Source organism: Hesperophylax consimilis, chromosome 11 (assembly GCF_061612785.1).
Source record: "Hesperophylax consimilis isolate HC1 chromosome 11, BYU_Hcon_1.0, whole genome shotgun sequence".
In the NCBI taxonomy this organism is placed as follows: domain Eukaryota; kingdom Metazoa; phylum Arthropoda; class Insecta; order Trichoptera; family Limnephilidae; genus Hesperophylax; species Hesperophylax consimilis.
Window position 1 is genome coordinate 24,210,640 of NC_142846.1, and position 72,089 is coordinate 24,282,728.

A 72,089-nucleotide genomic window follows, 5' to 3' on the forward strand; every position below is an offset into this window, starting at 1 on the left:
AAAGTGTCATTTACCTGTCAGTGATATATTATAGATTAGGGATACTTTGATTCAAATAGATAATATACCATTAATGAGTTGTCAATATTTATACTTTAGATTGCTTCTTCATATTCGTCATTAATTCGTCATAAATCGATGGAAGAAGTGTAACGTGTGTGCCTAGATTAAGCTTCATTTACTGAAAATTTAAAATGCTCATTTTTTAATACCGTAAAATGGGGTGATAAATTTTAAACTTTGAAAGTAAGTAAATATTTTTGAATTTATTTTTAATGTCACATCTCAAAGTAGCTGCTTCATAAGTAAACATAACTTTTCATAAAAAAATTGAGTAATTTTGTTTTGTTACATATTTTTTGCACATGCTTATGCTATACAGGGTGTCAAGGGATGTTCTTGAATAACTTTAACCAGTGATTCCCAACATTACTATTAGTAAAAAAGGGTATTTAAATATTTGTCTCCGGTGACATTATTGATGTTTTTTCAACGTAAATAACAACAAAAATTAGTAGGTATCTTACAGTTAGGGTCGGGGTGAGGAGTTAGTCAGTTACTAGGCAGAGTGACCAGTGACATTATTTTTACTTCAAATATTGTCAGGAATCACTGGTTAAAATACGCCAAGTATCTCTCATAACATAAACGAACGTCTTATGTAAATTGAAGATAACTATTTTCCTTTAAAACATTTTTTTAACGAATGGCAAACAATCCTGGGTTACGAACGACCTGACGATGTTTGTAAATATACTACTACCTCCACAGTAAGCGAAAAATGATACTTGTGCTGCCAACTCAGCCACTGACAGGTCAAAACGGACTATACGGTCAAATACGTATAGACCACACTTCTAGAAATTATCTGTTAGGTGATTATGAATTCCGTATTAGAATCATCCACGAAAGATCTTTAAAATGAACTAATAAATTCCAGAAGTCCAAAAGTAGTCCGATTATTTAGCGAATTGGGATTTCCGTAGTTTATCAATGGCAATTGATCTAACAAAAAATCTTATTTTACCTTGTACCAACTGTCCACTGGTCTGCAGATCTGCAAAAAATTAAGAAATTTTCTTAACTGTGTTATTTTTTGACCTCGAATGATTTTCCACGGTCGGTAAATCGTTTTTTCTATACTTTAAGTAAGTCGGATTTTATTTTAGACCTATGAAGTATGAAGCCATTTTCATGAAGGTTTAAATGGTATGATTATTTATTATTATTTTATGAGTTGGTTTTGGTAAAATTTTTATAACTGGCAAAAGCTGTCGCCACGCAAAGTTAATTTATTAATACACTTTCACAAGATATTGTGTGAAGTAATATTATTAATAATAAGATGACTTCTGTAAAACCATTTTGTAGAAAAAATCTCTACTAAGGCGCTTTAAGGAAATGCACTACGTAGTAACGCAAAATCACGTGTTTTTGTTTTGAAAATTTGGTCGCCTAGAAATTTTTAAGATGCTTTAATTAAATACTGCGAGTAGAATACATCCTGGCCTTTGAAATAATCGAGTATTTTTTAGATAAGTCTTTTTATAAGCCTAGAAAAAAAGAATGTGTAAGGCCTATGCAAACTGTTTAAAGTTCAAAATCTCCTACTTACAAACCCATTTTTGGTTATGGTTTTATTGTATAATATGGCAAATTAAGTTATTCATAAAATGATCGGAAAACATTTAAATATTTGTGCCTGAACATCCACAAAACAAAATAAAAGGCACTTTTTGGCAATGTTTTTTTCTTGCGTAAATCAAAAAAGATGGATGGTGTTACGCGGGAATTTAAGCCTTATCGCCATCTACGTAAGGTGTGTTATTGATAGCGGCTCGATTCAAAATATTACACGACGTACTGCATCACTTTTAAGCTATTACATAACTTTTTCAACCAACAACAACTTACCACTGATATTTGTAAATTAGGTTTTTTTTTATTTTTTTACTTATTTTATCATTGAAGAAGAAGTAGTAAAAGAACTAAACACAAATCAGAACAAACAAAGAAAAATAAAAAGGTAATAGTCGCATCTGGGAATCTAATCCAGGATATGTCTTACTGGGACAACGACTTTAACCACTCCACCATTGGGACCTGATTTTTTAAATAATTTTTGTAGTTCTTATTTTTCAAATTCAACTATTTTTGCGACCGTTATTATTTTATTTTTTCTATGTCTTGTTTTGTTTTATGTTTTCTTTAGATTTATTAGTATTATCTTCTTCTTCTAACATTTATATAACATTGATGGGCTTATAACCTTCAATAGTTTTTCCAATAATATTGAATATTTATTTGTTTATGCTGTCTATAAAACACCAATACTTTACGGTGAAGATAACAAATTTGAGGTACATATATGTATAAAAAGGTCATGGGGGCAGTTTTACTTTTTGTGACATGTGTCAAAAGATAGTTGGTAAACTGTATGTAAGTGACGTTGAAGATGTCGATGGTCAATACAGAATGGTTAAGCATTTGAGTCGCTCTGTTGATTGGCGCGTTTTGATAAGCAGAAGCCCTACCATAAAAAAGTGCATATGATCTCCCATGAGTATAATTATTGGGCATATATAAACTAACCTCTTTCAAAATAGGTAGATTAAGTGTAGTTCCAGAGTCAACCTAAAAAAAATTGACAAAAAATTTTTTCGGTACAATATAGTTATAAGTTTTTTTTTTTAGATGATAATTTTTATTAAACATGATTTTTCATTGAATATTTAAATTACCCAGTTAGTAGAGAAATCTCGTGTCTAATTAGGGAGCTAGTCTATAAACTAATTAAATACATCATTTTAATAGTTAAGGTGGTCATAAATAGTAGGCATCGTTATTACAACAAAAATACAGTATCTAAGTATTAAAAGGGCAAAAGTAAAAAAAATAACAATACATACATTAATTACAACAGTGTATATCTGAAAATCATCGATCATTGTGTAGGTTTTCTGCAAAAAAAAGTAATGTCAGTTGTTTTTTAAATTTTAAATAGTTTTTTTCACTTTTTATTCTATCGGGTAAATCGTTGAATAGCTTACGGCCTAAGTTGTGCATTATATATTACTTTTTATTTTACATTCAAAGATTTTATAGGTAGAAAACGCATTACGTAGATGTGATCAATGACTTAATAAAGTAATTATATGTTTATAAAGAATACGAAATCTTATAAAAAAAATTCTTAAAAAGTATTTTGAACTAATTTGTAGATTTTTTTTGTAAATGATAATAATTATTGTTGTTTTTATAATGGTAACTGTCCTGTTTTTCTTTATTTCTGTGTATATATTAATATAAAATAAATCATGCTTGAGGAAGGACATAGCTAGAGTACCTATCTTCCAGATAGATTAAAATTATTTTTTCTGGAAAATAGCAAAAACCGGAAATAAAAATCAAGGGACATCCGCTACTTATCTACGTGTGTAATATCATTTCCCGTTACGTCCAGTACATGGACGAGCGTCGTCTTTGGTATGCCACCAGCAAAATAAGGATTCAAAGCAAAGTTTCTGAGCGATCAACTGTAATATTTTAAAACTAATTTTATCTAATCGTGCAAAGGTTACACGTGGATAGAATAATTCTCATTGCTAATTATTTTGTTACATCTATATTAATATGTCTATACTTATATTTGTTTCAATACAGGATGTGTCTGAAAAAAACGGACAAATGATTCCTGTGCTTATTTGTAGTAAAAAATGTTAACAGTGTTTTTTTGAGTTGATGTTAAAAAAATATTATTTTTCCTTTTTTTATGTGTGAAACCGCACTAGAGTCCCAACTCCTCCCAACCTTCTAGAGCCAGTGAGACTATGATATCTCCGATTGGGGTGTTTTGTGAGGCTGAAGGTATTGGGGATGGGAAGGAGACTTGGAAGAGGCTATTCAGATCTGGTCACCAAACAGGGGCCTAAGCCATTTCAAGCAACGTTTCAATTCTGAACGGTGGTCTTATACCAGGGCGATACTGAGAGAATCTTTCACTCTGGAAAGTGCCACAATTATCATTTGAATTGAGTAATTTGTGAAATGATAATTTAATAAAATAATATTTACTTGCGCACACCGGTATTCGAACCCGCGACCTCTGGATTGCTAGTCGAGAGCTTTACCTCTCGACAACGGAGGCCATGCTTACATTTTTTTTCTGATCATTAATTATATTTTCTATTTGGGATATGGGTTTGGGTACCGCAGACCTGCGAACCACTTATTAGATAACCAACACCTCTGCCGTAAGTTAAATTGTGTATCGCTAAGTTTAGTGTTTTAGCATGGGTGCCCGTATTCATGTTTGAAGGTTTGTCTTATTCTTGACGTTGGATGCATCTGCCCAATTGTGTCAATTGTTGAACAGTAAAAACAATTAAAAACCAAATATGATTTAATCGTCACTATCAAGTTCTGGTATGTCTGTTTTCGTGATTAATGTATTTATCCTTTGTAATTAGAAATGATATAATGTTCATTTTGATTAATTGTTCGAAAACACGGAGAAAAATGAGGAAAACGGGATTACAGGCCCTTAACGAATGAATTGATAGGTTCCGTAAAATTTTAGGAAAAGAGGAATGTGTTTTCACGATGTCGGAACATGTGTTCATAAAAATCACAATATGTTCGCATTTCGTCATTATATATTATCAAGGCAAATGCAGATGCATGAAGGCGTGTTCCGATATTTAAGTAATTGACTAAAACCTTATCAGAAAACTACCTGATATCCTGGTTTTAGCCGGATCACGAATAATTTGAAGAGATTTTTAATAAATCAGCGATGTTAATTTTTCCCCGTGTGGGTATTTCTTCTTTATTAAGAACTCATATATTATGCACCAAGCAATAAACATCATGTATAAAACAATTAATCGACCAATTAGAAAACATTTTCAGAATGATAACCGCGATATCAATGATTAATTAAAATTTACGCTGTAGGTTGGATATGATTTTAAGTATCAAACGAATAATCTTTTCGGACCATAATTCTCAATATTGCGCATAAGCGTATTATTACTAGCGCTGACCTCGGAAAAATCACCGTGTATAATAATTCAAATTTTGAAAAAGACTTAAATTAAAATTGAAAAGAAAAGGTTCATGATTATTAACGTAATATTTTTTAATTCATGAACCCCTCCAAAACCTTAATTAGGCTTTGATAAGAACATTAATTTTAATTTATATATACGATATATCCTACTTTTGTCTTCGCTTCGTAAATTTATGTTTAACTAGCTGTACCCCACCACGCGTCGATGTGGCTCAGTCTGTCTGTGCAGATAGAGAAACAATAGCGTGTGTTTTTATGTTTTACGTTTAGCAGATAGCACGGTTTAAATAAAATCATATTTTTACCTGTTACAGGTGACATCTTGTCACGAAGCAGATCTCTCAAACGCATTTTAAAAACCCCGCGAAACTAACCTGGCAGTACAGAGCGACGTGCAGATTCTACTGCGCATCAACGCCAAAACCCCAACGGTTTTGTGACCAGCGGCGACCGCCATTCCAACTCTAGCCTTGGTCTCAACAATACGTGCGGGTTGGTCACTACGAAACCGGTCTCGGACGCTGAGCGCCAGACCCCGTTCCCGCAGTATTACCAAAGTCTAGCACGCGCCCGTTTTGCGCGTGTAGACGATCACAACCTTGGTTACCACTCCACAATGACTGTGAGTAACACCTTGCTGGCCTCGCAACTCCTGCATCCCCCGGGACAACTCATGTAAGCGTATACCAAACCTTTGCCTCATTATTTGCCTTCTTTTAATGTCTGTTAAACACGTCTGCCAGACAGAGCAAATATGAGAAAGAGATTGTTCTTTTTTTGGTTATTTGTTTTTGGGGTATTATGCCGTGTTGCGCTAACTCCTTCTTTAGCCAACGTTTCAGACAGCATTGCAGTGTCCATCATCAGGGCAGATGTCTTATTTGAGGTTGTGTTAAAATGTGAGCTTAAGTATGAGGTTGTGATACCGTGTTGCCAGCTCCAACCCTCTGAGCTAACATTAACGTATCATTTTTTATTTAAAGTGGTTTTCTTCGTTTAGCTCTGGTGTATCCGTCAATTACCGGATACCAAGAACTATTAAGCTTAGCTCCATCGTCTCTATTAATGTTTACGGGATTTTTATGAATTTCAATGGCCTCCGTAATCAGCCGTGCTCTATAAGTTTTCGGTCTCCCCAGGATTTCAGGAACAAATCCAAAGTAATGCCCGGTGTCAATCAAATGCTCGGCAATTGCCGATTTGTCAGGGTGGCCGAGTTTACAAGCTCTGAAGTGTTCTGAAATTCTTTTGGAGATAGTCCGCTCTGTCTGGCCTACATAGACCTTTTCACATCCGGAACAGCTGAGTTTATACACTCCATCTGTTTCCAGAGGAAACTTAGTCTTTGCAGACCTCAGTAAGTCCTGTATCTTTGTTGTTGTTCCAAAGACAGTCTTGATATTTTCCTTTCTCAAAAGCCTGGCAATTTTGTCTGTCACATTGTGCACATAAGGCAGGAAGGCACAGCCTTTCGACTCTTGTTCAACTCTGTCTTCGTTTGGTGCAGATTTGGCTCTTATGATTTGCCTTGTCTGACTTGCTGGGTAGCCGTTACGCTCCAGTGCATCGGTCAGCTTCGTAAGTTCCGCTCCGATTTTATGTTCTTCGCATATTCTGGTCGCTCGGGTCACCAATGTATGGATAAGTCCTCTCTTCTGCGCTGGGTGGTGGTGCGAATCAGCGTGTAAGTACCGATTCGTATGGGTTGGTTTCCTATATACAGTATGTCCTAGTTTACCATCGTGTTTCCGCATCACCTCCACATCTAGAAAGGGCAGGATTTTATCTTCGTTTTCCAGTTCCATTGTGAATTTAATTTTGCTGTGGAGAGAATTAAGATGGTCCAGGAATTCGTTTAGTTTCTCCGTTCCATGAGGCCAAATGGCGAAGACATCGTCGACGTAGCGCCACCATACTTTAGGGACAGCCGAAGCTGTGTCGAGTGCCACTTCTTCAAACTTCTCCATAAAAAAGTTGGCTAGTACTGGCGATAACGGACTGCCCATCGCAACTCCCTCCAATTGCTCAAATAGTTCACCCTGAAACGCAAAGTATCCCGTTTTGAGGCAGTGTTCAAAAAGTTTGCAAATGTCTTCCTCATATATCTCCCTGAGCATTGTCATAGAGTCTTCTAGAGGCACATTTGTGAAAAGTGACACGACGTCAAAGCTGACCAGAATATCTCCTTCCTCAGTCTTAACTTTCTTGAGCTTACTTATCAGATCTGTTGAATCCTTAATCCACGATTCAGTTTTACCAGTTTGCATCTGCAGTAATCTTGAGAGGTATTGGGAAAATTTATATGTAGGAGCGCCAATAGCGCTGACAATCGGTCTCATTGGGATTTCCTTTTTATGTATTTTTGGGCAGCCTTGCTTTTCTCAAGAGGTGTAAAGAAGAATCGATTGTACCAGTACACATCCAAATAAAAAGACACATCACATCCCGGAAAGCAGATAGAGTATTCCAAAGAGCGGAGGCTGCACTATTAAGGGAGAGGATCCACAATGTGCGAGGCGAGCTGGATGGAGTATCTCGGGACCTTTTCGCTCTACATCTGCACCTAAGTGCAACCCTTACCGAAGAAGACTGGAGAAAAGTTGACAACATGACTTACCAACAAGCAGTAAGATCTAAGCAGTCAACAGATGCGAGACAGAAACAAAAGTTTGAAAGGCTCAACCGAGACAAAAAAGGTGATCGAAAACAACTCGATCAAAATAAAGTTGTCATCAACATTTCGACCCTTGCGTTGAGCCCAGACGCAACTTCTGTACTGGCAAAGGGGATGAATTTTGCAGTGGCCCCCAAAAAGATACCTGTGGAATCCATCGTATGTGGTGTAGAGACTGCACTACATACAATGATGAAAGTACACAAAATGTCAGAGGTGCAAGCAGAGGACATCCGGCAAGAGACTTGCCATATTTTGAAAAGGGCTGAAATACCCCGCCCCAATATCACGAAAGGAGAGTTTACGGCCCTAAAATAATTACGCGCCAATGAGGAAATCTTGGTTCTGCCAGCCGATAAAGGAAATGCCACTTTCGTGATTAATACGGCAGACTACACAAAGAAGATGGAAGACCTCTTGTGCGATTCAGGCACCTATAAGAAGATTAAAAACAACCCCACCAACAAGATTGACATAAAGACAAGGGAACTAGTGAAAGCTTCTAGCATCAGGAAAGAGGATTGGTCTAAGCTTTTTGTAAAAGCCTCTAGAACTCCTGCCCTGTATGGTCTCCCAAAAATACATAAAAAGGAAATCCCAATGAGACCGATTGTCAGCGCTATTGGCGCTCCTACATATAAATTTTCCCAATACCTCTCAAGATTACTGCAGATGCAAACTGGTAAAACTGAATTGTGGATTAAGGATTCAACAGATCTGATAAGTAAGCTCAAGAAAGTTAAGACTGAGGAAGGAGATATTCTGGTCAGCTTTGACGTCGTGTCACTTTTCACAAATGTGCCTCTAGAAGACTCTATGACAATGCTCAGGGAGATATATGAGGAAGACATTTGCAAACTTTTTGAACACTGCCTCAAAACGGGATACTTTGCGTTTTAGGGTGAACTATTTGAGCAATTGGAGGGAGTTGCGATGGGCAGTCCGTTATCGCCAGTACTAGCCAACTTTTTTATGGAGAAGTTTGAAGAAGTGGCACTCGACACAGCTTCGGCTGTCCTTAAAGTATGGTGGCGCTACGTCGACGATGTCTTCGCCATTTGGCCTCATGGAACGGAGAAACTAAACGAATTCCTGGACCATCTTAATTCTCTCCACAGCAAAATTAAATTCACAATGGAACTGGAAAACGAAGATAAAATCCTGCCCTTTCTAGATGTGGAGGTGATGCGGAAACACGATGGTAGCCTAGGACATACTGTATATAGGAAACCAACCCATACAAATCGGTACTTACACGCTGATTCGCACCACCACCCAGCGCAGAAGAGAGGACTTATCCATACATTGGTGACCCGAGCGACCAGAATATGCGAAGAACATAAAATCGGAGCGGAACTTACGAAGCTGACCGATGCACTGGAGCGTAACGGCTACCCAGCAAGTCAGACAAGGCAAATCATAAGAGCCAAATCTGCACCAAACGAAGACAGAGTTGAACAAGAGTCGAAAGGCTGTGCCTTCCTGCCTTATGTGCACAATGTGACAGACAAAATTGCCAGGCTTTTGAGAAAGGAAAATATCAAGACTGTCTTTGGAACAACAACAAAGATACAGGACTTACTGAGGTCTGCAAAGACTAAGTTTCCTCTGGAAACAGATGGAGTGTATAAACTCAGCTGTTCCGGATGTGAAAAGGTCTATGTAGGCCAGACAGAGCGGACTATCTCCAAAAGAATTTCAGAACACTTCAGAGCTTGTAAACTCGGCCACCCTGACAAATCGGCAATTGCCGAGCATTTGATTGACACCGGGCATTACTTTGGATTTGTTCCTGAAATCCTGGGGAGACCGAAAACTTATAGAGCACGGCTGATTACGGAGGCCATTGAAATTCATAAAAATCCCGTAAACATTAATAGAGACGATGGAGCTAAGCTTAATAGTTCTTGGTATCCGGTAATTGACGGATACACCAGAGCTAAACGAAGAAAACCACTTTAAATAAAAAATGACACGTGAATGTTAGCTCAGAGGGTTGGAGCTGGCAACACGGTATCACAACCTCATACTTAAGCTCACATTTTAACACAACCTCAAATAAGACATCTGCCCTGATGATGGACACTGCAATGCTGTCCGAAACGTTGGCTAAAGAAGGAGTTAGCGCAACACGGCATAATACCCCAAAAACAAATAACAAAAATACTTTTGGCCGTGAAAATCTTAAATCATATTTAAGAGATTGTTCAATTCAATCAGCCAGGAAATAATTTAGGATGTATACTCTGTCCCTATTTTGTGTTATTCTATGTACCTGTTGACTGTAAATACACTCATTCCCATAGAAGTTCCATTTGACGAGGGAAGTGGAGTCTAGATTGTTGAATGTTCCACGTGTAAAGGTATTCTTGCCGACCCAAACCTAAGCTAAAATAATTAGAGTCCCATGATTCTACTCACTAACGCTGCCAAAGCCGGCACTGGATCCGCACGCGGCCCATAACACTGGTGCCCCGTTCGTAATACTAGCGCCCTACGTGATTCTCAACACTGGCGCCCCACGCCAATTCTCAACAATCTATATAATACTAGTGGGGCCGGGCAAACGTTGTCCTGCCACAGACTGCCTTCTATGTAGACCGCATTTTATATAGACTTAATTTTATGTAGACCACCTTTTATCTGTTGTCGGATATTTTATGCAGTCACACGCATCGTAGGTATTGTTTTGACGTTTCATTTGATATCGATATTTTCAGCAGATTGTGATTATTGTTCAGCACGATAGAAAATAAGTAAAAATGTGAACGGTACCGTTCTATAGTTTTAAAACTGCCTTGAAGTATATGTCTTTCTCAGTGTGATAGATTACCGTACGAATACGTTCCGTAGAAAAAACATTTTTTATTTCATTATCTCGTATTCAAGTGTAATAAATAAAATGAAAATTCTCAAATTGATAATGGATAAAAATCAAATGTTATAAATAAGGTTTGATTCTAAAGTCTAGTCAATATTGTTGTTTTAAATTATAGTAATGAATTAAAATTTAATTTAGTACGATTTTTTGAAGCCTATTTTTTTACAATTCGTACTATGCCAATATGAATAGATAAAGCTTATACAACTTAAAAATAAATTACCACCCTTTTTTCTTATAAAAAATCCTTAAAATATCATCAAACAAATATTGAGATGGGGGGGTGTAGAGAAGTTAAAATTTGTGGTTGTATGTATTTTTGGATGGTAAAGCTGAAAAAAAATAGAAATTAGTTCAAAAAATTATTTTTTAATTTTACATCTCGAAAACAGCGCCACCTATCGAGTAGAAAACTATCCTATGTTTTAAGCTGGAACCAACTATTCACAAAACTTTACTGACATAGGTTGGGCGGTTTAGGAGATTAGCGTATACGAACACAGTGACACGTGATTTTTATATTATGTTATAAAATAACAAACGCCTTTCTAAATAATCACGTTGTGCATTTGAAAGCAATCATTGAAAAACTCTCGGAGATTTAGGATTTCGAACAAGCGTTCCTTTACATTTTTATTTATATCTAAGACATGTACTGTTCCATTTCCAAAATACATTATTTTAAATTTATTTTTATGTTTATTGTATAATGGAACAATATTTCGTCACTATAAATTAATAAATTTAAAAAAATCAATTTTTCTTTAACCTTTTTAAAGTTATACCCACCAACGCAATATTATATTAAAGAAATAGATAATACTAATATATCTAACCGAAACCTGCCACAGAACAAGACACAGAAAATAAAAGATATTGGTGTCGCGAAGCTGCGACTCCACTATATTTTTAAAGGTGGTGCAGAGCAAAGCCCTATGCCACACGCCCAAAGGACCAGTCCCAAACTACACCGAATGCTAGGTTATGTGACGATTTATGCATCCGACAAACCCGATGGACAGTGCAATAGTCAAAAAGGTATAAATCTGGGCTTTTGGAGCACAAGATTGGAATGCAGGAAAGATGGACTCACCCGTTGATGATTATCACACGTCTCCAGGAGTTTTGGATGATTTCACTTCACAAATATATAATCGCCCTGTCTGATATTAATTATCACTACGAACTCTGATGAGCAACTGACACCACTTGTCCGATTTTACGTGTGTCGCAACAATCATTTTATTATGGTGACATTTTGGGATGGGTAAAAGGGTAGGTAGGAAATTTGCAGGATTTTGTATTGACATTACACTTGTCCATTAAGCCTGTGGATGCATACCTAACAATCCCCTATATTGCGCGAACAGATATCCTTCCTCAATGATATTGCTTCAATGATATTGCTTCAATGATATTTCTTCAACGATATTGCTTCAATGATATTCCTTCAATGATTTGCTTCAATGATATTGCTTCAACGATATTGCTTCAATGATATTGCTTCAATGATATTCCTTCAATGATGTTCTTTCAACGTTGATAAGTATAACCTTTAAAATGTTAAAGAATATTTTTTCGGATAATAATTGAATATTCATTAAGGACGGTTTATTTCGGAGAAAATGAACAATTGTTCAAATTTCAAAGTTAATTTAGTTTGTTTGTTAAGTTCTGTGAAAGATTTTTAAGGTTCTATTATAATATCAGTTCTGTCAAAACACTAGCTGATAATGGTACGAGTATAATAACAGAACCCGAAAATGAACGTTGAAATTTGATGAATTGTTCAAATTCTCCGCAACAGTCCGTCGTTCGATATTTAGAAAATAGGTATCCAATAGACATGTCAATAGGTATCCCATTTAAATACAAATCATATATGTTTATCAGAGACACTATCTAGGTTACAAACCAATTTGTAATCATTCAAAAAGATTAGAGCAGTATTCGGATGCATGACAAGGTTTAGCATTACGTATCTCGCAAAAAACAAATGATTTGGGAAGTCTTATAAATGTGTGGCCAAGGGTAGGTTGCAACAAAAAAAAACAATTTAGAGAAATGGAAACAATTTATTACATAAGAATATTAACAAATTAGAGTAATATTAATACAAATTGAAAATATCTCCCCGAGAAAAAATAAATGCCGCCGATGGGAATTGAACCCGCGCCTTCTGGTGTCCGGTCAGACGCTCTGAACCACTGAGCCACGTCGGCTTATTTCCAACCCGCCAAATAATTGAATATGTACTAGTACTTCAATCAACAATTACTGCTTATTTTATAGGTGAAAAAATCAGAAGGCGCGGGTTTAATTCCCGTCGTCGGCATTTATTTTTACTCGGGGATATATTTTCAATTTGTATTAATATTACAGGCGACTTATTATTGCTTATAATAATTTATTAAAAAATACATAAATTCGAAAAATTGAATGGTAAAAGATTCTCCGTAGTTGTAAATATGCGTTTCTTAGTAAAAATTAAAATCTAAAAATGTATAAACTACTAGCGTTTAAGATTTTAATTTCTAAGGCTCATTATTGAATGATATTAAAGTATAGAGTATTTCGTGTTACAGTATTTGGAAAATCTTATTTTGTTCAATATTCAGACCACATTTTCAGAATCTTGAACTGTTTCAGGAAGCCTTTTGTTGAGAGTTTCAGGGGAGTTAAGAATCAAGGCTGCTGAAAAAAGGCAGCACCCAGCGAAGATGTATGTTGGTAGGTATTTATTATAATCACTCTGTAAACCAAAAAATAATTAATCATCTCTTAAATATTTTGAAAGGAAGAAATTTCCACCATCACAAAAAAGTAAGATCTTACCAGCAGAGGTGTCTGAGTAGCCAAAATGGCTCCCAACGTTGACATCGTGTAAAATGTGGAAAGGATTGTCTGCCTCAGAGAAGTTGGAAATAGTTCTGTAGTGTACAAATTCACTGATCCGCAAACGCAATCCACACAACATTTTCCTGTGAGGTAAGCAGCTAAGGCCAACCAAGGTAAATCTGTAAATAATATATCATTTTGTAAAATTATTTTAAATTAATTATATTTAATATTTTAAACAAACGTATTATAGGCAGAGTTACCTTGAATGAACACAAATGAACAAAGGCAAAGTCCGCCAGCCAAAAGCGATGTAATTATTGTTTTCTTTCTACCAAAGTACCTGAGACTAAAATATGTGATAATAGTACCAGGTAGATCTACAGCAGATGCCAAGATGTAGGTAATTCTCGGAACGGCTGTACATCAACACTGTCGAGGAGTCAATAGACATTCCTACTAGGCAGAATATGATAGAGCTCCCCACTACTGATACTCTTACAAATCTTAGAATTAATTTCTTTGATTTCAGGAAGAGGAGCAATTCAGAAATTTGCGTTCGTTCATCGCCATCTAATGCATCAACGTCAAAATTTTCTTTATTTTTTTCATTGAACTTGAGACTTTCTAAAGCTTTATCAGAAAGGGTTTTATTATTTTCTGCAGCAATTTCGATCAGAATTTTGATGGCTTTCTGGTATCTTCCCTTGCTTATTAGCCACTTTAAGCTATCATTGATTATCCAGTAATACGCTAATATCAAAAGGGCTGGAGCGTACAAGGCGAGGATGTAGGTTCTCCAGTAAGGAAGAGCCCAGGCGGCAAACCCCATGACTATATGACCCGTCACATAGTAAAAACATAGCAAGGAACTTATTGCTTCTCTCATTGAAGGAATTACAATCTCTATAGCTGTAAATAGTAATACAATTAGGATTAAGCTTTATGATATAAAACATATACAACTAGATGCAAATTAATTTTCCCGAGTGTAAGATTGAGGTTAGAAAGTTAGAAAGACTATAAAGTTCACCAATTAATTATAAAGAATCAACGGCTACAAAATCTTAGATCCAAGATATTCTTACGATGCTAAATTATTCACTGTTGTAAAACATACGTGTTTTGGAATTTATTAAAATTACTTACCAAGAGTGAAAGCAGATATATACACCCCTGTTCCAAGAATAGACTCCAAGGATTCCAAAATAATAAACATACTATAGTTTACTGATGCAGACTTAATAGTCCCAAGTGTTCCTGTCACAACGGAAGAAATGATCAATCCATGTCTTCTTCCATATCTATCAGAGATAGATCCGATGAATGGATAGGCAAATATTGCACCGACATTTTGCATGGTACCCACGAGGGTTAACTTCCAGCTCTCGCAAGCAATATTGAACTGTAAAAATATACTCGGATGTTAGGGGAGCATTATTAAATCGTACGTGAAAAATTATTGAAAAGCTATTATACATAGACGCTCCATGATCCATCGAACTAAACTTGACATCAAATGTACTCTTTGTTAAGTTTGCACGATGTAATAACTAAACATCTCTTTGTGTTACATGCGTACTTTGCGAATAAAAGGGTGAGGTTGCCATTCAGTTCTGCGTTTTGTAGTTATGCATGATCTGGAGGTTTAGCACAGTGACAGTGTTTTACAGTATCGGTTAACTACCGATTTCCAGAGCAAATAAGCAAACGATATATGCTGACAACATTGACGCATCTGTCTACGAATTCACATTCATAAACGTCAAAAGGCTACGTAAAACTAAATAATACTAATAAATGGACAATGTCAAATTGAAATCAAATCTTTAATATGCATTGGCAGTCCGCGTTTAATTGGCACTAAAAGAAATGACACTAAAAGGGGAGCTAATTAGTTATGGGGTCTTTAGTCATAACTCACAAATTTTTATTCTCAAAGTTGGAACGGAATCAATTGATCGCGTCTTAGACGAATCAATTAAGTCTATGGATCGAGTTCTTTCAATTATAAGAGCTTAGTTAGTTCACCTCCATTCATTAATAAGCCAGTTATTTTGCATAACGAACGAAATTATAGAAAAAGTTGTGCATATTGACAGCTTATCTGATACTTTGGAGGCCTCGCTAAAATCAGCAGCATTTGTCTACGGACTGCTTCATAAGAATCATGTTCTGAACTTGCTCACAAATATCACTAACTGACCATAGATGACGGATTTCGTCAATATTGTATTGATGTAGCTAAATATAGATATAGATAAATCGTGCTAGATACCCAGAGGTTCTGAGATGATTTGTGGTTGTCTTTTTGCTTTTATCGATTGTTTTACCTTAAATTAGGTTAATTCGATCTTCATAAGTGTCCATTAAAAAACAAACTATTTTAAAGCATGTCTATATAGTAAATAATATGTTAGAAATCGGATTGCTTATTGCAAAAAGTTCGCATGTACCAGTTTTTCGTAAAACTTCTTGGAACGGAGATAAATTGCTCTAGCTTGTAATTTTACACATCGGTCCGATACAATAATAATTAGTAATATCTTTTGGCATTTTAGAAAGTTTTTTTTAAATTATAATGCTAAAATTGAAGCTAATGACTAATAACACACAATGCGATTCAAAGCAGAGCAAGCCTAGTGCAACCGCGACCAAAATCACTTAGATCCCAAAATTAAGTGTTTGTAAAAATGAGTATGTTTAAAATAAAAAATAAATTAAAAAATATTATTAATTTGTTTAAATTAGTATGTTTTTGTTTTATTACTCATTCAAAATGTATGTAAGGGCAATGGTTAAACCCTGTTGGTGAGTACTGCTGCGACGTGTCAGGCTGTCAGATACATAGGTATTTCGATAGTAGCGTGTTGGGTTTTGTGTTGATGGGATAAACAAAAACTCATAATGGAATCTTGATATTTAAAAAATATCCTTAATTTGGTTGGATTTAGTTGGTTGTACCATTGATAAAAATATGTGCCGTAATTCCTTTCGAAGAATATTTTTTTTCATACAAAACGCCCTACTAACTAGTAAGTGTATCGTTCAGAGTACGGATGACGTCATGCGCCCCCTACATCTTACCACTCGGATAGCGGTCGTTTTGGAGGGTTTTAAAAAATTAAAATATGTATACCAACTCGAAAAATGCCGGTATTTTTTAATTATTTTGTATATTAAGTTTAAAAATGGATTTAAATAATTACTCAAATTCCTCATTATTCGGGTAATTTCTGATGTTCTAATGATTCTGATGTCTGAGTTATGTCGAATGGTAGACTATCATATGTATTGGGAAGAAATAAATTTTATAAAGTTCATCGCTGAATATTGTATTAATATTGCCGTAAGTTAAGTTGATTAATTAAAAATAGTGATGCACTAATGTTGAATCATCTCACCTCTTCTACAAATGTTCTTTTTTCCCGGAAAACATATTCATTGCAGCTTATTTTCTTGCGTTTATCAAACAAATCTGCGCAACCCTCCTCACCCTCTAGTGGTTTACTCGAGGACGCTTTAAACGCATATCGGGAACATTTTTCTCCTTTAGGAACAGCATTAGAAAGCCAGGAAGTGTTGAACTCTGTGTTTCTTCCTTCACATTCTGGAATTCTGCATCTGAAAGCCAGGGAATAGTGGTGTTTAAATTAATCGCAAAGCCGCCAAATTGGAACGCACGCTCAATTTTAATATGCAAAATATCACCCATTTTGTTAATTTGATGAGAGATGATGCACTCTTCGCTCGTGGGGCCCTCAGGAAAATAACGGGAAGCGGACTCTTCCCCCATGGGGCCTTCTGGAAACCAAGGAGGAGTGGAGAGGAGAGATGAGACCCTCTTCCCTAGTGGGACTTTTAGGGAACCAAGGAAGCGTGGAAAAGAGAGATGAGGATACCTCCGTGAACTCTTCCCTTGTGGGGCCTTCACGGAATCAAAGGTGAATAAAGAGGAGAGATGAGGCTCTCTTCCCTTGTGGGGCCTTCAAGGAACCAAGGGAGATTGGAGAGGTGAGATGATACCTGGGAAGACACATTGTGGAACCAGAAGACATAGCCACATATCCAATGATAATCTGGTGAACTTTATAAAAGGGACCGGGTGACTGTTAAAGGAATGAAGTAAAATGGGAGATAGCACAATGGGCCTATGGACTAGGTGCTCACGGGAGCTATATGTTAACCGTCTCCGCTCTATAAATAAAATAAAATAAAAGATAATTTGGACAATTCTTTGCCAAATCGGACTATTCTTTATCAAATTGGATAATTCCCTAGGGCAAAATATCTGCAAATTTGTCCATTGACAGTGGACAGTTTTCGTCAATCGTACAATTTCAATGTGCAAAATATAGTGAAATTTGTATACGGATTTGTCTGTATGTGGATTTTTATGGATATTTTTTGATATTTATGACAATTATGGTTTTTTATGGACACTTACGGATATTTCATATAATTTACATCATTAGTATGCAATATGACACCTTTATATGACATTAATTTTTCAAACTAATGCCATTGAACGCATTGTTATTTTTATTAGCCTATGACATGTACGCCAATCATTATCATTGATAGAAAATCAATATATATTGTTATTTTATGGAGCTATAAATAATGATAATACATTCATACGCATGCTTCTTTCAGAAAATCAATATATCATTTATGAGATCATCGTAATATGAATGTCAGTGGTGTTTTCGAAACAATCGAACTACAATGCAAATGAGTGGAGTTTCTATAACTAGTCGCAGTGGAGTGGATTAAACTTTTATAGGGATGGTCTATGTCTGCTTATTTCTTGTGAAATTGATCAGACATTATTTCTTGAAAAGATTTTCAGTTTTATTGAGTGCAGACCTCCAACGACAAACTACAGTTCAAAACGACTAATGTACTTAATTTATTCGGAGTGAATTGTTGTTTACACGTTAGTCATTTGCAGTCGAGCTCGGGAATGATGACAAGTTATCAACATCAAAGTTATCGACCGTGCTAGATACCATGAGGCCTGGAAGTTTTAAGGTTCTATGTGAACCGTAACCATATTTCAGTACGGTATATGACGGCCTCCGTGGTGTAGGGGAAGGCTTTCCATTACGAATCGGTTCATCGGGTCTCACACGTTCAAAACCCGGCATAAATAGCTTTAGCCGTGTTCATGGCCAGATGTGACTAAACAGGTACTTCCTCTTAACCCAAATCCTTCCCATTCCCGCTTTCTTCAGCCTCATCATATACCCCAACTGGGGATGCCGTGTTTTCACTGGCGCCAGACTATTTATTTATTTATATATATATACGCCTACATAGGCTTTTACATAAAAGTGATATATAATGCAGTGTACATAGGAGAATATCTGTATTATACAGGAGATAATGACAGTATATAGATGTAATCCATTGCAAAGTAGGTACAAAATACACATTTGTAAAATTTTGATTACAAGTATAATGAGAAAATATTAAGAAATAATTAAAAAAAGAAAACTAGATAAATTGAAAAAACTAAATATGAAGCAATATAAGTAAAACGTAAGAGTAACATAAAGTAACAAATAAAGTACAACAACACTACATATAAGACAAAAATTTAAAACTAATTTACCAACGATACTTTAATTTGTAGGGTTCTACAAAGTGTTCATATAGATTAAGTTGAGGACCAACTAGGACTTTTTTTAAAAATTGGTGTAGAAAGTATCCTATGAAGGTTTTATTAAGCTCGGATTTCGAAAATTTTACAAATTATAAAATTTATCTTTCTTAATATACAATAAAATTTATATTTAATTTTAAAAATATATTTATTAGGAAGGAAGTTTTGATGTGCAATAAAATATAATTAAATTTTTAAAAAATCAAAATGGAATTCTACAAATTTAACTGAATGACAATAAATTATAAAAATTGATGAAAATTAATTTAATTAAGTGAATCAATGTTACTTTACAATATTAGTAGTTGAAGTAGGGGTGGAGGCGTGTTTCAATATATAATGTGGGGATGCGAGAAAATATTCCAACGATTCCAATTCCCCGATGATGACGGGAACTATAGAAACCTTATCAAGAGAAAACGGCATACCGTGTGTACCCATTTTGTTTCCAGTTTGGACCCACAAAGCAGAACCTTATGCCGCAACTATCAAATCTTAAAACAACCTTTCACCCCAAAATTGAATTAAATTCAAAATTATTTACCTGTACACAACGTCAATGGCAGTAAATATATAGTTAGATTCGTGCATTGAACATAACACAACGGGGAAAATCAGCCATAAAAATAATTTGATTTGATATTTTCCCAAATGGCCTACTTCTAGCATAATTGCATCCACATTCACCTCCATTGGCTTCATGATTGAATCGTCTTCAAAAATGCCTTGGCTAAAAATTTATTTGCGGGCACTGAAAAAATATTTTATTGGTTACAGATTCACTACAAATAATAATTAAATACATACTCTGTTATTATTTCAGTTCTGTGAAGCAACTGGCCCATATTGATATTATAACAGAACTTCAATAGGACTTTCACAGAACTTGGAAATTAACTTTGAAATTGGATAAATTGTTCAAATTGTTCCAAGGACTTAATATTTGAACTTTACCGATACCTTTTTCAGGTTTTGCTTTGAAATTATCTTCTTTATGTGAATTTTTGTCTTACTTTTATTTCATTCCTATTCACGCGTATATTGCAAAAGTTCAAAAGTTCTCTCCTTTCACAATTAGTGTGATTTTGTATTTATTGTTAATGGAAAATTAGTCTATAAAATAATAAACATATTAAAATAATATTTTTTACGCCTTAGACGATTGAGGCATTCCACCCATTCCTTACACATAAATATTGCGTTATCCACATTCATATTTCTTCTATTTTAAATGACTCAAATCGAACTGGTTGATCAATAAACGCAGATCACGGAATAACAAATCAACATTAAAATTGATTGACTGTGTATAATAGCACTTCCGAGGTTTGAATTCAACTGGCCAATGGACATCGAACACATTAGAAAATTTGTGCAATTATCTGAGAGAAATCACTTATGATCACAATGTTATTTATATGTTAATGTCACATTTTATTTATAATTCTTTGAAGTCATTTATTACTCATATTATTGTAGAAAGCAATCACTTTGTGGTTTAGTATATTTAATAAAATAAAAAAAACTTTTTGTTTTAAAACCACGAGTTTTTAATAATTTTTCAACCGACCGGATTCGCTTTACTCAGGGTACAAATTATTACTAGACAAGAAGTACAAAGTGTTAGCTTATATATAAAAAAATTTGAGTCCCAAAGTCATATTCTTAATAATCAATTAGACATATCAAGTAGTCCAATATTAGGTTTGTTTCCAATAAACCCTTAAAAAATGTCCAAGTTCTCCTTATCACCATGTCAGTTGATGCTTTGTTTCTCCATATATATTATTATAATCCATTAGTCTACATAATTATCTTTCGGGTTTTTCCATGTCTTTTGTAATTGTGTAAATGTATTTTATGATTTCTCTGTGTTTATTATATTGATATCATGTTGTTATGTTTCCCTCAAAAATATTTTATGTATAAGCTCACACTTTGTACTTCTTGTCTAGTAATAATTTGTACATTGAAGATGCTTGAGTAAAGCGAAACTGGTCGGTTCTAAAAATTATTAGAAACTCGTGGTTTTAAAACAAAAAGTATTTTATTTTTTCATTTATTACTCATTTCACAGAAATAACTTATGTTTTCAGAATCAGCGTTTTTTAATCTATATAAATTAATATATTTTTAAGCCATGATGTTTTTCACTGACGTTCTGGACAGCAAGTATTATCAAAAGTTACTTATGAAAATTAACAGGTATGCGTTGACTACCAATTAGCTTCCCAATTTTACTATTATGGAAACACAACATTCAATAATTCAGTTTATTGTTTTTTTTTTTTAAATATTTCATTAAAACGAAAATTATATGTTTTTCAATATTCAGTCAATATTTTCTGAATCTTCAACTGTTTCAGGAAGTCTTTTGTTGAGAGTTTCGGGGGAACTAAGAATCAGAGCTGCTGAAAAGAGGCAGGATCCAGCGAAGATGTATGTTGCGAGGTTGTTATTGTATTTATTCTGCAAACCAAAAAATGAGCTATAATTTATTGAAATCATCGATAGGAAGTAGTGATTTCCACGATTATCAAATAACGCATACAACATAGAGATGTAGAACTCACCAGCAGAGGTGTCTGAGTAGCTAAAATGGATCCGAACGTTCCCATCATGAAATATGTGGAAAGGATTGTCTGCCTTAGAGAAGTTGGAAATAACTCTGCGGTGTAAAGATCAACTGATCCGGATGCGCAAGTTACGCAAAATTTTCCTAGGAGGTAAGCAACCACAGTCAGCCAAGGTAAATCTGCAGATACGATATCAATTATAAAAGTTTTACTCGAGAAAAAATAATTTCAAAGAAACGTATTAAATGCAGTGTTACCTTCAGGAATGAACACAAATGAACAAAGGGATAGTCCACCAATCAAAAGCGATGTAAATATCGTTTTTTTTCTACCAAAGTATCTGAGACTAAAATAGGCCATAATATTCCCCGGTATCTCTACAATAGCTGCCAAAATATAATTCCAATAACGGCTGTACATCAATACAGCCGAGGAGTTGATTGACATTCCAAATAAGCAGAATGTGGTGGCAATCCCCACTACTGATATCTTAAAAAATCTTTGAATTAAAATCTTTGATTTCAGAAGGAGGCGCAATGCAGAAATATCCATTTTTTCATTGCCATTTACATCTACTGCACCAACATCAAACTTTTCTTTATTTTTTTCATTGAACTTTAGAGTTTCCAAAGCTTTATCAGAAAGGGTTTTATTATTTTCTTTAGCAATCTTGGTCAGGATGTTGATGGCTTTCTTGTATCTTCTTTTAGTTATAAGCCACTTTATGCTATCACTGATTATCCAGTAGTATGTAAATATCAGAAGTGCTGGAGAGTATATGACCAGGAGGTAAGTTCTCCAGTAAGGGAAAACCCAACCGGCCAACCCCATCAGTAAATGGCCAATCACATAGTAAATGTTGATCAGGACGCTTATTGCTTCCCTTATTTGAGGAATTACAATCTCTACAGCTGAAAACAGTTAAGACACTAAGAATTAAATTTTTGAGGAATATTTAAGAAATAAAAAAAAGATGTTAGTTATTGGGTTTCGATGGACTTAGTTAAGAATTGGTGTTTCAATCAGGAAGTTTATACTTATAATTCACCAATCAAGAACGCACAGAGACCAAGATATTTACGGCGTTTAATTTTATTCACATTTTGAGATACTTCAGAGTAACTTACCGAGAGTTAAAGTAGACATATAGACTCCTGATCCAAGAGCAGGTTCCAGGGATTCAAACGTAAGAAACATGCCATAGTTTACTGATGCAGACTTAATAATCCCAAGAATTCCAGTCGCAAAGCAAGATATTATCATGGCATGTCTTCTACCGTATCTATCAGAGAGTATTCCAACAAATGGCAAGGCAACTAGTGCACCGACGTTTTGTATGGTTCCCACAAGGGTTAATTTCCAGCTCTCACGAGCAATATTGAACTGCAATAATATACTCAGATGTTAGAAGTGTGGTTCTCATCCTCAAGAAATTACCAAAATTATAAGAGCAACCAAAATAATCAACTAGCCACCACCAAATCAGTGTAAAACAAAGCCTTGTGCTTTACAAGCAAGGCGCATCACTCAAGATTACTACAAATAAAAACAGCAGAGATCTTATGAATACCATTCGAATCATGGATAATAGAAAAAAAGAGAGATGGGCCTTGAGCCATGAACCATCATTATTATGAAATCGCTGGCACAAAAGTGTCACCAAACTCGTTCATCCATGTTACTGCAAATTATTTACACACAGCGGTGTCCTGTTTTTGTATCTTCTACACAGATTAAAGAAGAAAACTAGAAGTGCTTTCCATTTAAATTTGAATGGAAACTAATGTTCCACTGACTTAACACCTTTAAGTCCTTAACCATTTTGCACGCAGTCTGTCTCTCTTATACTTAAATGAAATTGCAATTTTGTAATCCTTGTGAAATACAGTTTTGCATGGAAAAATAGGCCCAAATTGTGCTTATATTTGGATCATGGAACACGTCGACCAGTCTCTTTTATTATACATCAATTAATTCTTCCACGCCATAGGTATCACCGTTTGTTCCTTTTATCATTTATATATTATTATTAATTATATTTTATACTAATTTACGATGAGGAACCATTTATTGGATAACCTTACACCTCTACCATAGGTAACCCCAAGTGGACTTCTTAACCAGAACTTCTTCTCCTTCCTTTCCTAAAGATCCTCTACAAAGGTGACATAGGCCCTGAGCGACATTTTTTCTTCAAGGCCTCCTGTGTCGGGTTAATGTAAAAAAATAAATATACATGCACAGTCCGAGTTGACAAAACAATTTTTTACAGTTATTCCGGATGGTAAGTGTCCATTTGGATACCTGGGAAAAATCTGTTTCAATAACAAACATGTTTCAATGCACGACATTTTAAATATCTTACCTCTTCTATAAACGTTTTTTCTTCCCGAAAAACATATTCTGCACAGCTAATTGTCTTGTTTTTATAGAAAAATACTGGAAAATACTCTGCCTCCTCTCGTTGGTTACCCGAGGAAGTATTGGAAGCATATCGGGAACACTTTTCTCCTTCAGGAATAGCATCGGACAGCCATGAAGCACTGAACTCTGTCTTTATTCCTTCGCGTTCTGGGATTTTGCATCTGAAAGTCCAAAATTTGCAATAACTCCAAAATTGAACCAAACAGCGATAAATTCACAAGCGCTTTTTTAGTGTGTTTATTTTTATTTAATTTACAATATTGTTACAATAATACATTAAAAAAAAAACAAATAGAAAATAATAAGCATTTCCACGCTAATGAAGAGAATTGAGTTTGGTGTAGGAGTAAAAAAATTATATCATAGCGTATAATAATACCTAGTGGTAACAAACAGATATAAATATGGTTCGAAGAATTTATTTTATTTTACATTTTTAGATGTCACGAGTGTTCATTTTTTTAAAACAATTAAACCTTTTTCTTGAATAATACTAATTCTGTTTTTTTTTAATTCTTCGGGAAAATAATTGTAAATATAATGATTGTACATTTGTTGAGTAGAAAACAGAGGAATTTGGATGTTATATTTATTTCTCAATGATGAATTAATCTTTTGGACATTCTTTTGTTGTCGTTTGTCTAGTGTTCAAGGAAACCACAGAAAAAAGAGGATTTGGCACTCAAAAATCATATAAATTTATTTACCTGTAATCTACGTCCACGGCAGTAAAAATGTAGTTAGAATCGTGCATTGAACATAGCACAATGGGGAAAATCATCCATAAAAATAATTTGATTTGATATTTTCCCAAATAGCCAATTTCTAGCATAATCGCATCCACATCCACTTCTACTGGCTTCATCATTATTTAACCGTCAAAAAAACCTTATTTACACAACTTTTATTTGAAGTTTTCTTGCTGACACTGTGAAGAAGGTTTATTAATGAGTAAGGTATTTATTTATTTTTTCTTAATTTTTAATTTTTTATCGTATACAGTTACTTGTATTGAATCATTTATTGATATTGTGGGCCTCATTGGTTGCTTTACCCATGCGGAGGCCCCATTTACAATTTAATAAAATTCAGTAAAAAGATAACATGAAATAACACAAATTTAAACTGAGATGAATTAAAATAAATTAGAATAATAAAAGCGAAATGAAAAAAAAATCGCTAAGTCTTATGAGGTACGGTTGTTTATAATGAAGTGTGTATTTTTTTGGTAGTCTTTGCGCAAAGCTTGTGTTTACTGTCGGAGTTTTAATGTTTTTTTGTACGTTGATCTAACCCAAGGCTGCCCAACCCCAGGCCCGCGGGCCACATTGTGGCCCGCGAACGAATTATAAGTGGCCCGCGTGAACCATTTTAAAAAACCCGCCAATTTGAAAAAGTGTCGCGGGCTCGCGGTAAAACAAACAATGCAGCTTGCGCGCGGTCACCAGTGTTGCCAACGAAGGCGATTTATCGCTATTTAGGCTACTCAGAACGAGAATCAGCGACGAAAAAATCAAACCTCTTGAACTTACTTTTTAAACAAAAATACACGGGTTTTTGATATTTTTTGCGTCCGAAATGGAATCTTGTAGCCACCCCCCCCCCCCCCCCCCATGGAATTCGAAAAATTGTTGTGAGGAATCACATATGATGTTTTTGGGTGTGCGGAATTTTTCTCAGCGAAGTTCCGTAACAACCCCCCCTTTTTTTTGTGGGGAATTATGTATTATAGAAATTCTCTAACAACCCCCCCCCCCATGAAAATAGGAACCGTCAGTATTCAGTGGCCCGCCAGTGATTTTTAAATCGTCAATTAGGCCCAACTGTTAAAAAGGTTGGGCAGCCTTGATCTAACCGGTCTATGATGTTTGTTTTTTTGGTCAAGTGCTTTTTTATCTTTATCTATATTTGGCATAGGTATAGTGCGTTCAACATGTTGAATATTTGGTCTGCGTCAATCATTTTATATTTAGTGTTTAGTGTACTGCCTTTAAGATGGTTTGCTATGCGATTTAAATATGAAGTATAGGTTAGTTTGTCGCTCCTCCCCAAATAATGATTCCATATTTTCTATATAGATTGAGAAGGTGCAAAACATATTGTTTTCATTTCTTTTAGTTTAAACAGTACCTACATGTTTCTTGTTTAGGAAAATATTTATTGTTTGGAGGAGTTTATTTGTGGTTTGTTTTATATGATGATTTGTCTATCTGCGGTTTTGGTCAATTGTGATACATAAAAAAATTATTTGGACTGTTTTTTTCTAGAGTAGAGCAATCGCTGATGTTCTTATTTATACATCTTTGGCTCTCCCGTTAGTTAATACTTATTTTTTCACTTTTTAAAGCTATGATGTGTAGATAAAATTGAATCGTGTTGAAGCAATGCTATTTACGGAAGATGTAACCAAAGTTTTTTTTACTTGTACAGTATTTAAATATATAAATGTTAATTATTGAAGACAATATCAGCGATTCTTAAACGAAAATTTGAAACAGAAAAAGATGCAGCCAGATCTAGGACTTAAACCCAGATGTCGCGCATTTAAATAAAAATATGACATATTTATCAATATACTTCAATATCAAACATACATTGATCGTATTGAAAATATCCAATCCAAATTTATTAAACACCTATTATATCGCTTTAGCGATCATCGGTTTGACCCTACCGCTTTATATAAACGCAGAAAAATTGCTGATGCCCTATTCTTATACAAAATCGTGAACAATCTTGTTGATTCATCATATCTGCTAGAAAAGATTGCATTTCGTTGCCCTGAACACAACACCAGATCGAACGACTTATTTAGAACACCACGCTGTAAAGCCAAATATGCGCAAAACTCTTTAATAGGACGTATTTCTAAAACTCACAATGCCTTACGAGATGTAGATATTTTCAAGTGTAACTTGAAAACATATAAAATGCAACTTACTAAACTTATAACTTAATTTTTTATTTTGTGAAATAATCCTATCATCTTAGTTTATTTTATTGTTTTTATTATAATCCTTCGAAAACTGTATTACTACGAACTGTTTTTAATTGTTTTTATAACATTTTGTAATTCCTAATAATGTTTATTCTTTATATTACTGTCAATTATAAATATATTGTATAGGTGCAAATATTGAATCAACGACTAGAATTAATGGAACATTATTGGTCTAATATTGTAAATAATTGCTGTTTATGCTATATATATATATATATATATATATAAATGACTGTTTGTTTCCTAAATAAAATAAAATAAAATCTAAGACACTGTCTGGATTGCATTTAGTTCGAGTAAAATCTTGCGATCATACATACAGCTGGCAGCCAATAAAAATGTACTGTGAGAAAATAAAGATATTGTTGGTAGTTCTTATTCGAAGTATGATACAGTTGAATATGACCGACGGAGTTAGAGTCCCATTAGATCAATTGGTAGGGCGGTGCCCCGGCAAGGCAAGGGCCCTGAGTTCAAGTTCTAGAAGTGACCTGTCTTTGTTTGATATTTCGTTTTTTCAGATTTTCATTTAAAAATCGCTTATATTGACTTCATTAATTAAATATAACAATTTGAGGTTTTACTCATTAAGTTATTCCAAAACAAATAATTGCAAGTATATATACTTATACAGTATAATTGCTTCAAAATAGTAGGTATTTCAAGATTTTCAAATTTTCAAAAAAAATTTCAAGTAATTATCTAAAATATTATAAATCTTGGATAATAAAAGTAAAAATATCAATCAGTCTGTGGGATTTGAATAAAATATAACATTAGTTTTTTTATTAAATTGGGATTCCTTTTCTCACATTTTATAAGAACAGGTGAATCGTTAAACAAATAAATGGCCTTTAGACCTAAGTATTCGTAATGGTGTTTTGCAAGTGTCGTGTTGCATCTATCCAGGTATACATTCCCAGATGTTCCAGGTTTTACATAGTCAGATGACAGTTCTGATTCTTAAAAATCATTTAAGATATATATTCCCTGATGTTTTAAGTCTTACGCTTCGCGTTGAGGACAGTTTTGATTTTTTTAAATCTGTTAGAATATATTCCCTGATTTTCTAGTTCTTACACTTTGCGTTAAGGACAGTTCTGATTCTTTAAAATCTGTTAGAATATATTATCTGATTTTCTAGTTCTTACACTTTGCGTTAAGGACAGTTCTGATTATTTAAACTCTGTTAGAATATATTATCTGATTTTCTAGTTCTCACACTTTGCGTTAAGGACAGTTCTGATTCTTTAAAATCTGTTAGAATATATTATCTGATTTTCTAGTTCTTACACTTTGCGTTAAGGACAGTTCTGATTCTTTAAACTCTGTTAGAATATATTATCTGATTTTCTAGTTCTCACACTTTGCGTTAAGGACAGTTCTGATTCTTTAAAATCTGTTAGAATATATCCCTGATTTTCTTGTTCTTACACTTTGCGTTAAGGACAGTTCTGATTCTTTAAAATCTTTAAAAATATATATCCTGATGTTCTAGTTCATACACTTCGCGTTGAGGATATTTCTTATTGTTTAAAATCTTTTAAGATATATTGAATAATATTCTAGGTCTTACACTTCGCGCTGAGGACAGTTCTGATTCTTTAAAATCTTTTAAGATATATTGAATAATATTCTAGGTCTTACACTTCGCGCTGAGGACAGTTCTGATTCTTTAAAATCTTTTAAGTTTTTTCTAAAAACTTTTTCAACCGGTAAGACCTTAAATATATCAAAAATTACTGGTTTGAAAATCTCTTGCTTTTTAAGAAGAGCTTTAATGATATTTTTTGTGTTATTACTATTGGATACAAATTAGTTTTATAATTGCTTCCCCATGCAATTACATACATCCTACTGCAACACCGACTGCACCAAAGCACAGTAAACCATTTCATTATCCTAATAGAAAGTCTTTTCATCCTTTATAACATATATGTGCCCACTTACCTAATCACTGATTAATGTATTGATTTTTTAAATATTTTAAACAATGAACAATAAACTTAGAGCACTGAGTTAAATCCTGCATTAGTAGTGCATGATATTTTTTAGCAGTTAGCAATAACAAGGTCTGCGATTAACTGACTCATCAGAGATTTGTGCCATGCTCTAAGTGAAAACAATTATTGTAAAAAATATTATTTATGTGTCAATACATAATTGACACATAAATTTAATGAAATATTGATCTAAAACAAGACCGGCTAGAAGCTGAATGGACAAATGCGTCGGGTATCATCAGGTATCGTGGATTAAATTCATCTGCTATGTAGTAAGTTCTTCGTTATCCCAACCGACATTTTCTGTTTCGCGGAGTTTTCATAAATATTTTCTGGTTATTTGTAGCCAGAGAATGTTTCTCTGTCTTTATATAGAAAAAAATGTATCACTAGTAAAAAGGTTATATTTTTAGCATGTCTTTATTTTCAAAGAGGATAATAGCTTGGTTGGTCATCCCGATAAACGCCGTGTTTGTACCTAGGAGCTGCGGGTTCAACGATCATTGCACAAGACACAAATTTCAGCATTTTTTATGGAATAAGGGAAATTCCAAATATTTTAAATAAATGCATTATTTTTTTATAACATATTTCAACGGTTGTCTCTCAATTTATCTTGATTTACACTTGCATTGATTACAATCACAACTTATGATTTGTTTATGACAATGGCGAGATAAAGATGATTTATGATAATGATTTCAGATTTTCCAGACGATAATGTCAAAGTGTACAATACGTAATCATCTTACTTTGCTATTTTATGGAGATTTTTAGGTTAAATCAATTAATTTAATCTTCAGATAATTAGGTCCCAGTGATTTGTTGAAATGCATTACAATTGTAATACAACGGCAGTGGCGTGCAAACCATAAAGGCTGAAAATCCGTATCTACCTTAAGAAGATATTAAATAAATTTAAGATCAACATTTTTTTGGTAAGGAACTTGTAAGCTCATTGATTCAGTCGGCCACAACAATCAATGGAGTTGATAATAAAATGGCCGTTTAAAAATGGTCGTAGTTCATAACTTAAACAACTACACATAGTCGGTAACCGACGTTTTGGTCATAGTCAAATAATCTTAAGCAAAAATATTTTATGTTAAAATATCGTAACTATCATTTAAAAATAAACGATTACACGTAAATTATTAACCTATATGTATTTTTTTAAATTATATAATTGTAAAGCTGCACATCTTGACACAGGAATGCCCTAATGAGATGTGCAGATTATGTTTTTTTACGTTATAAACTATTTTTTGAATAAATAAATAAAATAAAATTATACGTACTATTGATTGATTACGATAATTTGGTTACGATCATTTTGCTTATGATCATTTGAGAGTTACGATCATTTGATTGCGATTATTTGAGAGTTATGGTCACAGAGCAATGCACGACACTGCATAGCGGTATTTCAAAACTCTAATGCCAATTTAAAAAAAAAACGGTTATTTCTTTTGCTGCGCAAGGTAAATTGAAATTTGCAAAGCCTTTTCTGATTATGAATTTCTAGATCAATACTCTTTTGGACTGCTGACATTATTTTAATTATGATCTTAAATAGCTTTGAAATACTCGTATACCCTTTTTTAAAATTCCAAAAAGAATCTGAATTATGTGAATGTGGACATATTCAAACAACGGAACACATCGTAGAAGAAAATCACCTTTATCAGTTCCCCTTGTACACATTTTTGCTGAACCAAGTGATTCCCGATGCCGTCGATTGGCTAAATAATCTCAGCATCCACTATGACCTCCACCAACTTTCCCCAACGACAGATCCCATACAAAGAAATGATATTCAACGGCAGTTCACCAGTTGATCTGACCCACTCTACTATGACCTCCGCCAACTTTCCCCAACGACAGATCCCAAACAAAGAAATGATATTCCACGGCAGTTCCCCAGTTGATCTGACCCACTCTGGGAAGGAAGTAAGATAATAGCGTAGTGTGACACCTCAACATATAATCTCTATATAGCATGGTCTGTCACTACCTTAATGAAAATTTGACCTTTTTTGTTTCATATTAATGCAAATAAACCACAAATATTATGGCATTTTAAATGCACATTTATTCATTTAGTTAGTGCATATTTTGGCATTGATAGTACATATTTCTCCATTTTGATAACAACAAACATAAAAATAAAGTTGGTTGTTTACAGGTGAAAAAATAAAATAAGCAGTAATTGTTGATTGAAGTACCTACTAGTACATATTGAATTATTTGGCGTGTTGGAAATAAGCCGACGTGGCTTGTAATGATCTGCCCTTTCTACTTCAAACTTTTCCTTCTCTTCTTTCTACAATAAATTTTCTTTAAGTCCCATAGGTAACTTTTCCATAAGGCTTTGGTTATGTATATATCCGGGGTAGGAAGGTCCTCCCTGCCGTCTTTCATTCCCTTGCCTCTCTCTTTATTAAACACCCCTTCAAGTGTGTACATCCTAGTTTGTCTACGTGACGTACGACCTTGAACGTACTCATTTCACGTGACGGATCAGTATAAAAAGGCTTCACCGAACGTTGTGTTGGTTTTTTGTTTCTCGGTTTAGAAACCTAGTTATCTATGTATGTATGGTATCCCTTGGTTCTTTTGAGATAGAGTGAGTTGAATTCATTACCGCTGTGTTTTAAAGCCATCTCATAAACCTGATTTTTCTGAGTCGCCTGCTCTTCAAACTAGCTACGTGAGTCTACCTGTCATAGGATTATGTGAGTATAATAAGTGTTAGATTTTATATATGTGATATACATACGATAAATTTATGGTGTTAGTTGTCGGCGCCATCCATGTATATATTTTGGGAGGGGAAGGAGAAGAAAGGGAATGAATTTTTTCAAGTTAAGATTGACTCCTCCTCTTACCAAACAAAACTGATGGATGATAATTTGAGCAAGGCGATCGATATCTGCGTGTCTGGATATCACAACCGGCCGGGTCTCCCCTTGTTCCAAATCGGCAACCGTCACGCCAGAATAAAGAAAACCAGGTCTCATCACCAATTTCAGAATTGCCCCAATCTCATACACCTCCAGGAAAATCTACTTTACTGAGTGTAGAAGGGGAAAACCATGACATCCCTTGTCACGAATCTAGTCGCGAAAATGTGACACGCAAGGTCCTAAGTTACGTGCCACCTCTAGAAAACGTTGTAACTCTCACGCCGTCGGGGATTTACATCCCTTTCTAGGTCAATAACATAGATAACACACGACAATCTTGTCGACATTTAGCCTGCTTTTTAGCGATAGGTTGTGTGCCTACCCATTCAGCCAATTATCATGTGAGATATATGTAAGGTCTACTCGAGATGCCAAATTTAGGATGAGGACTGTCTGTATTTTAATATTTGGTTCTAGTAATTATTTTATGAGGTTACTAGCATCCTCGTGTATTAGGTATGGGTAACTTCTACTGAATACCTATCCTCTCAGGTAGGTATAAACGGATAATTGGTTTGATTTTTGCATTTTTTTTTAAAGAGGCTGCCTACCTCTCGAAAGGTACCTGTTGAGAAAAGTTGTTCGGTTGGTAGTTTTATTTCGGAGATTACCATCTCCCTCTTTTGACTTTAGATTTGTTTTTGTGCATCCCTATTCGTAACTTAGAAAGTCAAACAATAGATGAAAAGTATTAAATTAGAAAGTCAAATAACAGAAGAAAAGTTTTCATTTTGTTCCGTCTGGTTGCATCCGATCGCTTTCAATTCGGGACGGCATACGCTAGCAAAACTTCCCCTTTGACTGACTGTACACCGCGCCTCTCAGCCTATATATGAAAGGTCATTGGCCTGTCTCTCACTCACAGCTGATTGACAATCCGTCTAGGGTATTCCTTTTAATGATAACATTATTTGGGCGGCAGGTGTCGTAAACTTAGTTCCTGTACCTCGGTTGTATCCGTCTTTTAAAAGGGGTCCTCTGGAATTTAATAAATAATATAAAAACTCACCCAGTTAGTCACCTCTCATTCTCAGCGTGAAGCTTACCTGGTTACACTATATAGCTAAATCACTTTAATTTTCGACCTCCTCCCTACGCTTATAAAAGGGTAATTAAATATTCCTGTAAATAAAATTGTACCTCCCTAATCTGTCAGGATTCGAACCCACAGTTAATAATCTATTTGATTCTCTGGTTTTCGGTCTCCGTGGATAGAATGCCATCTCGCCAAATCAATAACCTAGCCCGATTAAACACTTCCTGCCTTTATATGTTCACTCTGTTTTAAAAACGCAATCATTATTTTTATCATTTCCATGTTTTTAAGACAAGTCACTTAGTTTGAACTACATATTTACGAAATCACGTTTAATTTAACACATTTTATATTATAATCGCGATCGCCCAACCCTTAGCGCCTCTGGGGTGATTTTTCACAAAACGGCGCTCTACAAATTATCCAATTATTATTATTGTCATTATTATTAATTGTATTCTCACTGAGTCGAGCCACTTTCACTTCACACAAACACTGGTTCAATAATCTTTCACTTTAATTCAGAAACCAACAAAGCTTTCTAACATCATCTGAATTCACTAATTAATTGTATCTCACACATCACTTCTGGTTTGTATTCATTTCTCGGGGCTGTCAACGTATCCGAATTCAAGACTCGACTGTTTCATCGATCTCTGCTCCCTTCCCGCGGGAACACGGCACCTCTAGCCCGCCTGTCAACAAATCCCATCTGTTAGCCCAAACAAAAATTTTTTGGAGTACATTCATTTCGTCTATCTATGTGGATATACAAAACATCACAGGCTCAGTGGTCCAGAGCATCTGACCGGACATCAGAAGGTGCTGGTTCGATTTCCGTTGGCGGCATTTATTTTTACTCAGGAGAAATTTTCAATTTGTATTGATATTTCAGGCGACTAATTATTGCTTATAATAATTTGATAACAACAAATGTTTAGTACGTTCATATAATTGTTTACTATTTTTGGCCTCTAGAGCTATTACAAACTAAAATAATATGTACTATTTAAAATAATAATTCTTACACATGTAGAGAATAAGGAAAACAATGTGAGTAGTTCTTATTTGAAGTATGATACAGTTAAATATGACCGAAGGAGATAGGGTCCCATTAGCTCAGTTGGTAGAGCGGTGCCCCGGCAAGGCAAGGGTCCTGGGTTCGAGTCCTAGATGTAACCGTATTTTTTTCAAATTTTTCTGTTTCAGATTTTCATTTAGGAATAAATAGCTAATATTGTCTTAAATAATTGAAAAAAATTAAGATACTTACCTAACGTAAAAAGTAATTTATCCAATGATTGAATTTATTGTTATGCATTTGTGTTACATTACCTACTTCATATGAACTAAACCTATCAATTTTATTTTCCTGAAACGGGAAATCTTCCCAGTTGAACAGTCAAATACTACTACTACTACTACTACTAGTAGACTACTCTGTAATTGTATTTTTTATTATCTAATAAATAAATAAATATACGTTGGCAGACGATGCACTTATGCACCCAAGCGATTGATATTGCAATTTAACCACTATGCAGCAGATTATATCAGATCTACTGTCTCAATTGACATCGATTTCGGGAAATAATCAGTAGACGAACCTATAACAATAAATAATGGATCAAATGGTCTATCTAATCTTGGCATAAAAAATCAGATGCGTTAAATCATTGATTTATACGTACATCGTGGAATTTCAAGATCAATGTACGTATTCTAAAATCGCAACGTCATATTAATGAAATATCTCAATCTGACATGGAAACAAATGCCAACATTCCATTTTAAATCAATACACGAAACTATAGGCAATCACCATGTTCGCATTCAGTAGCCACAGAATATATTTACGCCTATGGTATCCCAGCGAAGTATGGTTCCTGTGATCGCCATTCTCTGTTGGGGACTGGTTCGGACCAGCTGCTCGCGTACGTAATTCGCCTATGTATCTTCTGATTTAGTGTCGTGTGAATATGTTACGTTAATTCAATAAACATAAATTGCGTGAAATATAATCATGTTTATTTTATTCAGCATGACACCCCAATAGTATGCTGGATCGATAAGGTATGCGTCGATCTCAGCATACCATAAAACTAAAATAAATAAAGGCACAAAAAATGAGAATTGCAAAACGTTTCCTGATAATTTTTTTGTAAAATCCAAATATATCAGAACACGTGTTCATGCACCCGTTTTAGCCTTGATAATATAAAATGATGAAATGGGAATTATTAGAATTTTCAAGAGCACGTGTTACGATATTCGTGATAATACATTTGTATTTTACTAAAAGTTTATTATGAAACCTATGAATTTATTCGTCAAAGCCCCGATTAATTTGAAGAGATTCTTAAGCCCCCGCATTCACAATTTTTACCGATTTATAACAAGTTTTTCTTTAAAGTTTTTAAGATCTGAAAAAAATAGTTATTTTTTAAGATAATATCTATACATTTGTTTTCCAAAACGTTAATTATATGAAATTCCCTCGATAGAAAAAAATCGTAAATTAACCTCCAAAAATTATTAGAAACACGTTTTGTTCTAGTATTTAATAATGCCACGCCTATTAAAAAAAATCACAGTGTATCTTAAAATGCAACTCAAGCATTTGAAGAGAGAGTTTTGCTCTATTTCAAACAAGTCATGTTTTATTAAATATTTTCACCATTTTCGCTTATTTCGTTTTTTTTAATATTCGCGCTCCCTCTAACATTCTTATTTACATATCTCCCTTTCAAACCATCTTAGAACGCTTACTACGGGGCCTTTATAAATTAACAATATTCGATATAACTTATTTTTCTCCATGTAGAATTAATAAAAAAACTTGACAAGTACACGATCACTACATAAGTTTTGAGTCAACATAATTTTCAAATTAAAATATATCACGTATTATTCAAATGTGATATATATACAATTAAAATAAACAATATTTAGTATTTGTATTTGCGGTGTGAAAGAATGCACTAACCAGACTAGAAACGTTGTTTGAAATATCTTTAGCTGAATAACCAGTACCTAAGTACCTACAGTATAATAAATAAAAAAAACAACCTTTAAAAATCTAACATATGTACGTAACCTATTTAACCTAATCACTTTCATGAATTTTTATCACTTTTTAAAGGTGTGTTGAATTGTCATTGTGTGGAGTTGTCCGGTTACCGAAAAAAGGCACCAAATAATAATTATTCAAATTATATATTTTTTTTAATTTGACACATTGACGTAACAAAAAAGTTATAAACATTGTATTATTATTTCAAAAAATAAATTATTTCACAAAAAAAATAAGATATACCTACTATGTTCGTACAAATTACATAATTATTTAAGAAATATATTTATACAGCACCCTTGAGGTGATTTTTCACGAAAACGGCTCTATATAAATTAGCCAAATATTTTTATTATCAATTAACAACAACAAAAATCAAAACTTTTTTACATATTATAATACCTATTTTACATACAAAAATAATAATAAATCGAATTTTCTATTCTACAATAATAAAAGAAAATAAAATCAATATTGTCAATAAATAATTATAATCAATCAACATAAATAAAAATGTAAATGTTCGTTTGTTCAAAATCATAAAACTCTAAGGACGGGTTGTTTCGGAGAATTTGAACAATTCATCAAATTTCAACGTTCATTTTCGGGTTCTGTGAAAGTCCTATTCAAGTTCTGTTTTTATATCATTATAGGCTAGTTGCTTGACAAAACTGAAATAAAAACAGAACTTGAAAAAATCTTTCACAGAACTTGAAAATGAACTTTGAAATTTGATGAATTGTTCAAATTCTCCGAAACAACCCGTCCTAAATAAAAGTTTTTCACCGATTGCTTTGAAATTTTGATTCAACGTTGCATTTGAATACTCGTGTGTTTTTTAAATACCTATGTCATATAGATATCACCTGAGAGTGACAAGTAAAAATATATATTTTTTAAACAGCGCCATCTGTTGGTCAAACATGCATTTTTTAAACCAGCGCCATCTGTTGGACCTAAAAACAACACGCGCTACTGTTTCTCTATCTGCACAGACAGACTGAGCCACAGCAACGCCTCACGGGATACAGGTAGTTATTAATAATAATTTGTAATAAAATAACCCAATAAACTGGAAAAAAAAACTTGCGTAAATTAGTTGGTAAATTGATAGGTTACTACATTAGCAGAGGTCTGCTCTTAGATAATAGCAGTAAGAAAATGTTCATTTACAACACCAAGTGTTTCGATACGTTTGGTGATTTAGCAGGGGTGCCCGAGTTCATCGGGTGAGGGGTGTTCAGGATGCGCTTGCCCACCACCTTTGTAACACGCCAGATCGGAAGAGGCTGGTTTGAGGAGATCCTTTGACCACTCCAACAGGTCTCTTGACACATCGCCTTGCGCCGCAGTGGGAGGGATATATTCATATGGACATCACTCCTGGACACACTGACCCATATGTTCAGGAGTGACACAGGGATCAAAACAGATACCAAAATAGTTGTCCAAAGTGAAAGATACTCATACGGTTACGGAGCACGATTAAAATCCCTCCCACCATTTGAAACACAGCGTTGCTTCAAATGGAGGAGCTTTCAATAATCAGATCTGAACGGTTGAATTCTCGTAGCCATCATGTATTTTTTAGTATCTATTTTCACTTCCTTCAGCCATATTAAGCTTCGTAGGAGAAGATTTAAAAATAAAAATAAAATAATAAATAAAAAAAATTGCCCAGTGTAATTATTTCCCAAAGGACAAAACTGGCTCTGGGCAGTTCGGAGTATTTTGTACTCAGTATTTTCGCATCAAATCATCATAACAGTATCGGTGTTTTATCTCTTCATCTCTTTCAAAATGTCTGTGATTAAATATTGTTAGAATTCACTCGTCACTAAGTGCTGTATTCGTCACGAAATATAAAAAGCCCTTGAGTCGCGTGGTGCCATATATGTCACTTATTGACACTTACTAAGTACCTCATAAAACTCGCTTTATCTTCTTTTCTACTATGGTGAGACATTATGATATACTTAGTTCTAGAAAGAGATAACACCAACTTTTCTCTCTACAGTTAAATGTTTACCATAAGAAATATATAAGTTCTAAAATTTGAAATTAGCGTAATATTTCAAAATAAAAGAAGATTATAAGATAAGAGAGGTTAAACTCTCCCCGACTCTTTATGCTCTTTGGCGACGTTCATTTGTAAGTTCTTCTATACATTTTATATCATTTAATGAGTTTCTTACCATACTTAGTGGCCCCACATTGATGGAGAACATTTTAACAGTAATATATATTTGATCATTAATTAAACATATTATTCCTATATCGTATATTATTCCTATATCGTATATTATACCTATTTAACATACAACAAATAAATAATCTTACCAGTTAGATTTTCAAATAAATAATGTAGCTATAAGTTTTAAGTTAAAGGTATAAGATTGCCTGTCCTAAGACGGGAATTCCACATAGTTGGGCAGAAAAAACCGTTTTCAAATGTATATAATAACCTGTGTTAAATATTTAAAAAAATATATAAATATAAATATGTATATATTTACTTAACGGCTGATTATTCAAACTATTCTGTAATAAATCATTTATGATAGCTCTATAGTTCATGAAGGTTAATAAATTAAGTAGAATTTTTCGTATATTCAGACGATGTTCTCGGCGTCTTCAACTGTTTCAGGAAGTTTCCTGTTGAGGGTTTCTGGAGATGTCAGCATCAGGAGGGCAGATAGGAGGCAAGTTCCGGCGAATAGATACGATGGAAGAGCAGCATCGAATTCAGCCTGAAATACATACAATGATTTGGTCAGTATTTTAAAAGACAAATATTAAATCAGGCTTCCGAGAAACTGTGCATCTTGTATCAGTCTAGCAGATTTTCAATATACACTGCTAACTCTATACAAATCTCAAGTACGTCCAGCAATTGAATTTAAGAGCTACCTCTGGGCTAGAGCCTCACAATACTTGATAAACTTACTAGGTTCTTTGGGAATTTTGTTCGGGATATACCTGCCTACCAGCTGCGTGGCGTGCCAAATATGGAAAGGCCGGCGTGGAGATACCCTTTGACCTCTCCAATTCGTATCTTGATTATATTCATATATGCGTCACTCCTGGATACACCGATCCCTAGATTCCTACCCAACCCTGATACCCTTTACCTTCCCAGTACTTCCTCTCCTTCTTTTTCTGAAAAAAAAAGACCCTCCAAACAGCATCCCAAAATATAACAAAGGCCCTGAGGGAAATTATTACCTGTGTGGGTTAGTGTAAAAAAGTGCAGCTAAGAAGCTAGCAACATCGATCCCCGTTGCACCGTTTTACGTACGTGAAACTAGACATGCATGAGCGGAACATCCGTTCACAGTTGACGTTGGTTTCATGAGAACGGGCCGCTTTTTCGACTCGTTTTTGTGTAAAACGGCTGGTATGTAGAGCAAGCTACCGAAATCTGTTTTTCCTCCTTTATATAATATGGGCCCTACGTTAAACAACCGCATAACGCTGTACAATACAAACAATCGGGTGGCGACTAAGTTCCACTGCCTTTTTACAAGAGCGCTCTCGAGAGGTGTCGTATAAAAAATAATACTATGACGTGATTGTGTAGAAAAGCTGTACATTTTTTTCGTATTTGTTATTTTGTTTTTATCATACGTTTTTAATTTCTTATACAAATATATATTTTGTTTTATTCTATTTTTTCTCTTGTTTTTATTTTTATATTTACTACCGCCACATAAAGTTGGAAATTTTTTCTTATGTCTTGTTGGAGGATTTAACCATCAGAGGAATTCAACTCACGACATCTGGGTAGGACCCATGGCTATATCAATTCAGCCACAGAAGAAGAGAGAATTTGGTATGCAAACCTCGCATAGAACCACATTGTTGGCGGAAAGAAACACAAAATCCAGCACTATAATGAGTCATAATTATGCGCACTCTTTTGCCACCAATGGATCTTTTTACTATAAATGATGTCATTCCTTGGATCAACTTCAAACTTCAATTATTATTAACCTGGTTTATAAATTTTATACCAATAACTCAAGTTCGAGAAAATAACCATTGGTTGATGCTCTTTATTTGATAGACCGTACATTCAAACCATAATAATCAGTGCAAACCTATTGTATTCAGAATAATACGATCGGGAATATGAACAATTTTTATTGATGATAATGACGAAGAAACACAACAAACAATATTAAAAAGCAATTTAGAAGAAATCTGTGCAATGATTGACAAAAAACTCACCAGAAGAGGGGTTTGTGGAGCAGCGATAGATCCAAGTCTGCCAATCATGGAACACATGGCCAATAGAGAGTGCCTCAGTGGAGTTGGGAAGAGTTCTGATGTATAGAGATAAACTCCTCCGAATACAAGAGCTACACAGCCTTTACCAAGGAGGTAAGCAATCAGGGAAAGCCAGGACAAATCTGAAAATAGGACACTGCTTAAAACTGGTATATTTGATTAGGAAGAGAATATTCTTATTACGAACATATTTGAATCGATTGATACCTTCAGAGATAAATGGAAAAGATATAAGGGAGAGTCCGCCAATCAAGTATGCAGTGAATATCGTCTTTTTTCTTCCAAAGTACGTGAGGCCAAAGTAACCAACAATGTGAGCTGGTATCTCCACAGTAGCAGATAGAATATAGTTCACGTACGGGTTGAACTTTAAAACAGTTGCCGAGTTGATGGACAGCCCGTAGAAACAAAAAGTGCAAGTAATCCACCAGACTGATGCCTTAAAAACTCTTAGAATCAAGATCTTTGATTTTAGGACTAGGCGCAATGGAGACACGTACTTTTGTTCATTGCCCTTTTTGTCAAGTATTGTATCATGATCAAATTTGTCAGCATTTTCAATATTGAACTTAAGACTTTCAAGAGCTTTGTCTGGTAGTTCTACCTTATTTTGAGTAGCAATTTTATTCAGGACGTCGATGGCTTTTTGGTATTTATGTTTAGTAATAAGCCACCTAATGCTTTCGTCTGATATCCAGTAGAAGACAAACATGAGAAGAGATGGTGGGTATATAACTTGAAGAAACGTTCTCCAGTAAGTAATTCCAGATGCGATAGCTCCCAAGAATATTTGCCCTATCGCAAAGTAAATAAACATCAGAGCACCTCCAGCTACTCTCGTCTTCGGAGTAAGGCTTTCCAGAGCTGAAAACAAATAAAACTTTCTTCGTAAATGTTCAAAACGTATTTTGATTTTATAATAAATCAGGATATAAAATTTAAAGCCTAGCCCTTCAAACTGTGCATATTTATTTGACAACTATGCAGATACAACTTTTCAACCATATATCTTCTCATGATGCTCCTCATTTACTGCAGAGAGTTGAAAAATGAAATATTACTACTGAAGACAAAAGCCGACGGATTTTGGTTTGATACTCATTAAAAGGTATTTATAAAAAATAAATTAGAAATAAAACATAGAAATCGGGAGAAAGATTTTTTATGTCCTGATTTCGACATTAGTGGGAAGTATGACCATGAGATGAGAATTGATATATGAATAAAAAAAATCGTAAATTCAGTTTTCAAACAAGTTTTTTTTTCGCGCGGTACATTCATCCAAAAAAAGTACGTCTGGCAAAATTGTTATGTGCGGAAGTAGAGCTGATTTTAATATTTTTTTTTTATTTCTTAAAGTTTAGTACTCCACTCAATAATTTGGTTCACTAGTGTTTACAGCGTTATTGGATGTGTAATATGATATGGCTTACCAAGAATGTAGGCAGACGTAAAAACTCCCGAACCAAACGTGGGCTCCAGGAGTTCCATGGCAGCAAACATGCCATAGTTGACTGAGAACGACTTGATGATGCCAAAGATTCCCTCGAACGTTGAAGATACCACCAGGGCGTGTCTTCTGCCAAACCTATCGGAGAAGGCTCCTATTAGGGGAAGAGCGAACAATGTACCCACGCTGTGCATGGTCCCGATTAGGGTTCGCTTCCAACCTTCACATGCTATATGAATCTGAAATAAAATACAAATCATGAAATAATTTATTTTTTTTACAGTTATTTTTTTTTTTTTTATTGAAACATATAAACAAGGTTAAAATTTTATAACAATATAAACACCAATATTTCAATCACTCTCCTAATAAAGCAGCTGCTTAGTTATATTCTTCTGTCTTTCATATTTTCCAACCCTTTCTTCTCAAATGTTAATTAGTATTTTTATGTTATCAAAAATGACCCAGTTTCTCCCAGAGTCTGTGTAATCTTTGGGAATATTGTGCTACGGGTCTTATTTAAGAGAGAGTATGAACCAGAATCTTGAGGAAAACTATGTTGTAAGGGGCATAAACGCAAAAACCAACAGATTTTTTCATTCGACCAATAGAGACTAGCAAAACCAGCAGTTCTCAAGGCCATTGCATATGCCAAACTTTAACGATTAATCATTTGAGTTTGGCGTGATTCCCAGTCTGTACCAAAAGGATCAATATGTTGATGTCTTGTTTGTTTGGTTTTGACAAGTTATGATATTTCAAACGTTGAAGTAGGCTTAATGATGCCATGAAAATTGGGAAATTTTATGCCACCAGAAAGAATGATGCACAGGATCAAAATTTTAAATGGTAAACGAATCAAAAGTAGGGATCGGCCAGAGCTGAGATTGAGTCTAATCTAAAAAGGTATTCCTCAAGGGGAGAAGGAACAAAGTAAGATCGACTGCAGCGGAATAATAGAAAAGTGCTAAAAAGTTATTTAAATGGCATTGAAGTTTGTACCTCTTCAATGAACGTGTTCTCTTCCCTGAACACATATTCACTGCAAGTTTCTTCGCTAGCCTCATCAAACCAATCAGCGGGACATTCGCCTTCGGATGCTGTTAAGTTTGTACTAATCTTAGAGTATCTGCTGCATTTCACACCTGGTGGAATAGCGTTGGAAAGCCAGGGTCGATCGTAGATATGTGTGCTGTTGACACCATCGCAATCTAGGATTTTACACCTAAAAAAGGGGAAAATGTGATACAGTTAATATATTTGTTTAATGTAATGAACTTAGGTCTGAGACTGGACTTAGACTGCGTTTTTATAACACCATATTGCTCGCCATACAATCCCATACAGACCTGTCACACCTGACAAACGACATTTTATAAGTGTGTACGTGGCGACGATGATATGCCGTGATCTGCTAGCCAGGCGATATTTGAAAATGATGCGATCACATCGACCCTTAGAGGGGTTCAGATCAGCTTAGGGAGCGCCGCTAACACGCGGCTGTCAGCTGTCAAAGTGACAGATCCCGTACAAAGAAATGATATTCCTCGACAGTCCTCCAATTTATCTAACCCCCTCTCTCTTGCCGTAGGGAGAGGAAGATTATCGTGTGACACCTCAAAATATAATGTGTATTGGTCACGCCCAAAAAGGCGTTAAAGCGTATAGCGTAATGTGTCTTAGGCTTCATACCATTTAACGGAGCCTATATTTCATCATGCATTTCTATCAGCAAAACACGAATATTATGTATGTAATTCCTTTTTATTTTGTACCATTGCAAGAAAGATGTTTTTTATGTGAATACCGCAACTCAACTCTCAACTTTCCGGAGTAAGTAAGACTATAGCATCCTCAATTGGGTCATGCCCTGAGGCTGACGAGAATTGGGAAAGGAAAGAGATGGGAAAGGCGAAGGTTTGTGGTTACCTGTAGTATGTGTATTTGAGGCTTACATTTGCTACTAGTAATAGGCCTGATTATGATACCACTCTTCAGAATCGAAACCCGATAACATATATATACAGTAGGTAAGTGACATAGCAAGACATTTCATTCAGCTCCTTATAGCTACCTATTATATAATAGTTACCTATTATAGTGATTTTTTGGGGTATTATGCCGTGTTGCGTTACCTCCTTCTTTATCCAACGTTTCGAACAGCATTGCAGTGTCCATCATCAGGGCAGATGTGTAATCATTGTGATTACATATGTGATTACATATCTGCCCTGATGATGGACACTGAAATGCTGTCCGAAACGTTGGCTAAAGAAGGAGGTAGCGCAACACGGCATAATACCCCATAAACACATCACTTTAATACTTTTGGCTGTGAAAATCTCAAATCATACCAGAGTTACCTATTATTAACAGCAGACATCTACTAAATGTGAACAAACCACATTATTATTAATAGAAGTACATTTGTTATCACTTATATAAAAGTTAATTATTATGGATCATTACTATCATTACGTGATTACGGAAAGAAACAGCAGACGCTACACAAATTTAAACGGTTGTCAAGAGATTAAGTCGGGAGTACAAACTTGTTGTGTGATATCTTGTGATAAGAATCACTAATCTAGTAATCCTCCTCAGTGTCATAATCTGTGCAGATTATTACTATATTGGGCACTAAAGAAATCGCATGTTCAGCAGCCATTAAAATAAAGTTGATACGTACACAATATAACATATTATACTCTGAAGAAAATGCAAACTCAAGTTATATTTCTAAAAATAGACCAAATCGAACGATAGTTAAGACGAGACAATACCCTAAAAGTAAGTAAGTCAAAATCTTAACGACGTAAGTGATGAAGTAGTGTAAAAACAATATTCGGCGCACGGCCGTGTGTAATTGATATTTTCGTAGGGTTCAATTTAATGATTTCTCATGAACGTATTACTAAAATCTCAAATGTTTTAAGAGGGATCCCTCGGAAAGTTTCTAATTCATGGTCATGAAAAATAAAATTTGGTGCTGACCACTAATTTTATAGTTGAAAAACGCTATAAAAAAATTTAATCGTTTTACATAAAATATTTGAACTATAAGGTCCTGTTTTTATTAAAATTAAATATAAATAATTTACATCCGTAAGGATCCCTCTAGAAACATTTGAAATTTAAGTAATACGTTCATCGGAAATAATTAAAATGTGAGAGTCGATCAAACCCCCGTTATTAGAGTTTTCATCGTGCAACATTCGGGCCGCTAACAATAACACTCCTTATGTAGATGGCAATAAGGTTTAAATTCCCGCTTAAGCCCCCGCATACCCAATTTCTACCTATTTATAACATTCTTGCTTCTCTTGAACTCTGTAAGTTTTTTAATTCCAAAAAAAAAATCTTTTTGAAGATAATATCCATACATTTGTAATGCCGAAACGATAATTACATGAAATTCCCTCGATAAAAAAAATCGCAAAGTAAGCTCCGAAAATTATTAAAAACAAGTTTTTTCTATCGTTTAATATGTTAGAGGCATGAAAAAAATTACAGTGTATCTTTAAGTGCATCAAAAGCATTTGAAGAGTTGCTCTATTTCAATCGAGTCGTGTTTTTTTTAAATATTATCACTATTTTCGCTTTATTAGCTCCCTCCAACATATTTATTTACAAATCTACCTTTCAAACCATCTTTGAACGGTTAACACCAACTTTTGATTAAGCGCACTTGAAGTGAAATGACACTAAACTGCGCTATATAAATGCAAAGTTATTATTATTATGCAAGAAAAAAACATCGCTAAAAAGTTTATTTTATTTGAGTTTGCGTCTGGTTTTATGAACAACCAACTTTTAGGTCATTTATTATGTATTTATAAACCAATCTTCCCGTTGCATTTATCCAAGAGTCTTACATTACTTGAGGAAACTTCTTCATACCTTAAGCTATTATTCACAAAGAAATAAAGAGGTAACTACCCTTTTTATCCGTGACAGTATATATATATATATTTATTTTTTATTATTTTTATTATATAAAACATAAAACAGTAACAAAAAAAATCCCACAAAGGCGAAGCCTGTGCGTGGGCATTATAAGTTTTGTATTCAAAACAGTGGTGCTTACATTATCTATGGTTTAAATGAAAAAAGAAATATGAATAGAGAAAAAAAATATTTGGTACATATAGTTAGATTAATATGATTTTACTGGAGTTTTTGCGTATTTAATAAAAAAACAGTTTAAAGTTACCTTTTTTAAAATCTAGATGGTAATGTCATATTTTAGGTATCATATTCGTTGTATAAATTATACAAAAAATTCTCTCTCTTCCAGATACTTTTTTACCCAGATTTTGACATTTATTTTATACTAGTTTAGGTTTTGACACATCTTGATGGAACTCGGCAAGGAATCAAACAGTTTTGGGCCAATATAGTTAATGTGTCTTTGGGCTAACCTAGTTTTGCAGAGAGGCACTGTGTACACGCATATGTTGTCTCTCTGTCTAGAACGATTTGGATATTTACTCGATTTGTATATAGATTTAAGACATTGGACACAGTAGATCCACTTTAGTTCCATAATGTCAGTTTCCTGAAACAATTGATCGGTGGGATATGTCTTGAACTTCAACGCAAATGAACGCGTGACTTCCGGACTATAAATACAAGAGAATTTTATCTTATTGTTATCAAAACAAAATAATCGGTGAATGAAATTTCTTTCGATGAATTGAGTTTGTTTTGTGGGTTTTGTGTCATTTGGTTTTTTATCATAGTTTTGTTTGAAGTTTATGTTCAGAAAATCAAATATGTGAAAAACAATACTTCCGAAAAACTTTGCATAAAGCGTTTACAAAAAAAAAACAAGTACTTAATAATAATAGAAACTTCACTTTCTTCTTTTTTTTTTTCACATCGTGAATTTAATTCATATCGATACTGGTTCGTAAAGAAATAAGACTCGATTCGACTGGATTTAGATTTCTCTTTGTAATTGATGAAACGCTTCAAATATTAATCTTCATTTTATTAGGCTGGAAATCGGTGTGTTGATATATCGATAGCAGAAAGAACTATGATCGGTGAGGTCCAGCTTAAATAGTTTTTCTGTGTACGGTTTTCGGACCAAAGGAACTCTATTATTTTATACTTTTAAGGGTTTAGGATTCAAGTATAAGTAATCATTCTTTAACCTTTACAACAGGCAGTGTATTAGAACTGAAGCTCGGAGAGTACAGGAGAGTTACGTACTGCACATACAAAGAGGGTGCTACGACATTTAAACCAAATTTAAATATAGTTTTAGAGGACACTTGTATTTCTGTAGAGGATAACATGTGTATTTCTCTACGCGTTATATCTCACTAAGCTAGAAAAATTTCAACTTCCTCTAAGTTAATTAATTAGGCACTGAAACCGTGTCAAAAACTACTTACGTAGTGTTATAAATTACAATTAAATGACTAAAAAAGGTTAATTTAATTTACAGTGATTCTATTTGGGTTGTATGTCGTGTGGCGCTTCCTCTTTATTAAGTCAACGTTTCGGACGGCGTTACACTGTCCATCATCAAGGCAGATGTTGAATGATGTTGGCGAATAATGGACGCCGTAATGGTGTCAGGGCAGATATTGGATTATGAATTGAGCTGCATAGAGGCGCTATTTCGTACTAATATTTCGTTGATCTTGTGATAGGTGTTCAACTACAGGGTTTTCCAATAAGAGGTGTTATTTTGATATTCAATGGTAAAAGATCAATGGTTTCGTTGCTTGTGTGGCACGTAGCGCCGTCTTGTTGAAATGAAACGTTGTCCAGATCAATACCATCCAATTCCGGCCATAAAAAATTATTAATTATCTCTCGATAGCGTAATCCATTCACCGTAACTGTTGCTCCAGCCTCATTTTCGAAAAAGTAAGGTCAAATGTCTCTGCCGGACCATAAACCGCACCAAACAGTCACATGTTGAGGATAGAAAGTATTAGAGCGACTATTTTGCTTGTTGATGAAGCCACCGAAGTGGAAATGGGCCTCATCACTCAAGATGATTTGCATTTGATTCACTCAAGTGAATTTTAATAATTTCAATGCATTGTTGAAGCGTGTATTGTTCCATTTTTATTAATGGTGTAGTTTTTACTTTTCAAACGTCAACAAATGACAGCTTCAGAAGTAACATCTACCGAAGTAGCGAGCTATTCAAAATAACACCTCTTATTGGAAAACCCTGTATTAAAACGCGATAAACGATGTTCGGTAGTTTTAGTTAGAACGTTTTTTTCGCTCCATGTCTCATCTAAATATAATACATCAATGGGATTATGTTAGCAGAAGATAATACTGTAACGCTGGCCGAAACTTTGGCAAGGAGGTAGTGCGGCGTAATAAACCAAAAATTAATCACGATGATTACTTTTGCTTTAAAAATCTAAAATCATATATTATACAGTGAATTCATTTTTCAGTAAATAAACAGTTTTTCCCATGATTTTTACGGAAACAGTAGGTAATTACATAGATGAAATAGAATGATGTGCTACTTATCAACTTTACTATCGTTTTCAATGACGTTTTCGATTTTTCCTATCTACCTAGGAGTAGGTAACTACGGATAATTTGTTTACATGACGGATATTATTAATTCGAGGACATGTATTCATTGTCAAGGTAAAATTACGCATCACTGCTTTTGTTATGAGGTTTTCCATAAAACAAACAAAACGATGTTTAATAATGTATACAAATTATACTTGTAATTTATTATTCAATTGCGCCAAAACATCTGGAGCCAGTGAGATTATGGCATCCGCTATTGGGGTACGTTGTGAGTAATGAGGCTGGTGGTAAAGGGTGGGGGAGAAGGTTAAAGTGGGGTAGTACCTGGGGTGAGTCTGCACCTTTTGCGTTAACTAAAGCGACGTTAGATGATTCGCGAGTAACGAAAGAACATGAACTCCTGTTCCTCATATTCGTTACATGTAACTCCTTTACACCGGTTGAAGTTGCGTCATATTACACAACCTCATTGATCAAGTTACCAAACATGGCTAAAGCCATTTCAAACAACGTTTCAATTCTGAGTCTTTCAACAGGGCGTTACTAAATGTATCTTCCACTCTGGAACGTGCTGAAAATAAACTATATTTTTTATGAATATATACAATATTATTTTTTTGTATTATTTATATATTTAATTTATTAAAATCCATTAAAATCTGAATTTCAGACCGTTTCCTATTAAACTTTTAGTACATACCTAATATATTGGAACTCGAGTTCATTGTTCAAGTACCGGCATTTGTCCTGATAATATACAATGACGAAATGCGAAAATATTACAATTTTTATGAACACGCGTTCCGATATCGCGAAAACACATTCGTGTTTATTGAAAGTTTATTAAGAAACATACCAATTCATTTGTTAAAGCCCTGCAGACTCGTTTTTAACAGTATTACGAATAATTTGGAGAGATTCTTAATAAAGTAGCAATATTTTAAATCAGTAAGTTTTTCCGTATAGAGTTGATTTATAAAAGATTATGATATAAAGCACGAAAAAACTTTCAATTTTTTAGTGATTTGTCAGATTGAACACGAGTTTTTTATTTTTTTTTTTTTTTAACTTCCGATTTAGTTGTCCGGGTTAAATCTTCCCCAAAGGAAAAACTTAACCCTTTCACTCACTTTTCCACAAATGATCATCTAGTCAATCAACATTATGTAAGTGCATTATATAAGCAAAATAAATACAAAACAATACAAGAACAACACGTCAACTCACCAGAGATCAAATGGAAAAATAATTCACCGACTCCAGATATTTTCATATCAGAGGGCTCGGGCTCGGTAGAACTTCTAACAGGGCCTATAAATCCTACTGATCCCTCAACATAAATATTTAAAAAATCTTTTGTTATCCTACATGTATTCAAAATGACCGACTTTTGCATCTTTATATATAATTTTTTTGATAGATCTAATACGCCTAAATTTTTAATTAGAGAGCTAGGTATAATGCCAGTAGCCGAAATAACGAATGGTAATATTTTTATAGTCTGAGAATGCCAAATTCTTTTTATTTCATTTCCTAAATCTGTGTATTTTCTTATTTTTTCACTAACAGATTTTTGAATATTACAGTACTTTGGAATAGCGACATCAATGATATAAGTTATTTTTTTAATTTTGTCATGTTAAACTATATCGGGTCTATTATGACTAATCGCTCGGTCTGTTAGTATAGTTTTATCATAATATATTTTATAAAATTCGTTTTCTAAAAATGAATTTGGTTCGTATTCATAATATGGTACTACATTACGGCAGTCAATCAAGTGATGTTTAATTACCAAATTTTGGTGAATTATTTTTAAAACTTGATTGTGCCTAAATGTATACTCGGACGGTGCTAATATAGAACATCCCGATACAATATGTTCTATAGTTTCCGGAAAAGCCAAACATTTTCTACACAAATCATCAATTTGATTTGTATCTTTGATTATATGCTTTCTATAATTTTTAGTATTAATGACTCTATCCTGAATGGCAAGCATAAATCCTTCTATTTCTGCGCTCAACTCTCCAATACTCAACCATTTGTTTGACGAAATTTTGTCAACATACGTTTGGTTGAGATAATTAAAGTGTTTTGCGTGTAAAATTTTATTTGACCAGGAATCTAATAATTCCTGGTTGGGATTTATAAAAATGTTGGCATTATCATCGTATAAATTTAAAGGTGTAATATTTATATCTGCCTTGCAAATTATTTTGTGCATTTCTGAGCTATGAGCTTTCCTATGGAAAAAAGTTCTTAGCATTTCTACCTGATTATGTTTCAAAGAAGTTATTTTGACTATACCTCTACTTCCTAAATTTCTAGGTAAATTAACTCGTTCTATAGCTGAATTTGGATGATGGCAATTAAACTTTGTTAGCGTAGTTATTATTTTAATGTAAAAATTGATTTGATAATATTTTTCTGTTAAATTGTGAAGAGGAGTGGAAAGGCGTTTTTTTTAATTTCAAGTAATAGCCGCTTCGGCTTTCAAATACCCACATTATCAAATTTTGACTAGACCACATACCTACAACTAAATTTTATTAAAATTTATATTTTACTGCACCTCTGACGGTTTTCCAATTATACAATAGAAAGTCATCAATATGTTATCTTGTTTTGCCAAAATTTACGTAAATAGATTGTAGTTATATCTCAACGTGAGTTACGATAAACCGATTAGTTGTCAAAATATGTTATACTATATACAGAAATAAATAAATTATTAATTTAAAAAGGAGATATTACTATTAAATGTAATTGTATGCTTTACACTACCTACCTCACTAGGTGTAACCTGTTCTGAGGTAGGTGACAGGAATGTACACTAAAAATATTTCATTGCAATTTTATTGACTGATTTAGGAAATGTTAAATTTAGATAAATATTAATAGAGAAGAATTAACAAACTATGCGTGTAAATAAAAACAAAAACAGTACATTTTTAGAAATATGACCATAAACAATAAGAGGACGATTAGGAAAAGAAAAAGAAAAATATTATAAAAAGAAATAAAATAGTATAAAGTGAAGCGAAAAAATATCATTACAGCAAAAATCGTGCACATTCACTGAAGCTAAAATTTTAAAAAAACAATTGATGCAATTGAAACGAATTAGTAATAAAAAAATTCTTCTTATAATTGTCCCTTTTATATATTTTTTAAATATTACATAGTGACCATTAAGTCTCGTAAAACTAACTACGTCTTAAAAACAATCTAGTTCTTAAATTATGATCGTATAAATTTTATTTATTTTTATTTATTGCATCTCACTATACATAAAAAACTTTTTTTTCTCATAAAAATCAATCTCACTAGGACTGAGCCTGTATCGAGGTTAGGTTAGGTTTTTTTTGAAGTTGGGTATTTACGTTGATATTTTAATCATGGTCATAAGACATTTTAAGAAAAAAATACAGAGAAAATATGAAATATATATTTTCACATAACCAATCTTTTAACATGCATCTCCTTTTGGAAATTAGTTCGTGATTTTTTATTAAATTGGGTAACATGTCGTTAATTTTTGGGATAATCTTAGCTTCTTCGACAGTATTTATTTTGATATTTGGGAATTATAAGTTCATCATTTGCTAGTCTAACTGTGAGCATGTATTGTTAGTAAAAAAATACTCATCAGTTTATTTGAGTTTTAAATTCACTAATCTCGTACAAAACCATTCCTTCTTCAGGCAGTATAAAAAGGGGTTTACATAGACATTTTATTGTAATATTTTTATAAACCCCACTTTATACTGCCTACTAATAGTAATCTAATCTCGTACGAAATCATTCCTTCTTCGAGTAGTATAAACTGGGGTTTACAAAGATATTTTATTGTAATTTTTTTGTAAACCCCACTTTATACTGCCCGAAGAAGGAATGGTTTTGTACCAATCTCGTATAAAACCATTCCTTCTTCGGGCAGTATAAAGTGCGGGTTACAAAGACATTTTTTGCATACATTTATCTTATATTTTAACATATTATTTCTTACCTGTAAGTAACATCAGGCGTGGTGAAGATATAGTTACTGGCATGCAAAGCACACAAAGCCACAGGTATAAACGTCCATAGAAACGATTTTATCTGGTATTTTCCAATATGCCCTAATTCTCCTATTATCCCGTCTACATCAACGTCAGCTGGCTTCATCTTCACTTACAAATATCTAACACGTATTTTAAAACACTGTTGACCGAATTTATCACAAAAAAATCGCTCAGCTAAAACATATTTTCGATGTTTTTCAAATATGTATTAGGGATTCTGTATTTTTTCACACATTTGTACCGTTTGTTGACGACCGTTTATTGATGGGCTCTCTTGTGCAACTGGTCGCTTCTATAATTATGTGAACGATATGAGTTTTTCCACTGGATGTTTTGTTATGAACCGTGCACAATTGAAGTTCTTGATAATTCTGTCAATCTGTGCGGAAAATTGAATAAATATTATTGAACGGGTCTCTGTGGAGCGGTTGTTGTACCAATACGGAACACGCACTACTGCTAGAGGAGTTGCATTATTGTAGTTTCTAACTATTCAAATTGACTGGAGATAAGGTGACACGGGCCGAATCAAAAAATAAAACAATAGTAAAGATAAGTGCTGTAATGTGGTGATCAATTCGATGGCAGTTTTCAAGCACCTTTTTATATACCTATCCTGCAAGTGTATTTATTTTCGAATATTTTAAAGCAACTTCTTCTTAAAATCAATCCTTTTCTCAAATTATGATTTGTACAAATATTAACGTTGATATTTTGTAAGGCATTTTGAGAGAAAAAAGTATAAACGCACGTAGAAAGGATTTTATCTAGTATTTTCCAATATGCCCTAATTCTCCTATTATTCCGTCCACATCGACGTCAGCTGGCTTAGTTTTCACTTACAAATATCTAATACGTATTTTAAAATACTTTTTAAAGATAATACCCATCAATGAAGAAGAAGATAATACTAAAAAATCTAAAATAAACAGAACAAGACACTGAAAAATAAAAAGGAAAGAGTCACAACTGGGAATCGAACCCACGATCTCTGCCTTACCTTGACAACGCCTCGACCTTCTGACGATTGATATATTGGCATACAGAGCTCCGGGCCAAAAAGGCCCCTTTCTCTCTCATAATAAAATTTATAAAAACGTTGTTACAGAAATATGTATTTAACGTTTGTTTTTAATAATTATTTACAAAGGAACACGGCTGCAGCGTGGGGTGATTAATCTTTACGAAGGATCTATTTGGGTTATATATGTTTTCATCGTACCTGGTTAGGCAATTTATAGACGCGTTTTCATGGGTGGGAATTGCCGCATAAAATGTCTCTGGAAGGGTAGAGACGAGGGATATGATTTTTAAGGATTGGGACTTCAGAGTCTAGGTGAAGTTGAGAAACCCATATACAATTGGGGGCTCCCAGGGGCCTGTATTCACAAAAGGCGTAAACCTACATTTTAGTGGTAAGTACCTGACAAAATAATAAAATAATTAAATAATCGGTTTTAACTAAAATTATTTTATTGTGTAATATTAGATATTAGGAAAATTTAATACCAAATCATGGTAAGTATTTATGGAATACAGTTTAGATACGGGGAAAAGGCAAATAGTATATTTATATTTTTAATTATTGAAGACAATATTAGCAATTCCTAAACTAATATTTGCAACAGAAAAAGATACGGTCACATCTAGGACTCGTACCCAGGACCCTTGCTTTGCCGGGGCACCGCTCTACCAACTGAGCTAATGGGACCCTATCTCCTTCGGTCATATTTAACTTTATCATACTTCGAATAAGAACTACCGACATTGCCTTCATTTTTCTCACCGCACATTTTTACTGACTGCTATCTTTATTTACGATAGCAAGATTAAACTCGGTTCGAATCCTATATGTGACCGTATCTTTTTATGATTTTTCGGTTTCAAATATTCGTTTGTTTAACGCATCTTCCGACTGGTACAATTATGCACACCTGTCTGACAACTGTAATTAGGTAAAAACCATTCCATTAGGTATTTCCTAAATAGATATTAAATGAATCTCCAAAACCAATGAAATTAGGTCTGCTGGTAATAGCCCAATAATTGGAAATCCAATTATGAAATACCACATAGCAACGATGATGGAAAATCCATATAATTATAATTAAATCATTGAACGAATGTTGCATTCATGTTAATCCCCACTCCTTTTCGCAAACGTTATGTATTTAAACCATGGTCTAAGAAATAATGATACCAGTCTGAAGATGACTATAATAAGCTGAAACCGGTCATGGTCAAAAAATAAAGTACAATGAAAAAAGTTTAGAATTTGTTTCAATATATGATGAAAATCGTATAAATATTATTGTAGGTGACCGAGCCATAGTTTTAAAATGCCTTTGAAGGGCGAAATGGTTTGTCGCAAAAATGATAACCTATTTAAAACAGTTACAGAAATATTTCTATTAAAATTCATACTCATAAACAAATATATGTTGAATACCGGAATTGTGTAGCAGTGATAAAACCAGTAAATAAAACCAACCGTTTTGTAAAGTAATGCATTGAATTTACATTCTTAAGATATTCAATTATTGTATGTGTACATTTAACCACTGAATATAGATTAAGCAGAATATTGAATCAACTGAAAATTTATGTCATGTTATTTATGCAGATTTAAAAAATCTGTTTTCAAATTTTTTGTTTAATTTTATAAAAAAATATTCCATTAATGTTTGTTAATTATATTGATAAATATCTCCTAAATTATACCTACATTTCGCCCATTACTTATTCTCTCCAATATAAATAGTAATTATACCTATTATATAACACATCAGTAATTAAATCAAAATGTTAAGCTGGAAACTGGCAGAAACAGCCAGCCAAATAGCCCCGCGCCGAGCCAAAACTTATATTAGTGTGTAAACTCAGGTCACTTGGCTCGGTAGCCTCTGCTTGAGCTCAGCCAAAAAGCCGTGGCTCGGCTCGGCAGTATTAAGAAATGGCTTGCCGGCTCTGTCGTGTGTGCGATCACCAAGTCAAAATCCGGTCAGTGTGAATGGTTTATTTATGGTATGAATTCAGACACCGAGTCGGACAGTATGAAACACGGAGGAAATATTCTTAAGTGATATGGCGTCTTCAAGCGGCCGTGATTTTAATCTGGATTTACCAGAAATATTACAACTATCACCTATAAATATATTACAATTTACCGATTTTTATTTTTGCGGCATCTCCGGACGCGGACATAGATCAATATGGCTTGAACCCTCGGCTCGGATGTGTGTGGTCCCCTAATTAACACCGTGTCCAAATGGATTCAGCTAAAAGGTTTTCGTCCAAATGACTCTGCCGTGTATGTCCAGCTTAAGAACATAAAACCAGAATGTTCACATTGACAATGATAGTGTCTTGAAAATATATATTTTTTAATATTTTTATATGAATACGGCACAACAGTTCCAACTGATCCCAACCGTCTGGAGTCAGTGAGACTATGGCATCCCGAACTGGGGTATATTGTGAGGCTGACGGGTAGATGGGGGAGATGACGGTGGGGGAGTACCTGGCTTTTCAGATCCGGTTACCAAACACGACTGAAGTCTTTTCAAGAAAGGTTTCATTTCTAAATGGTGGTCTTACACCAGGGCGATACTGAGAGTATCTTCCACTTTGGAACATGCCGCAAGTATACTTAATATTATGTTAAATGAATAAATTGTGAAATAACATAAATTAATCAAATAAAATTTACTTGCGCACGCCGGGATTTGAACCCGCGACATTAGGCTTGCTAGTCAAGAGCCTTACCCTTCGACCACGGATGCTGGTAGATAATATATTTTATTCATATTCAGTAAAATTAGTTTTCCCAGACGATTATTTGCACGTGTTGTAAAAAAAAAATAATTATTACTAACATTTGTAGTCACAATCGGATATTAAAAGTTATGTTGAGCTATACCCTTGAGGTTATTTTTCATGAAAACAGCGCCATATAAATTATCCAAATATTATTATTAAACAGAGTTTTCCAATAAGAGGTGTTATTTTGAATAGCCCGCTATTTCGGTAGATGCTACTTTTGTATCTGTCATTTTTTTTAATATTTGACAAGTAAAAACTACGTTATTTATAAAAATGGAACGATACACGCTTCAACAACGCATCGAAATTCTTAAAATTCACTTGAGTGAATCAAATGCAAATCATCTTAAGTGATGAGGCCCATTTCCACTTTGGTGGCTTCGTCAACAAGCAAAATTGACGCATCTGGGGCTCGGAAAATTCAAGAGTTATTGTTGAAAAGCCTCTCTATCCTCAACGTGTGACTGTTTGGTGCGGTTTATGGTTCGGCGAAGTCATTGGACCATACTTTTTCGAAAATGAGGCTGAAGCAACAGTTACGGTGAATTGATTGCGCTATCGAGAGATGATTAATGATTTTTTATGGCCGGAATTGGGTGGTATTGATCTGGACAACGTTTACTTTCAACAAGAAGGCGCTAGGTGTCACACATGCAACGAAACCATTGATCTTTTAAACACTAAAATAACACCTCTTATTGGAAAACCCTGTACATTAAAAATACGCATTTGTAAAAAGTGAACAAAAATGTATTATCAAGTACGTAACTGAATGCAGAGATAAAATAAGCCATTACCTACATACTTATTACAATAAGTATATTAACTTGATAAGCCAATAATAATCATGGTTATCTATCATAATCCTTTGCCGGGCAATAATAACAACGGAGGAAGGCTAAGCACAGATTAATACAATTAGGACAATAAATTAAAAGTTAATCCTTAAGAGTTTAAATTGTTTTCATTGATAACAAATAGTTGATTGATAACATCGAAAATAACAATACATATTAATTAAGAGAAATAGACTTCACGCTGATATAAGATCATTGTCATCTCCACATTTTATGTCAATTAAAGTAATCTTCAATAATCAGTTAGGCCAAACTTCAGCGTTAATCCGACAACTCCAATACGAGCGGCACACGCTGCTAAGAGTGAAGGACCGGAGCAGGACCTTCGTGTAGCGGAGTACTTCAAGAGGATAGACCTAGCAAGGGCGAAAGGACCCAATAACAAGTTCTCCCCGCCCTACCTGGAGAGACACAAATACGGATGGAATGACGAAAAACTTTTGAATAGAAAACGTATGACGGATAAGAGGTTATTTATTGGAAAGCGAAGAAACTAAACTGATCATCATCATCATCTCCAAAGATAACTCTAAATAAAATAAACTAAAAACGAATATTTATTTTTCGGAATAACTTTATTGAGTAAAACCTCAAATTGTAATATTGAATTATTGAAGACAATATTATCGATTTCATAATATTAGCATTTAATTCGGGTTGAATCTTGCGATCATACATAAATATAGTTGCCAATAAAAATGTGCGGTGAAAAAATGAAGACCATGTTGGTAGTTCTTATTCGAAGTATGATTCAGTTAAAAGTGACCGAGGGGGATAGGGTCCCATTAGCTCAGTGCTAGAGCGGTGTCACGGAAAGACAAGGGTCCTAGGTTCGAGTCCTAGATGTGACCGTATCCTTTTCTGATTTTTCTGTATCAGATTTTCGTTTAGATATCGCTAATATTGTCTTCAATAATTAAAAAAACGAATACTTGCTTAAATTATGGTGCTTTATTTTTGAGGTATTATACCGTGTTGCGCAACCTCCTTCATTAGCCATCGTTTCGGACAGCAATATTAGATAATATATCTACTGACGCCAAATACAGACTGAAACTGAAACCATTCATCTGAACAAAAAACACCATGTAATATATTTCAAGAAAAACACTATTTAATATATTATAATCCATACTACTAAGTTTTAATAATATTTAAATTAAATCCTCAGCACGGGAGATCCCAGTGAGGATGTTATTTTGTATGATCTATATGCTAAAAAAAGTGAAGAACCCAATCGATACGTTTATACAATCGAGTAATTTTTTTGTAATGTTGTTTATATAAACGAATGAATGCGTGTCTCAAACTCTTTCCTGCATTATCTGCTCCCAGATAAACATCTGGATAAAACCTACATACGTCGCCTCATTCTAATACCTCAAAATTTCGAATCGAATGAAAAGTGAGAAGTAGTCGAGAATATGTGTTCCAGTTTAATCGAATATTATTTTCGGGGACGACTAACTAAATTTTATCAAAAATTATTATAAGCAATAATTAGTCCCCTGTAATATCCATACAAATTGAAAATATCTCCCGAGTAAAAATAATAATAATTGAACCCGCGCCTTCTGATGTCCGGTCAGACGCTCTAGACCACTGAGCCACGTCGGCTTATTTCCAACCCGCCAAATAATTCAATATGTACTATTACTCAATCAACAATAAATTAGGTACTGATTATTATATTTTTGCAGTAATTGTTGATTGAAGACTTAGCTTACCGAGGAATTGAATCCAAAACGCTTTGATGATTAGCATTTTTCAACTTGGTCACTAAACGGTTCGATATTGAAGCTATCGCTTCCTGACCATTGCATTTGAAATTGGTTAATATGTTTTTGTTTACTAAAGAATTTTTTTTCGTTTAATACAATAATATTTTCAACATATCAATGGACTATTGTGTGTAGTCGTTTAACTAATCCATGCATTATGTATTGTTTTTTTAAAATTTAAAATAACAATATTAATTTATCGTGTAGATAAACGCTGTACAATGCTTTCGTATGCAAGTCTATAGAGATGAAATTAGAGATAATATCACTATTATCAAACTAAATACACAACATCTGTTTTGACATGCAATATTATTTAGTTCCTGCTAATTGCATCAAGAAATGATAGTAGTTATCTGATGATGTTCATCTGCTGACAGCGACCATTAATTTAGCTTTGTCATCGCGATGAAAAGTATCCGGAAATAACTAAATGACCTGTTGATCTCCTGTTCGTATCTTGAAGTGTGTATGTATTTTTGAAGGTGAAATGTCTGATTTAACTCTTGACAGGCCAAGATGCCAAACAAAACGTCTGTAACCAAGTGGATCTTCTGACATCCCTATCCATTTTTCTGTCTTATGGGCTTTTAAACTATAAAGATCCCAATTATTCAGTCAGTTATTAATGGTAACTTATGTTTTTGCACAGGAATACGTAAAATCCTAAAACGATATGTCAAGTATTTAAGCTAATATAAGGAGGATAGTAATTTTGGGCACTACCTACTCCCCCATGGCTGCGGGATAGTTAATAAAAGTAATTTAATCTTCTGTACGGTCAAGTGGTGTACCTTTGGACAATTTTTAATTTTTAATCTTATATAATTGTTTTCTTTAAATTGACAAACGACAAAACCTTACTTTTTTTAAATCTTATGATATGGTCAATTATATAACTTTAAATTTTTTTTTCATTAAAATCCTTGAATGGTTTTTGATTTATTAGAATTTAAAAAAAGTGCATTTTTGTCCAGAGGTACAGTAAGTGTTTGTACCTTTGGACAGGGGTTACTGTACGCTTTGGACAGTACATTGTACCTTTGGATTCTTTGGACTAACTCGATTTTTGCAAAGAAAACACTAACTCGTATTAAAGACATCTTTATTTATTATTGTATTAAACAGCTGTTCTATCTACTGTTTAGTGGATTCAAAGTATGAATTGTACAAGTCTTCAGAATTAATAGAATCGTCCGAGCCTTCAGAGAGTACAAAACATTTATGACAGAGAAAGTTGTCATCATCTCGTTGATCTGGTATATTTTCCGAGTGATATATAAAATGAGTGTGTTTTTGTATGTTCCCTATAGACTCAAAACTACTGGACTGATGTAGCTGAAAATTTCAAAGTTTGTTCTTTGTATTAGTGTCAGGTGTGTTTAGAGAGTGGTTTTTTTTTTTTTTTGTATTAGGCAATTCACCCTAAAGAGAGTGCTATGTGTTGAGAGTGGTTTGAATGGTAGAAGAAATCCGAGTCGCCCGAGGAAGACATGGCACGATCAAGTGAAACAAAATCTTCAATTATTTAAAATAATATTAATTCCACCTGAAATAAAGAACAAGTTTTCAAGTACACAGCCTCAAAACTTTACTCCAAATCATTCATAGCCCCGAGTAATGCCGGGTACACGTCAGCTAGAAATAAATTTCAAATTGGAAAAAAATTCTTTCTATTCGAGAAATAAAATCTAAGAACAGAAACTCTTCTCATTTCTCTGAGAAAAAAAAAAGTTTTATTTTACGACTTTTAGAGAATTAATAAATTTCCTACGTCAAATGCGGCATAGAAATCAAGTTCTGGGAAAATTAAAATATAAGTTTATTTAGTAAATAAATTTAAAAATCAAATACGTTTTGTAGTTCTGCATGGTACGAAATTCATTTTTTACACGTTCTGAATGTATTGTCAAATTAACAATGTCTCAATTGCATTTGATTTGAAATGAATACATTTGGAAAGCGTGGTATCGGGAGATTGCTATCGTCATTGGGAACCTGAAAAATTGATCTGAAATAGGTGCTCCCTATTTCTTCATAGCAGTGACTTCGATAACAACATCCAATCGATAGGCAAAACTTAGAATGATTTTATACCGATTTCCCGAACACGGTCGCGCAATTGACATCTAGACCGATATTGATATCACAATAAATAAGATGTCGACATACGCTGGCAACATTGGAGGTATCATCAATGATTTTACATTCCGAAACGACAAACATCATATAGTAACGAAAAAAATATTAATAAATTGGCAATATTGAATTGAAATACTATTCTAAATTTGCATTGGCAGTCAGCATTTACTCGTTGATACTAAAAAGGGAGTTAATTAGTTAATGGGGTCTTTATTCACAACTTGTTATGTGAACAAATTTCTTTTCTGCAAACCCAAACACGTATTTTCTCTTTCCTTGTTCTGCCTTGGGAAACGCACGGGTTTTTTACGCTAATTCACTTTATAAACTCTAGTACTGTCTCCTATTAAACCAAAACCTCCTAGTTCACAAGGCCGGGACACTCATTCAAAGCAGCCTCCTAACTTGTATAAGATTTTACAAAAAAGTTCGTGTTAATTTTTTTTTTCAATTTATTCTTATTTATTTATTATTTTGACCGGTCGATGGCTGAGTTGGCATCGCGGTTGGATCCCACCCAGACATAGTATATTCAATTCCTCGACTGGCTAAGTCCTCCATCACAACACGAGCAACATTTTCCGCTTAAAGTGGTGGTAGTAGGAGATTTTCAAATATTGTCAGGTTATTTGTAACCCTGGAATGTTTGTCTTTCTTTAAAAATAAATAGTAATTAAAAATTAAAAATTTATTTAAACATCTTAAAAAGATTTCGTTAATTTTAAAAAATAAATAAAACACATCTTTTTAAGTTCTCATACAAGTTAGGAGGCTGATTTGATTCTGCCTTGTGATATAGAAGGTTTTGATTGAACACGGTAAAGGAAATACGCAGCCCGAACCAATGCAGCGTCATTGACCAGATCGGAGTGTTTCTTTAGTTCAACTCCGTTCGTTGATAAGGCAGTAATTTTGCGTAACGAACGACATTATTAAAAACGATGAGTATATTGACAGTGAACCGAAGCTTTTCTGATACTATGGAGGCCGCGCTAAATTTGTCTGTCGTCGGTCGGAATATTTCTTATCAATCGTTGTCCGTGCTCGCAAATATCGATGATGACAAATTTAGTCAATATCGTATTGACATAGGGCTTTATCAATTGTCCGTGCTAGACCTTTTTTTTGGTGTTTCAAGTGTTTCTTTGACCATTTCCACAATTTTCAAGAACGAACGTTTTTTTTTGTCGTAAAAAGTTTTGCTTTGAAAAAAACTGATATAAAATTGCCTAAAACAAAGTTTTTCCTTTACTCAAAAATATACCATAAATACAAAAAAAAAAATTGAAACTATTAGGAAATTGACAAAATCCACCAATAAATCTTGTCTGCAAATTAGTAATTAATTAATTAATTACTTTATTTACTTCAAAATTAGTCAGAAAACAGGAAAAAACGAACAGACATTGACGGTGTTAGTTGTTGTTGTAGTAAGTAAGGCACTGATGATAGCCAAGTAAAAACTTGACACAAAAGTGGAAGATATCGTCAGAAGCGCCCTGGTGAAAGCCAGGGAAAGGCTTAGGCATTGTTTAGTGAATAGTTCTGAATATCCAGATAATTCACTACCTTCTCTTCCCCTTTTCCTTTCTTCCCCAACTATCTTTAGCCTCACTACATACCCAAATTGGGGAAGCCATATTTCCACTGATTCGAGACCGTTAGGGGAATTTGGAATTCTTGTGTAGTACTCACATGCAAAAAAAACAAGAACAGGAAGAAGATCAAACTTCGTTTAAAGCAACTTTCTCTCTCGTTTCGAAAGAATTCTTTTTGTCAACATTTAAAGTTAAAGCAATGTTAATTTGAGTCGATCGTAACACCTACTGCCTTACGTAGAAAAATACCATTGTTAAGTGATTTTTTTCCCGCCGTGTTACTTTTTCCCATAATATGTGGGTAACGTCTAAACTTACGCAATAATTGCTGTAATGTTTTGGGCAATTGGCACACTGACAATAATAATAATAATAATCTGCTTAAAGTGTTGCGATACATTGTACAAAACACACTAACTACTTTTCAGAGGTGATATTCATAAAAATATATTTCCCTATTTCATAACAGAAGAAAAAACTTCACCAATTTATAATTTTAACATAATATTTATGTAGGTGAATAAAAATGATGTTTTTTTTGGTTTCTTTGTATTGCGAAAAACTTCTTGACGTATTGCCGATTGTAATATTTTGTGATCTTTTTTAATAAGAAGAAAGATTAAGAAATAGCGTAGACATTAAAAATATAAGATATATGGTATTTTCTTATTAGTGTCAGGATTGTTTAGACAGTGGTTTTAACGGTAGACGAAGTCGGGTATGCCTGAGGAAAAATTAACGCATTTTCTCTGCACTGGAATGAGGTAGGGATTCGAATTAAAATTGATAATGTAGTTTTCTTCACAGTGACAATGTGGGTTTCTTCACAGTGACAATGTGGGTTTCTTCACAGTGACAATGTGGGTTTCTTCACAGTGACAATATGGGTTTCTTCACAGTGACAATGTGGGTTTCTTCACAGTGAAAATGTGGGTTTCTTCACAGTGACAATGTGAGTTTCTTCACAGTGACAATGTGGGTTTCTTCACAGTGACAATGTGGGTTTCTTCACAGTGACAATGTGGGTTTCTTCACAGTGACAATGTGGGTTTCTTCACAGTGACAATGTGGGTTTCTTCACAGTGACAATGTGGGTTTCTTCACAGTGACAATGTGGGTTTCTTCACAGTGACAATGTGGGTTTCTTCACAGTGACAATGTGGGTTTCTTCACAGTGACAATGTGGGTTTCTTCACAGTGACAATGTGGGTTTCTTCACAGTGACAATGTGGGTTTCTTCACAGTGACAATGTGGGTTTCTTCACAGTGACAATGTGGGTTTCTTCACAGTGACAATGTGGGTTTCTTCACAGTGACAATGTGGGTTTCTTCACAGTGACAATGTGGGTTTCTTCACAGTGACAATGTGGGTTTCTTCACAGTGACAATGTGGGTTTCTTCACAGTGACAATGTGGGTTTCTTCACAGTGACAATGTGGGTTTCTTCACAGTGACAATGTGGGTTTCTTCACAGTGACAATGTGGGTTTCTTCACAGTGACAATGTGGGTTTCATCATACTATACGTTATTAATGGTAGAAAAAGTCGAGAAGGCCCGAGAAAAACACGAATCAAATCATTATTTGTGGTAAAATGAGACGTATGTGTTGAACGAAGAAAAATGTGTAAGGAGAATGTATAACGTGTATGCGAGTGCCAAAAGAAGTTGTGGATGCCCGAAGAGACATGGCAAGATCAAGTCAAACAAATATTAAAAACACATAAAACTTTTTTACGTTAATATTATTTCCATCTTAAAAATCCATCCATATTTCAGGCCTACATTATAATTCAATTTTTTTCAAAATCAATAATAACTCCGAGCAACTCCGGGTGAATGTCAGCTAGTTATACTATAAAATGTATACAACCGATTTCTGGAGAAACCATAAATAGCAAAGACCTTAATCTTTTACAGTACGGATAACTTCCATTGTCCTGTACTAGATAAATTCAGCGGCTTGTCGTAGGAACATTTAATAACGATCTTCTTCTTATTTCACATATCTCTCTAAACGTCCTTTTCATATCATAAAAAATTAATTAAAAATTATCCAATATGGTCTTATCGGATGGAGAAGTTCGCGCGATTCCACTCTAAAACCAGTCATCATTGCATAAACGGCAATTAGGAAAAGTATACTTAAGAGTTCCAATCAGAACTCCTACATACTATGTTTTAATTCCCTGAACTCAATGTCTCTGAAACAATTATATTCAAATGATAACTTTGCACAAACAAACTCGGGACTAATTATAATTTTTTTGATAAACTAATGTTTAAGACAAGATTTTTTATGCATAACACAAAGGGTAACAATTATTTTATAAGCAATAATTATAAATAATATTAATAATAAATAAGCCAATGGGACCCTTTGGCGTCATGTATCTTTTATCAGGAGATTTTTCAATGTGGATGAGTGTTTCAGGCTAATAATTATTGCTTATAAAATAATTGTTACCCTTTGTGCTATGCATAAAAAATCTTGTCTTAAACATTAGTTTACCAAAAAAATATTAACTAATATTTGACAAGTTCTAATATTCTCACCAAAAAATGTAGACAATTTGTCTCGACGCCATCTAGTGAGAGAGTTAGCACTTACAATGCCTTTCTCATATAAAATAAATTTGGTTGTTTCTGGTGAAAAAATGTAACAAGCAGTAATTGTTGAATGAAACACTAGTATATATTGAATTATTTCGCGGATAAGAGATAAGCCGCCATAGCTCAGTGGTCAGAGCTGTCGACCGGTCCCGTTGGCGTCATGTATATTTTATCAGGAGATTTTTCAATGTGGATGAGTGTTTCTGGCTAATAATTATTGCTTATAAAATAAATGAAACTCGGGACTATTCACAAAATCCTCATTACAACATACATTCCATTTACCTACAACTTAAACGAATTTTAACAAAGAAATTTGCAATATTTATTAATCTCCTCCCTCTTGCAATAAAAACCATTAAAAAATATTCGACTTCGAAAAATGTATTAAGAAGGAAAAATATAGATTCAATGTTGCAACCTAACAAAGATTAACGCAATGTTACGTTTCTCTTCTAGATACTGCTTCATAATTTCTTCTTCTTGTAAGATTTGAGCACACTTAAAAAAGACATAATTAACTTTCATTCATTCAATTAAAAAAACATGTACAATTTTACCTTAGAAGGGGCAACCCAGTAATGTCACATTCTTTTCAACATTCGTAAAAAAATAAATCCAAATAATAATATGGTAATGTTTCTTATAAAAGATACAAAACTCGCATTTAACAAACCACCAGGGATAGATCAAGGATTGAGAATATTCAAGATTAGGTCAATTATGATGAAAGCACCCTTCCCAATAAAGACTACATTGAAATGCTTGCAGTAAGTATATCAGACCGGCTCAAGTATGGGAGCTCTACAGAAGCCGGTGTAAATTTGGCTTCCAAGAAACCGGGCGTCTTGTATTCTTCAAAAGTAACCAAATGCTAACACTACACAAATCTTAACTACGCCCGACAGTTGAATTTAGGAGCCACCTCTCAGCTAGAGACCCACTAAATGATTATCCTACTAGATTCCGTGAGAAGGAGGGCGGTTCATCTGATTAACAATCCGTTGTTCCTTTCCTTCTCTTCCTTCAGCCCTTAGCCCTCCTCACAATATTGCCCAATCGGGTGGCGACAGAGTTTCCCTTATTTACACGACACAGACAGGGGCGCTCTTATGACGTGTCATATAAAAAAGTTAAACTAAAGGTTCTTATTAAAATTCGGTCGTCGTCTCATTATACAAGTATTTATCAAAAAGATTTTTATCAATATTTTTGGAATGTTAAGTTTATAAAATTTGAGTGACGGGTCACCAAGAAAGTAATGTAATTTGTATTTTAATTTATAATTTTTTTCTGGCATAAGTCGAGTAATAAAATAATATTATGTAAGTTTGATGCTAAGCGCATACTTAAGATAAGAAATATAATAATAACAATTTTGTTATGACCAAACATTTTGTTGATTGTGGTTTAACAGATGTAGGCTCGCCTTGTTATTTTTATGACAGCTGACTATTTATTTATCTGTAGCGCTAACGAGTTGGTTAATCAGGAACCGTTTTGAAAAATCGTGAATTGCTGATTTATTGAAATTGAAAATCCGGATTTCCGGATTTTGCTAATACGAAATTTCTTAAAATTTTCAAATAAGAATTACCGGTTGAAATAGCCAAAAATTAAAACATAATATAAAGAAGGGCTACCATTTTTTAAAATTAATAAAAATTTACGAATAAGTATAAATTTAAAATTCAGTATAGTGCAACTAAACTTAGGGTACATTACCGTATTCAATGTTTAATATGTTCTCGGGTAAGTAATAATCTTCTTAGTACTAAATTTCGTATTTGTGCTAGATTGGAAAATTTTATTGTTGATTTAAAACCTTATTATGGACAATTAGTTTTTAAAAATTGAATTTGAGGTTTAAGTCATTAAGTTATTCCATCATAAAATAATTGAATCATTTATTTATCAATGTGTTATAAATTTTGTTTACGACGTTGGACACTGCATTGCAAATAATTTATTTTTAACATTATAAAATTTCACCATTTCGGATTTCACCATGAATAATCCGGATTTTACAAAAGCCAGATTATCCGGATTTTAATCTCTAGTTACGAGTGATAACAATGAAATCAAAGATGGCTATTTGAATTCTCTCAGAACTTAAAAACAATTAATCCATTAACGCCGCTATTTTTCACCATTAATTTTGATTTTAATTAATTTAAATGGCTCAGTTATTAAGATATTAAGTATTATTATTGATATTCATTAAGTATTATTTCTGAACTATTTGTAAGTCCTTGTCGAAAAAAAATTGGTTCAAGTGTCTCCAAAAATGGTCAGCAATGGTGCAACAGTTTCCCAATATTTAAAATCACATCAACAGTCCTGATAATATTAAAATAAGTTTGGCGATCAACCAATAAAATTTCACAAAATTTTAATTTGTGTGTGCGGCATTATTTGGAACACCAAACTAAACTTGATTAAGTCATGAACGAAATCGACCTTTTATAGTATAAATGAGGCATTTGTAAACAGATGAAATGAAATGGGGCAATATTCTTCGTGATGACCAAACAAAAGGATTTTCACAATCAATTTGAAGCATTCATTATCCTTGATACAGTATTCAAATTTACGAAAAATGTCAGATACATAAATAATAATGTTTAAACAAACCTCGACTCTAATTTGAATTGTTATCTATTTATAAGCAATTTCAACTTGGCATTTAGTTTTGTTACTTAATGAAAAATTAATAGGATGCGAGTTTCCAAACATTCGACAGTGTCCGTCGTTAGGAGTTTACGATTCATGGATACAAATCCGGAGGTCGCTGGTTCAAATGTTAGCGAGGGCAAGTTAAATTTATTGGATTGCTGTTTTGTTATTGTTCACAATTTATTCATAAAAATAATATATATCGTGTCTGAAGTTAGTGTAAGAGATGGGGAGAGATGAAGGTGAGGAAGCACCTGGCTTTTTGTTATTTGTTTTTGGGGTATTATGCCGTGTTGCGCTAACTCCTTCTTTAGGCTAAAGAAGGAGTTAGCGCAACACGGCATAATACCCCAAAAACAAATAACAAAAATACTTTTGGCCGTGAAAATCTTAAAGCACCTGGCTATTCAGATCTGGTCACCAAACATGGCTAAAGCAATTTTAAGCAACGAGTCAATTCTGAATGGTGATTACGCGATATTGATGTTATTATTCCCACTCTGGAACGTGCCACAAATATACCTTAGGTTAAATTTTATTTTTATTTATAGAATTTAAATACATTAACGGCTATACTGCCTTTTATAAATAAACATATAATAGAGTACAAAAGTAAGAAAAATAATATCATTACATAATAGTAGTTTTAAACTTAAAAATAACATACAATTATTTTGTGTATCACAACCAAAAATAACAATAAAGAACCATGAGAAATATCATCATTTCATTTCAACATGTCCATATTGCGTATATAAAGTTACATTATGGAAAAATAATTTTTGAGTGCATGTTTATATTGCGCTAATTTTAAGAAATAAATTTCGCCGATGTTAGCATGTTCATTTCCCAAAATTGTGAAATATGAAATGATATTTACTTGCGCACGCCGGCAGTTGGGTCCACGACCCCGGAATTGCTAGTATAGAGTCGTGGAAAGTCAATAAAAGATTAGAACAGAATTCTAACACTTTGGGTACTCTTTTCGTGGACGTAAAAAACCTATTGGTACGAAAATATTGACGTCTCGATTGATGTATCGTCAATCGCTCTCGAATGTAAGAATATTGTAGATTGTCATTGATTGTCTCCGGACCCCGTTACGTTATTTATTATATTTACCACAACTATTATATATACTGTTCCAATCCAGACTATAAATCCCTACAATATAGAATAGAAACGCAACTAAAGGTTACTGGAAACTAGAACCTGGCTTTTAAATTTACGACAAAACAGCGAAGATTCACATTTGCATAGTCAAATTGCGTGCTTCAGAGTGCAACAAAATTCGAAATGGTTCAATTTGGACGCACCAAGACTCGACTCGTGATCGCCCGGGGACATCACGTCTCGAGCATAAAACGTTTACAGACAGGGTTGGCCTAAAATTCTTCAGCCAATAATCGAAGTTTCTTTCGAGAAATATCGAACGAAAAAATTCTTATTTTTATTTATCTGGCAGATAAATTTTGTTTTATATCTGTTTTTACTAACTGACAGTTTTATCCCCACATATGCTTAAAACATTTAAATAAAAACGGTTGGTTATAATCGTGATCGTGAGCATGTCGATACAGCCACACAAAAATATGCCCTTTTTGGTTACCCCTTCATCATTATGTTTTAAATTTTACGCCACTGATAAACAATCATTTACCCTACGTTATGGTTGTTTATCAGATGATTAATATTTAAAACACGTTAATTGGTAAGGCCCCGTATCGTTTTTATTATCTTTCCAATGCGTTTAGAATGGCGTGTCAAATATAAGCTTTTTAATGAACTTGCATTTGTTTTGTTACCATTTTTAATGTTGCATTTCCTAGGATGTGAATTTCATATCAGCAAAGAATTTACTTCCGACTTTTTCTACAGTTCAAACCACTATTTAAACACTCCTAAAACAAACATAAAAAAATTCAACGATATCGGATGACTACTTTTCGAGTTTTGCGAGCCCCAATGCAGGCGGGCTAAATTTTAATATATTGAGATAAATTAGTATCTTCTTAACAATAAACATCGCCTCCAAACACTGTGCGACATTTACGTGCATCAAATTCATCTAACAATCTTACCATATTACGATAATAACAACACTTCATAATAATACGATAACATTTCATAATAATATTAAATATACAGGGTGTATCGGCACGTACCCGACAAACTTTAACCAGCTTTTCCTTAGCACATTCGGAGTAAAAAATGTTATGGGCACTTTTCTGTCCGGTAACATTTTTTTTCGATTAAAAACAAAATATGATTAAAAAAATCTACACTCCGTCACTGTCATTGGCATTGTTTCTCGTGTTCAATAGCTGTTATTAGCAAGTGTGTCAAAAAGCGTGTTCGCTCTTTCATACACACTAAATAATAATAGCTAAAAATGAGACGAATGGTGCCATGCCATTTCGTTGTGATCGTAAAAGCGCGCTAATGTAGGTACGTACGTATATTATTCAACTCGAATAAAATATTTTGCCAGGTGGGTTTTCAAACTTTGACAAAGGATAAAACAGTGGTGACATGTGGTGAAAATATGAATAGTAATTTTTTTATTAAAAAAAAAATGTTACCGGACAGCAAAGTGCCCATAACATTTTTTACTCAAAATGTGCTAAGGAATAGCTGGTTAAAGTTTGTTGGGTACGTGCCGATACACCCTGTATAACACCATTATTCTATTTTCGAATGAATCGTCTTATATACGAATACCAGTTTAGTCTAGTTCACAATATCTCTAGAATACAGCCTTTGTGTTCATGATTATTTCTGCTAACCTTCCTTTTAATTGTCGCTAATAATTGAATGCACCACGGTTAGTTACGAAATAATGCAAACAATTACCCTTCAATAAGTAAGTTATGTGTCTAGCTTAAACCTAAATACATACATTATAATAGTAATGTAGTAATTTTAATGACACATTCATTTCAATAGGTATGAATGTTTTTCTGAAGAAAATATTTCCAAATTTAGTGATCAGAATATTAAAATTTTTTAAAATTAATTTTAATGTCTAAATTTGTGGTGAACTTTTTGTTATGACAATTATTATTGTTCATCACATTGCTTTGTAATTGGAGAATTCCAACTAACGTCTTATTAAATTATTAAAGGTATATTTTGTATTTATGCTGTCTCCTAAATCCAATTTTTTTTTTGCAAAATTGAATGTAGTTTAGATCGATTTTTTTTAGAGTTTAATCGATTCCTGAAACCGAAATCAATATCGGTCCATAGTTCATCCCTGCAATATAATGTCTTTATAATTCCTTGTTGAATTTACCAATTCGTCCACGGGTAAGAACTCAATCAGACACAATCTAGAAATTAAAAAAATAATAATTTCGAAGTTGTTTCGTTCTTTATTTCATTCACTTCTAGATCTTTAATAGTCACCCTAAAAAATTGATGTGTTTGATTTGTTGCATCACCCGGATCTTGAACAATATATATTTTAAATGTCTATCTATGTGGAAAAATCATATTATGCCCATATAAAAGTATCTACTCTCAGTTTGGGAGGCGGGTATGGGTACCGCTGTCCCGGGAACCATTTATTGGAAAGCCAACACATCTGGTATAGGTGCAGGATGCGCCTGCCCATCAATTGCGTGGCGTGCCAGATCGGGAGATGCTGGTTTGGGGAGACACAACCCTCATACCCTTTACCTTCCCAGAACTTCATCTCTTTCCTTTCTTTAACAAATACCCCCCCCCCCCCCCACACACACAACATCACAAAAGATGACACACGCCCTGAGAAAAAATATTTTCCTCAGGGCCTCCTGTGTGGGGTTAGTGTCAACTACCTGTCCCTGTCTGACAGTGTGGAGTACATACCAACGTCAGTGACATTGCTGCACTATATGGTGCAAACCGACCAGTTAAGAAGCCTGTGCAGTGAACATCCTTAGTGCTCCCTCAGTGCGTTTAATTCAATTCTATCACGGAAGCTTGTACAGTAATTACCACCCGCAGTGCCTCTCAATGCCATAATCTGATAGTATTATTGTCCCAGCGTCTGGATGATGTAGGCCCTCTGATTGG

The 72,089-nt window shown here is 33.9% G+C and overlaps 3 protein-coding genes across 3 annotated transcripts; all 3 read right to left on the reverse strand.

Moving 5' to 3' along the window:
• Positions 1-13,171: 13,171 nt before the first annotated feature.
• LOC149419937 (organic cation transporter protein-like) lies at positions 13,172-17,504 on the reverse strand. Its single transcript, XM_089637569.1, has 6 exons — positions 17,491-17,504; positions 16,869-17,088; positions 14,614-14,869; positions 13,882-14,376; positions 13,462-13,643; positions 13,172-13,378 (listed from the first exon to the last, which is right to left on the reverse strand). The coding sequence occupies exons 1-6, from the start codon at positions 17,502-17,504 to the stop codon at positions 13,241-13,243; spliced, it is 1,305 nt and encodes a 434-aa protein (XP_089493695.1). The 3' UTR covers positions 13,172-13,240.
• Positions 17,505-21,463: 3,959 nt separating this feature from the next.
• On the reverse strand, positions 21,464-24,886 carry LOC149419938 (solute carrier family 22 member 3-like). Its single transcript, XM_089637570.1, has 5 exons — positions 24,840-24,886; positions 24,149-24,293; positions 22,836-23,091; positions 22,279-22,619; positions 21,464-21,601 (listed from the first exon to the last, which is right to left on the reverse strand). Exons 1-5 carry the CDS (start codon positions 24,884-24,886, stop codon positions 21,464-21,466), a joined length of 927 nt encoding a protein of 308 aa, XP_089493696.1.
• Positions 24,887-38,823: 13,937 nt separating this feature from the next.
• LOC149419939 (organic cation transporter protein-like) lies at positions 38,824-52,646 on the reverse strand. Its single transcript, XM_089637571.1, has 6 exons — positions 52,489-52,646; positions 42,954-43,176; positions 41,935-42,190; positions 40,709-41,365; positions 40,442-40,623; positions 38,824-38,961 (listed from the first exon to the last, which is right to left on the reverse strand). The coding sequence occupies exons 1-6, from the start codon at positions 52,644-52,646 to the stop codon at positions 38,824-38,826; spliced, it is 1,614 nt and encodes a 537-aa protein (XP_089493697.1).
• Between the last annotated feature and the right edge of the window lie 19,443 nt (positions 52,647-72,089).

Coding starts and splice junctions, on each gene's coding strand:
- LOC149419937 (XM_089637569.1), bottom strand. Junction 14,870..16,868: donor AAAGAACATTTGTAGAAGAG/GTGAGATGATTC, acceptor ATATTTTTACAG/TTCAATATTGCTTGCGAGAG. Junction 13,379..13,461: donor CTACTCAGACACCTCTGCTG/GTAAGATCTTAC, acceptor TTTGGTTTACAG/AGTGATTATAATAAATACCT.
- LOC149419938 (XM_089637570.1), bottom strand. CDS start 24,886: ATGCACGATTCTAACTACATTTTTACTGCCGTGGACGTAGATTACAG. Junction 23,092..24,148: donor AGGAGGCAGAGTATTTTCCA/GTATTTTTCTAT, acceptor ATATTATTGCAG/TTCAATATTGCTCGTGAGAG. Junction 21,602..22,278: donor TTGATGTTGGTGCAGTAGAT/GTAAATGGCAAT, acceptor TTTGGTTTGCAG/AATAAATACAATAACAACCT.
- LOC149419939 (XM_089637571.1), bottom strand. CDS start 52,646: ATGAAGCCAGCTGACGTTGATGTAGACGGGATAATAGGAGAATTAGGG. Junction 42,191..42,953: donor AGAACACGTTCATTGAAGAG/GTACAAACTTCA, acceptor ATTTTATTTCAG/ATTCATATAGCATGTGAAGG. Junction 41,366..41,934: donor TACGTCTGCCTACATTCTTG/GTAAGCCATATC, acceptor ATTTGTTTTCAG/CTCTGGAAAGCCTTACTCCG.